The sequence below is a fragment of the Anopheles coustani genome, chromosome 3 (genome assembly GCF_943734705.1).
Source record: "Anopheles coustani chromosome 3, idAnoCousDA_361_x.2, whole genome shotgun sequence".
Classification (NCBI taxonomy): domain Eukaryota; kingdom Metazoa; phylum Arthropoda; class Insecta; order Diptera; family Culicidae; genus Anopheles; species Anopheles coustani.
Genome location: NC_071288.1, coordinates 42336277 through 42408196, shown reverse-complemented (window position 1 = coordinate 42408196; position 71920 = coordinate 42336277). Strand labels below are relative to the sequence as shown.

Here is a 71920-nt window from a genome sequence, read left to right as displayed (position 1 = left end):
GCCACCAGTAGGTGAGCCACCTTAGTAGGTGAGCCACCCCAGTAGGTGAGCCACCCCAGTAGGTGAGCCACCTCCGTAGGTGAGCCACCGCAGTAGGTGAGCCACCTCAGTAGGTGAGTTGGTGAGCCACCTCAGTTTTTGTTTCAGAGAGGTAGCTCTCTGCTCAGAGAGGTGAGCAGAGCGGCTCAGGTAGCTCATCTGCTCACTACACAACACTAGGTAACGGACATATGCAACGCCCCCGGACAACGATTAAAATGGGCTCATGGAACGTACGCACAATGTATAGAACCGGAGCCTTGAAACAATTGGACGAAGAACTAGCCAAGCTAAACATGGACCTCGTCGCACTACAAGAGATACGCTGGCTAGGTAGTGGTGTGCAGAATAGGCGTGGCAGTAGCTACGACATCTACTATAGCTGCCACGACCGCCACCACATGCTCGGCACGGGCTTCGCCGTAGGTCAACGCGCGAAGTCCGCAGTCATTGATTTCAAGGCTATAAACGATAGGCTATGCTACCTGCGCATGCGAGGCAAATTTTATAATATAAGCCTCATTAACGTTCATGCCCCTACCGAAGACAAAGATGAAGAGGAGAAGGACCTGTTTTACGGCCGCCTCGCGAAACTCTATGAAAGTTGCCCCAGGTATGACCTCAAAATCATCCTGGGGGACTTCAATGCAAAAGTCGGTAGGGAGTCGATGTACCGCCAGTACATCGGAACCCACAGTCTACACGAGCACAGTAATGAAAACGGTAGTAGATTGGTCCAGTTCGCAGCAGCGAGCAATCTGGTCATCGGAAGTACCAAGTTTGCGCGACGGGACATCCACAAAATCACGTGGGTATCCCCGGATGGAGCCACTTCCAACCAGATCGACCACGTGTTGATAAATCGCCGCCACCAATCGAGTCTGTTAAACGTCAGAACTTATAGAGGGGCCAACATCGATTCTGATCATTACCTGGTTGGCTTAATGATAAGATGCAGGATCGCCTGCCCACGAGCCAATGTGGGTAGAAACAACACGCAGACACGATACAACACGGACTCTCTTAAGGACAGTCGAGTCCAACTCTCCTACCAGGGAGCCATAAATGAGTCTCTACTACTGCAACAAGGAGAAACAGATACGAGCGGGAGATGGGATGCTCTAAAAACAACGATCACGAACTGTGCCAAAAACATTTTAGGAGAACGTCGTGGCAACACCAGATCTGGCTGGTACGACGAGGAGTGTAGACTTGTGAATGAACGCAAAAACTGCGCATACCGAGCAATGCAGCAGAAACAAAGAACACGGGCATGCGCAGAAGAATATCACCGGTTCAGACGAGAAGAGAAACGAGTTTTCAAGCGAAAGAAGCAATTGTGGGAGGACGCCAAAATGCGAAAACTCGAGGAAACCAGAGTGCGTTACGGACCCACAAGACAGTTTTACCAAGCGATAGCAGGCCACCGAAGCACCTTTACTCCGAAGGTGACCTGCTGTCGCAGCAAGGATGGAGATCTGGTCAGCAACCAGCCAGAGGTCCTCTCGCGGTGGGCTCAGTACTTCGATGAATTACTAAATGATCAGTTTAACGAGCAGCTGGAGGCTCCACCAGCAGATGAAATCATGCTTCAGCCACCTAGCATTGAAGAAACACGAAAGGCTATCCGTCGCCTCAAGAACAACAAGTCGCCTGGCACGGACGGAATAACAGCCGAACTGATCAAAAACGGAGGCGCAAATCTAGAGAACGAAATTCATCGACTGATATCTGAGATATGGGATAGCGAATCGATGCCTTGTGATTGGAATCTTGGTATCATCTACCCCATATACAAAAAGGGAGATAAGTTAGACTGCAGTAACTACAGGGGTATTACGGTGTTGAATACCGCCTACAAAATATTCTCCCTCGTTCTTCAAGAACGACTTGACCCATACGCTGAAGAGATAGTAGGAAACTATCAGAGGGGATTCCGAAGAGGGAGATCAACCACTGATCAGATCTTCACCATGCGGCAAGTCTTGGAGAAGATGGCAGAGTACCAACAAAACACTTTCCATCTCTTCATTGACTTTAAAGCCGCATATGACAGCATAGCCAGGGTAAAACTGTATCAAGCCATGAGCTCATTTGGAATCCCGGCTAAATTAATCAGACTTGTAAGAATGACCATGACCAACGTCACTTGTCAGGTGAAGGTGGATGGAAAACTCTCAAGTTCCTTTGCTACCACCAAGGGACTGCGCCAAGGGGATGGGCTTGCCTGCATACTCTTCAACCTAGCGCTAGAGAGGGCCATCCGAGACTCGGAGGTGGAAACTTCGGGGACCATCTTCTATAAGTCAATCCAGATCCTGGCATACGCTGATGATATTGATATTATTGGTAGAAGACTCTCCTATGTAGCGGAAGCATACCAAAGGATCGAGCAAGCGGCGAATAACCTCGGACTGCAGATAAACGAGGGAAAAACCAAGATGATGGTGGCACCATCAGCGGCCCTGCCAACAATTGCCGAAAGCCTACGCGGGGGTGACGTACAAGTAGGTGAACGCACTTTTGAAGTCGTCCAAAATTTCACCTATCTTGGGTCAAAGGTCAGCACCGACAACAACATTGAAGATGAAATTCGCGCTAGGGTGCTGGCAGCCAACCGGTCATATTACAGTCTGAGAAATCTCTTCCACTCACGATACCTGTCAAGACAGTCGAAGCTGGGACTATACCGAACATACATAGTACCAGTGCTCACATACGCCTCCGAGACATGGACTCTGTCCAAATCTGACGAAACCCTCTTAGCCGTGTTCGAGAGGAAGATGCTCAGGAGGATTTTTGGCCCCGTATGTGAGGAGGGACAATGGAGGAGCCGTTATAACGACGAGCTCTACGAGCTGTACGGCGACCTTACTGTCGTACAGCGAATTAGACTCGCCAGGCTCCGGTGGGCTGGTCATGTCATGAGAATGGCACCGGACGACCCAGCCCGTAAAGTCCTTTTAGGCTGTCCCCAAGGACAGAGGAGGCGTGGTAGGCCTAAATTGAGGTGGAAGGATGGCGTAGACGAAGCCGCCAATAAAGCCGGGATACGGAATTGGACCAGCGTGGCGAGCGACCGTGAGCGGTTTCGGATGGAGCTTCGTCAGGCCAAGACCGCTCAGCGGTTGTAGCGCCACATAAGTAAGTAAGTAAGTAATTTTATCATCCTTTTCTTATATTTTACAGTACGTTATATACGTTTATTGTTCTCGACAACCCAACCCAATAGTCAAACGTCATTGTATTGAAGTTACGAAATAATTTATGGGAATAATGTATGCAATTATCAATATAGACCGATTTCAACAATTTTTCACTGAAAAACCAAGAGCATTTGAAAACATTATCAAGAGTAGCAGTTTATAATTTTAGTTGAATTCGTTGCGGTTGAAAAAGTAAATACACTTCGTGTTCGTCGATTGCAACAGATGTGGTTTTGTTAGTATTTTGTCACTAATGGTAAAATGATAAAGCTTCAATTGGAAGCCTTGCTCCAGACATAGTGCAGGACCATAAAATGCAACAGCAGCGAAAGACAAAAAGCAAAATGGCTTCCTCAGTTATGATATCCTTTCCGTAGTGTCATCTAAAAATCAACCGTCGAGTCTTTTCGAATATTCTTCTTTCACGATCGGCGGCACCAATTTCAAGACCAAAAATGGGCAGGATAAAAACAAAAAGCAGATTTGTTACGATTTGAAAAATCATCAATTTAGATTATTTATTGCTAGCAATAAGGAAGTATACTTTCTGCAATGCGCAGTACTATAAACACAAAAGAATGAAAAAATATAATAATATACCTCTGTAAGGTAGCTTGTAAGGCTCTTGTTTATTCTTGTGTACTCAATCACATGGGGTGTTAGTATAGTTAGTTTTTTAGATATTCATAGGAGAGGAAGTTAATACCGATTTAAATGCAACTGTCGACGAAACAAAGGTCCCTACATCTCTATATCTGTAAAAATGAATGTTTTTTGAAAAATGAAACGAACAAACAGTGATACTAAAACCAAAAATCGGCTGGACCAATCTTGATGACGTCTTGTTACGATTTGTTCCTTTTTACTCAAGCAAGTTTTAGGAAAAAAGAAAATTCGAAAATTCCCATTCGAATTTTCCCAAGGAAATGTCGGAAAATGGGGAAATTCAGTAAAAACGGCTTTTTTCCATATAACAAATTCAATTTACCCTAACAAAAATTAAAAAAACGGTTGAACTTATCCCAACGAAGTCTTCTTATGGTTTATTCCTGTTGGTCCAATTAAGGTTTTTGAAAAATGAGAAGAAGCCAAAAAAATTAAAAAAAAATCAAAATGAATGCTAAAACTAAAAATCGGCTGAAATCTTGACGATTGGTACGACTAATCCTTATGTGATTTGTTCCTTTTAACCCTAGAAAGGTTTAAAAAAAAGGAAATTTGAAAATTCCCAAGAAAAAGCCGGAAAATTCGAAAAATTTGTATAAACGGCTTTTTCCATATAAAAAAAAGTTTACTACCTATAACGGATACAGAACAACATCTGGACTTATTCGTACAAAGTCTTCTGGTGGTTGGTTTCTTTTGACGCAATTAAGGATTTATTATGAATGATTTTTTTTGAAAATTTCCAAGAAAAAGAAAGAAAACCAAAAAATCGAAAAAGGGCTTTCTCTATAAAAAAATCATATAAAAGTTACATAATACTCAAAATCGGCTGAGCCAATCTTGAAGATGTCTTGAGATGATGTTACATTTATCCAAGGAATAGTTAAAAAAGCTGGGAAAATCTCTAAGGAAAATCCAGAAAATGGGAAGAATTGTAAAAACGGTTTTTTTTTTTCTGGGGATCAGATATACAATTTACAATTAAAACTAATAAATTCAATCTTAACGATGTTGTTAGATCAATTATTCCTTTTGGGCCAAACAAAAATTAGGGAAAACGAAAAGTTCAAAAATTACAAATGAAAACCAGAATTGTCGAGTTAAATCTGTACTGAATCTGTACTGGACAACTAGGAATTAGAAATCAACAAATTCCTCTACTATTTTGCAATATGCTTCATCGAAAATTGAACACATTCCAAATGTTTATCTGAAGTTTGCCGCATAGTATCAATACCACGATTTGTTGATTCCACGTTCAATTTCAGCTGCCTTTAAAAAACTGATGCCATTGGACCATTGCACTCATGAAAAGACGAACTCAAGAATCGTTTAGCAGAATTTTATAACATTCCTTGGATTTGCCTGAAATGCCGAGTCTTAAAGATGGATCTGTTGTTATTGATATGTGTCGACATCACCGAACATAAGGGGAGTTCCAATGCTTTGTTATTTCAATATTATCGTGTTATTTATATTGGGTGAGGCGAAGTTCGTTGGGTAAGCTTGCCAACTTATACAATTAATCGCTTCTAATGAATTGAAATTCTTAAGAATATTTATTAGAATTTTAAAAGTGCCTGTTTTAAAAAACACAATAGTGTAGTAATTAAAAAGTTTGTCTTATCGCTCGATGAACTAAGCACCTGTTTAAGCACTTGCAAGCAAGTTCATCATTGTAATCATACACCTGCAACCATTCCATTCCATGTTGTTGCATTCCCATTTGCCAATTTAATCACAATTTGTCTCGGGTGATCTCAAACCGGCTAGAAACAAACGCGCCTTTGCTAATTTCGACCGATCATCGCCACTTGAGGCAAATTTTTCAAAGTTGAACCCCTCGGGACGGTTCGGTTGCGTTGAAGAATTTATAATTACTACACCAGATGAGCAATTAAGATTTTGGTTTCGGTTTATCTGTCGCTACCAGATTTCCAGATCGGTGCATGAATTGGGATGCTGCGATACCACAGTCCGCTGTCGGTTGTTTGGACGGGGAAAAGCACGGAATGAGATCTCCTATGGAAACGGGCTGGTAAAAGTTAGGTGACAGGAAAAACTAAAATAAAAAAACACACCTTTTTTATTCGTCTAGGCAAGGACGAACCTTTTTTTTTCTATCTCATTGCCGAACCGCGACCGTTTTGACACCGTATCGTTCGTCAAGGACGCGAACGACCGCTAAAGATAGCAGTATCCAAATTTCTTTTAAAGCATTTTGCCTTTCTTTACATTCGACTTGCACATTTTCTATCTAGGCTCTGGTAAGAATTTTCGATGGGTTTTCTCTCTTTACTAGTTGGTTTTTGTTAGATCTCTACTCGAAAAAAATCCCTCTTAAGGATAGAATTTTTTGCAAGCAACTCTCGTCTTCCGACAATTCTATGCAATTTGCATAATTTTATCTCGTTTCTCAATGTCCTACCTTCTTCTTGGGGCAGGTTCGTGTTTTGTTTCTCTTTCCATCGCAACTCAACCTTTTTTTTTCCACTGACCATTAGTGTCCTCGGTAGTCTGGTCTTTTACGGCTCAGGATTCATTTTAAGATTTCTCATTCTTTCCATGTGCGTCTTCTTCGCCTACGGAACATTCCTCTCAATGACCCTCGGATTGTTTTTTTTGTTTGCTACGTCAAATTTATTCGCATTTTCATGCTACTTACACTCTCGTGGACCTTGTGCCACTCGGAACGTCGATTTGCTTTTTCAATTTCCATTTGCTAGATGACATTTCCGACCGACCGGCAGCTTTATGGTTGGCCCAAAAGAAAGCGCCGGGCGTCTTAATCTTAAGTGCGAAGCTGAAATCCTTTTCACAACAAATTTCACCAGTCTCTTTTCTCAGTAATTTTTATTAGTAAGCGATAGCAGTTGAAAGTTAGTGATACTAGCACTTTAAGTTGTTTTATTTTCGCAATGTTCACAGTGGTACTTTGGCTGTAATTGAACAGATTGCTTTATGCTTAAAATTTCTGCATTATGTCTGTTTCAGCTTATACACATGGTTAATGTAAGGTGCCATTGCAAAGCACTTATGTTTACATATTATATTAGCAATTTTGTTTTTGAATTTTATTTATCTTGAATTAGGAGCAGATTTAGCTTGAATGGCATTCCATTCTTCGAGCAAAGTTTTAATGATCTTCTGAGGGGTATATTATTCAAATCAAACACCATCATTGTCATGTTCGATGTAGTTGATAGTTCTTAAAAGAAGAAATTAATTATAAACATACGTGTTGCCTAACTCAGTGTGTAGTTTTCATCAAAATTATGTTTTATTCCACCTTAGCGATTTATTTAAATTGGAGGTTTTCGTATGTGAAACTTATTTTATAATGTTCTTGAAACGAATCAGCACCACATTTGCTGTGGTAGCCATTCTTATTTCGGTTACTTTCATCACAAGGAAAAACTCATCTTATTCGAAGTTTAGTAATTTAATCTACTTTTAGCTTTATCTATAAACTGTTTTCCACTGTTGACTTATTTTTTTTCTGTAATATGCGATACAAGCCGAAATCTTCTATTTTTTTCAGGTGTTGGCTTTTGTAAATAACTTATGCGGTAATATCGATAGACTTATTGTAGGCTTCTCTATAATTTTAGTCTCACTCTCAAAAACCAAATGTAGACACATTTAACCGATATGCAGAGCATGAAATTCGCTTTGCAAAAGATTATTTTATTTGAAATGCTCCTGAGTCTTCTTTCGTATCATGTTGATACGGAATAGTTATAAGATGGCTAACACATTGATAGTTGAACTTGAACACGTATGAATTCAAAATGTAAGAAAATATGTAGTGATATTAAAATGGGTGTTTATGTTTGTATACAAAATTGGTTTAATCAAGTTAATTTTGCATTGATCTGATAATGATTATCAGATTACTTTTTTACCCCTGCAGCAAACATACAAAACACATAAAAAATCAATCGTTCGTAAAAGCTCAAGCTCAAACAAATACCTCCCGTCTTTCATGCTTTTCCTCGATCAATATACATTTTCGGCATCGGAACCGTATGCTGCTCGAAATAATAACACAGACGATACTAATCTCTGAAATCTCTGTTTTGTTTTCGCTGCTTCCGAGAATCCAATGAATTTCAAGGGGTTTTCTCGGCGTCCAGCCGTTGGATCTCCTCACCCTGCTAACCGTCAATATTATTGCTTTTCGAAAATCCCACCCTCGGCCTACAGCTCGGTAGGGTGGTGAGGATCTCATCAGGCAGAAACTTTGAGCTCCTGGAGATTTGATCCCCGACTGAATTTCGATACGTCGATGGGCTTTTCGATATGCGCAGTTTTGATGGATCGAGAAATCATCCTCTACGAAGTTGGCAAAAGTTTCCCTCCTTTGGCAGACGTTTTCAAATAGCACCAGCGATAGAGATGTCGTTTCGCTAGCTATAGACGCACGCAATCACGGAGGTTTAGCTGAGACAGCAAAACGAAACAGGGAACGAAAAATACGAAACAAAACGACAACATTTACTTTTCTCGACGGTTTTGATCGGATCACTTGAAAAGGTAAACACACGCGACGGACGACGCCGCGTTGTAGAGTCTAAATAAAAAAGAGAAATAAAAAACCATCCACCAGAGCATAGGGGTATCTCTAGGGGATGGGCAGATAGCGTCCTCAACGCAGTGGAAAGTTTCGAAGTCTTCCACGCAATAATACGAACTGCAAACATTGATTGCCGACTTATCGGAAGGTTGTTTGTTTTTGTCCAGATTTCCGTTTTCTCAGTAAAGTACCTGGTGTTCATCATTTGATTTGTCTTGAGATGCACGAGTTCATAATAAATTTCACGATACTGTGGAAGGAACAGAAGAATGAAATTCATTAGCAAATCTTTATCAGTTCTAGACAAATGTATAATAAATACGTAACGTCTGTCTTTAGACATACAATCGAAGGATTCGATCGATAGAATCGAATTTGATTTCCCAATCAAGCCGGTGTCACGCATTTTATCGTACGAGATATTCACAAGTGTTATTTAACTGTTATTTATAATTTTACGAAAGTTGTAATATTTTGTTTTATAAAACCCTCAATACGAAGATTTGATAATAAAAAACCGATACGATAAAATCGCAAATCTGCCAAACCCTTACGCGATTGAGCATCGATGCCAGTATTAGTTGTCAAATATGATATTTCCTAATCATAGTTATCAAATGTGGTTATATCAAATCATATGATCTTATGCTAGGATTGCGTGAATCGAAATAAAATGTTTGAATAATAAACCATAACTTTGAATAACGAAGACAGTAGGACAGTGATATCCAAATTCCAAATGATAGTGCAAGTGAAGAAATCGTTCGAAACAAAATAGTTATAAGGAGTTTATGAGTTTTAGGACTAACATTTTCTCCTCAAGTTAAATTATTGTAGAATATTTGGCGGTATATACACAGTACAGCTCTCAATTTACATCATTATTAAAGTTTGACATCCAGGGTATTACATTCCATTAGTAACGCTTACATTTATAATGATAAATTTTTTTTTGCTACGAACTATGTTTAATTTCCTTTTACTCTAACCATTCTAAATATAAACCTTAATAACATTTTATAACGGTGGGATCTGGATACACTAATGAGTGTTGCACGGATTAAAAACATAAAAAATAATGCCCCAAATTCAAATCCATAAATGTAAGGTTTTGTGCTAAGATTGTTTGTCTACCTCTTCGAAAGAAATCTTTTCGGAAAGATAAAGAAATTTGAGGTGTAGTTTATGTACTTGTTAAATAGTTGAAATTAAGAAATACCTTTAAATCATCAATATACCAAAATTTATATAAAAATATGTTTGTTACTCCCAAATAAAGTACTAATAATGTAAACGTTACTCGAAAAGGTAAATTCAAGGAACACAAACAGTAACCTACCGAAATCCTCTCATATCGTGCACGAACACCAAACATGTATCCAATAAGTCACCCATGAATCATTCTACGGTACCATGCCGACCAACCGTGGTCCCTCTGTTCTGACTCACTTTTCCTTTCCACAAGCTAGTCGGCTCGCGCCCTGAGCTTGGTGGTTTCCACTTTAAATTTATTGCCCCACGGAGTATAAATTTACTCTTCTCCGCGTACGAAGTTATGCGGAGGAAAAAAAGGTGAAAGTTAAGCAAGTACAAAAAAAACCGGTTAGCAACGGCGGCAAATAAAATGTCTGCCCCTTTGTGTACAATCTATTAGCTCAAAGCCAGCGTGTCACCAGGTAAGCGCGTCGTTCCAGCGCGCGCTTGTGGTACAAAATGGGGTACAAAATGTCGGTAGAACATACTTCCAGAACTGGCCACTTAAAAGGAAAAAAATATCCAAGTCAATGGAAATATACCACCCAGCGTACACAATGTCCTTACAAGACTGTGAAAAACTTCGTACGGGCGAATCTCTCCCCCAGAACGCATAAGTTATGGACCAAATAGATGAAAATAAAGTTGGAACAATCGCCAAGTGAACCTACGGAGGAGCTTTTTGGGAAGGGTCACGAAGTCTCCAAGGCAAAGGTATTCTGAAACAGCGCTGACTTGCTATCCTGTGTGCTTTTATCATTGTTTATCAATCCTTGATCCTTGATATCAGCGAGATGGATATTTTGGAGTTTTTCCTTCGTTCCTACTTTTTTTTCTTTTTTCATGGAAAAGTCGGAGGGACACGGAAATCCAAACGAACATTTTCGGTTGACCCGAAAATCCTCACAATTACGGCAACAGCACGCGGCGAACAAACTCCCTCCAGCATTGGCGTCATAAAATATTCGTCTCGTGAATCGCAGACATCCTCTACGCCATTCCTTCGTAAGGCTGGAAGAAACCTCAAGGTTGATTTATGTCCAAATGGTCTGCAACGGCAGGAAACCTGTTGGGTGAGCAGGGAAAAATAATAAAAAAATACACATCATACCACCGGAAAACAGGGAAAGTTCAACCTCATTCGTCGGTAGCTTTTCGATGCAGGCAACGTTCTACGCCCGATTTTCATCTAGGTTCACGGTCCACGGCCAGACTGCAGACTCCATGTGCGCGGGCTCGACCGCTCGCTGCCATAATTCAGATGACTTCTGTGAACTGTAATGGAAACGATGACAATATGTTAATTTCCCGGGAATTTCCGGTGCTGGCGGGCGAGCTCGGGAAAAACGGACCACGTTCTTCACGCGATGGTTCTTCGCGATAGGGAAGCTGCTGGGGAGATGTTTTCTCTCGGATATCGGTACAGTTACAGCACCAACTGTAGCGTACGGTTAGCACATTGATGGGCTTGATTTGATTTTGTTTTTCCAGTTGCGACGAATTTGGTGTCCTGGGTGGAATGCAAATTGCTCCAACGCGTCAGTGAGTTATGCTTTGAGTTGAAGCTGCAATTAGACTACCATTCGGCCGGTATGATTGCCGAACGGATTTGTTTGTTATTTATACCCTCTCACGAGAAAGAAAACTAACTTGTGCATTATGAAATGCGATGGCTTTGTCAATCAAACGTGCTCTTGGAGTGTAACGCAAACATTATCATAGCAATAAAAAACTAAGTTTACTCATTTTAATTCGAAAATGTTTAGTAATTTTAATAGAATAATCATTTTCTATACTTTTTCTTAACAATAGTTTTTGGTTACATTTAATTCTAATCTAGTGAATGGATTAATCCAATTCTTAGTTTTTTTTCTATAAAAAAGTGAAATTCTAACACAAAAAGAAAACAAACACATTTATTAAACAGCAGCAATTTAAAGATCGAATTAATAGTATTCAGTGTAAAACAAACTATTTTTCAATTTCTACAATAAAAAAAATCTACTATAATATGGAGCAAGTCATTTTAAATTCAATTAACAATCATTCAAAACATTAAATTGAAAAAAGTATTATTGTCATATACGGTGGAATTTAAGTGATACAAAATTTTAGTTTGCTTGTTGATTTTACATCTTTTCTTTACTCGAAAACATCAAACAAAATATCTAACTAACATCTCTTAAACCTTCTATGTTCCAACTAAATCAAATTTGTAGTTCATTGTACGCTTTTGTTCGAGAAAAGGGGAGGTTGAAATGCTAAATAAAAAGAAAAACACGTTTTTCGATTGCTCTATTTTGTTCTTTTCTATGGAAACTAGCACAATTAAACATTTCCCCTGACGCACAACTCTTAGCTAGTGTCGGAGATGGACGACCCGTTCGCCGATGATGGAATGTAAATCTCGTCATTAACATGCAACGGGTGTGGAAAGCGCTATCTGATTTTCACCACCGAGCTGATTTCATGTCGCAACTAGCCAACCCACGCCAATCTCGTTGATAGAGAGAGCAACAACTTGACTGGATTGACACAAATGATGCAAAGTTATGCAAAATGTTACTTTACGGAGCATCTGTTTGACAAAAGCGCTTTTTAGAACGTGGATCAAGCTGGGGTTTTCGGGTAAGTAGAAGCTGTTTTATATTGTTTTTAATTATTTGTGAGGTTGCTTGCGTATGAATATGTTTTAATTTAACTAGTCTATGGATTTGGTTTATTTCTTTATATCTTTGCTAGTTACTAAGCTGACTGAGTTGATTTCAGCAAACTAATTAAAATTGAATTCAAGCCCCACATTAGACTTCATGAAGGTGTGCTTTCCCAAAGAAATTCGTTGTGGTTCAAGAGACCACTAATTGACCATCGACCGGCAAAGAATAATCGACCGGCAAAGTTTACCATCTGGTTTGTTGTGCCGAAGAAAGCTAATCGAATAGTTTTAATAGTGTCCTGATGATCTTCGAAGTCATTTCGAGGTTTCGCCCTCTTAATTAACTCATCCGAATCTGGGAAGGGGTACTCTACTACAACAATTGAAAAGTGGCGTTGGAAGTATGCTTTCTTTGCTTAACTGGATTTTAATGGCAAACTTTGGAGCGTTTACCGATCAGAGACTGAAACGTATACAAGATGTTCTATTTACTTCCTTTGAACGAGCCTTTTAAAAGCAAGTATACTACACTTTGTTTTTTGTTTCGAACTGTTTCATAAAACATCGGTTATACGATTCGATACGAAACGGGAACGATTTATTTGAATAACGATTATGGACATTTATTTTAATAATTATATTTTATACCGTATGTATAAGTTATCCAACATGGAATATCAATAGTAACACATAACATTTCCGAATATCGCAACAATTCTTAACATAGTCCTATCTTTTTCTTTTAAAACATTTAAAAACAAGTGCTTCCTTAAAAATTGATGAGTTAATCGAAATTGAAATTGTTTAAATTTTGATATAAAAAATGGAATGTTGAATGTATTGTATGTTTTTGAGGCCTTCTACTTATAGTTGTTCGGGGCCCCTACAATGCCTAATTCGCCAGTGTTTCCCATATTTGCCTCATGTTGGTAGAGTGATTGTCTTACCCGATGAAATCTGTTAGTGCTGTAGTAGTCTCAGGCTGTTCAAAATGACAGATTGTGATCTTCGGTCCACGGATATTGTAGATGACGGTAGAAAAAATTTCTAGTTTGAAAACCAGGTTTAGACCACCTTAGTTTAGACGGGGTTTATTGAAAAATAGCCTAAAGGGTGTCCCAGAAAGTATAAGCATGATTTCTAAATTACGTTTCTGGAAAACGGATGACACCAAACACTTGATTCTTCGGGTGTTTGATTGTTTACATTCAAACCTACTAGATAGTGCATCCAAACTATTTTTTTAAACCGTTTCTGTTAAAATGCGAGGCATTTCCGTCAAAAAGCGCAAAAGCGTTCTGCACAAATGGTGTTCGACTCCTTACATTTCGCTAAGGAAATTGGCGAAATCGGTAGGTGTGAGTATCGGAGCCGTACGAACCGCCATCCAAAAGTTTCGGGAGGAGTCCAGCTTCGAGGATACGCTTAAAAGTGGTCAAAAACCTGGTCCTATCGACCAACAGTTGAACCGGGAAAGAGCAAAAGCAATCAAGCAAAAATAGGAATGTTCCATTCGCTATGTGGCTCAACAAATGGGTACGTTAAAAAGAAACGTCCAATGAGACAAGGCAAGATTTAATTTAAAATCGTACAAAATCCAAAAGAAATCGAAACGGACTGCAAATTAGGCTGCATGCATTAAACATCGGGCCCGGAAACTGTACGATAAGCTGCTGTGTGGTCAACCCTCATGCATCAGTTCGACGAAGAGTCGACCAAGACCAGACCAATTGAGATATTTTGGGCGCTAACGAAGGCACACTTGAGAAAACATGTTAAAGCTACGGAAAACATCGAGAGTTTTCAAAAAAAGTGTAAAACCGTTCAAAAGTGTCGAAAACCGTTCACGACAAGTATGTGCTGAGCCATATCGGAGGCGACAGATGAAAAGTGCGGTCATTAGAATACGGTTAAATTTTTAAAATTTTTATCTTTCGCAAATAGTCCAGAACAGAACCCAAACACAATTTATGAAACAAAAATTCAGTTTCTGGAACAGGTTTTATTTTTTACCTAATTTTGAAATCGTGCTTATACTTTCTGGGACACCCTTTAAAATACCACGGGTGTTTTGTAGCATGTTGTATAGATAGATATAGGAACAAAATGTAGGAGAAAGGTGATAAGGTGCTTAAACTGGATGAAACACCTTTTAATACAGACAATTTGATCCATACAAACTTGGCCTCTCGCATCAATACTGGAATGGCTCCGATCGTACCTTGTTGACCGGACGTGAAGTTTGGGCAGTGTGTATCCAGTCAGTTTTCCAGCAGCTCTGGTGTCCCACAGAGAAGCAAGCTGGGACCGCTGGCATTTCTGTTGTACATAAATGAGCGTTGCGAGTTACTTCCGGAAAACTGTTTTCTTATGTATGCCGAAGATGTAAAATTGTATATGCCTGTGAAGTTATTTGACGATTGCAGAACCCTAGAGGCAGCTGTTTTGCGATACAGTTCATGGTGTGTTGCGTATTTGTGATAAATGAAAAATGTTATGTATTGTCCTTTTCGTGCTCGTCCTGCAGTCTAAAATTTGACTATACAATTCATCTTAATGTGATTGCGAGAACCGTTCAAATGCGTGACCTTGGCATATTATTAGATTCCAAACTGAAATTTCAACCTCACCTTGAGGATATAACCTGACGTGCTAACAGGACCCTAGGGCTTATATTTAAGATGACTAAAGATATTGATGACCCCTTGTGTGTTAAGACGTTATATTGCAGTCTCATTAGGCCTGAATACGGCTCGATCACCTGGTGCCCTTACACATCAAATGGGATACAGAGACTAGAGGCAGTACAGCGGAAATGTTCACGTTATGCCATAAGAAAACTAAATACGGCTGATCAAACCGTCTTACCCCCATACGATGTACGTTGTCTGTTATTAGGATTAGAATCATTAGAAATACGTCGGCGCAATCATCAAGCTTCATTGCAGGACTATAGCTCGGGAGTTTCGACGCTCCATCCTTACTTGTCAGTCTTCATCTCACAGTTCCTCGTTTAGCTACTCCATGTGACAAGATGCAACATACAACACGCTGCATAAGCCCCGATGAATGCAATGATTCGAATATTTAATACTCTAGCGAGTCATTTTGACTTTTCAATAAATATTACCACATTTAAGAATAGGATTCGACCTTAAAGTTAAGTTATAACGTTTTGTATGTACAATATGTAATCAATATGAAGTTCTCGCTAAGCCCACGCGGCGGACGGGGAATATTTTATAATACACAACAATAAACAACAATAACCGATTACAGGCGAATTTGTCTGACTTTTTTATCCAGATAGTCCGATCTCGCCGCTCATCAGATCTGAATCTAATGAATTATTTTCAGTGGCCATATATCCTATGAAATACAGTCGACTCTCGATAATTCGAAGTTGGAGAGACCCAGAAAAAAGTTCGATTTATCGAGAGTTCGAATTATCAAGAGTAGTAAGGAAATAAGCAGCTACGGTTGCTGAGTTATGAACTGGAAATAAGTATGCGTGTATTGATTTACGCTATGCCTTTACCCACCGTTTTCGCCAACTGCTTTTTCTTCACTTTTCTTCGTGCACCTTCCTACAAAGCAGTTGTGCCCCAAATATGTCCGTCCACCCGTCTACACCATGTAGTCTAATTCGGACGAAAATCTTCGTCCCCGTTCAACAGCGTGTTACAGGGCACCCGCAATGTGACGCGTTCTATTACGTTTCAACTTGCCCAGAACTTTGAATTGTTGCGAGTTGAGTGGATACAGCTTCGAATTACCGCGTGAAGAGAGCAACCAAGCTTCGAATTTTACTTTGCTTTATCGAGTGTACCAAATCGTATTGTTTTTATTCGAAATAGTGAGAGTTTTCCAAGGGACTACTGATATACTTCGAATTATCGAGAGTTTCGAATTATCGAACGTTTGAATTATCGGGAGTCGACTGTATAAACAAACATGTTCACTTTGGACTAGTTAAATGACGCAATGCGTCGAATTTGAGAGAAATATGCGATGCAAGCCGAGCGTGCCGCATTTAGTGGAGCTCAATAAGAAAGCGAAAAGTATCGATCTGAAAATAATTGGATTAGTTGAAATTGAAAGAAGTTTAAAGCTTACACTGAATGGATTTGGTTGTAAAATGAAACACACACTCCAAGCACATAGGTACTAGGGATGTAGCGGGGCCAAAGGCATTCGAATATGAGTGCTTTTTTATACTGCGACACTTGTTCAATGCTCCGATTGCATCCCTTTCGGTTCCGTAAGCATACACGCACCCCAATGCACGATACTTGACAAAGAAATAAATCGAATACGTTTCAGAAATTACGACTCGTTCTCGGAAGCTATCGGAACCGGAAGCACCACCGGGAAGGCATGCCGGCGGAACAGGATGCACACTCGCTGCGGCGGTGATGATGACACCCCTAGGGCATAAAATTCATCCCAAAACCTAGCCCAAGCGCCCCTTCGTACGCATCGTGTCGTATGCGAATTGTGTAATGCGATTCGACGTTCAAAGTAGGGGGACTAGAATTCTAGACCATCTATCGTCCCACTCGGGAACCCTGGCCAAGGACCAGAGACTATGTATTACCGTCGACGCATGCCGGCATTTGTACATAGGTGGCAGACGAGGCAAGCTCAAAGGCGAACTGACGCCGAGGGAAATTGGTACGGGGGTGTGATGGGAAGCTGGCCATACCACAAATGACGCACTTTCTACGCCCAAGATCGAACCGTCTCCCGATTGCTTTACGGGGGGTGAATTGAAGCCACCGGTAGAAGTACGCATGCACGAAAAGAAGCAACAAGAAAACAATTAAAGGAAATTGCGCCGTTCACAAATGCAGTACACGGTCGGGTTGGGGAAAGGGATCGAAAAAGGTCTTTCTGTAAAATATGGGATAAGGGGTGACCAACGCTGAAACAGTGAGGCGTTTTTTTCGAATCGGATAACAACAGATAAATAAATCCTTCACTACTACTTGAGCAAAGGATACCGTATCTTGTTGCGCATACGTTGTTTCTATTCTAAGCTCGAAAAAGGACGCACTAATTTTGTAAACATGGAACGTAAGGAGTTTTTTTTTATTTTTTATTGAACAACCTAATTGTTTATTAATTTTAAATTTAATTTTTTACATGGCTGCGAACGGCTTATTCATACGACGATTTTCTGCAATATAAATTAAATATGTCTCCTGCTAAGAAAAACAATGTTTAATCAAAAAGAAAAATGTACAAACACACGGCTTCATCACAGTGAAAAAACACAAGTAAAGCAATCTAAATCTTTGCCATATGTAATGCTTTTGGTTTGTGTATGAGAGGCTTAATATGCAAAAGGTTGTTTCTCGGTCTATACAAGTTCTTTTTATATATTTTTTATTATTTGAAGAGCTCAAAATCCACCTATTTTAAAAACTTTTTAAACAATATTCATTTTTTTATTGCAAACTTATAAAACCACTGTAAAGTACACACCTTTGCTAGCATATATGTAAAAGCCTATGCGATGAGAGATATCCGAGCTTGTTTCCCAACACTTAGTGTTTATGCATAGATAGTACTTAATTTTTGTAAATAAAAAACCACGTTTTAGATTTAAAACTACATAATGGAGTGCTCAAATGTGAATGCTGATATTGTATCGAAATCCAATCTTTTACGAAGTTTAAAATCAAAACTTTTGCTAAGAATTGATAGAATAACGCAGTCGAACTCGAATGAAGTGATTTTCACAAGCGACAAACCTCTCTACGCCAAGATGTTATGGAATTATGTGACTGTTGGTACTATTTACACATCTGATCCATAAAGAATGTTTTTGGGCAGGCATTGAATATTTTCGTCTGTATAAAATTTTTCCTATGTTTATCGAAAAAAGACAAATTTACGTAAATTTTGACATTCAAATCTAGACAAAACAAAGAGAACTGTTTGAATATTTGATCTAAAGATTCTTCACTTCTAACCCAGCACGAAAAAGTATAACATTTCAATAACATTTAATTTCAGAGGAATCCATCTATCTATATTCAAATATTTATTCAAGTCCTGGCTGTTCAGATTTTTACAAAACTGAGGACCCTAAACAGTTACGATACCTTCAGAAAATCTAAAAACATAGTAAAAAAAAAACGATCCTATAAAATTTCGCGGACAAACTGTTTTGCCGTTTATATGAGATACTGAATGCATAACTAATCTGATTAGAAAAGCATCATACTTAGCTCGATCTTTCGATTGACACCATTACCGAATAGTCCCTGATAACATTCGATTCAGCGATATTCGAATACCAGCTTGAGGCCGGCATTGCTTACCCTATAGCTTTCAATTACGGTCGCTTGATGAAGCTCCATTAGGACCGCTGGCACGTCCGTGGTTCCGCTCGGTGGCAGAGGCTGTTGCTGATTAATGATGACGATAATAAAACAACTGATACATAAAGGGATTTGCCTCTGTGACGGCACGTATCCGTGCTTCGTGCGCTGGAGAAGTCGTGTTTCGTCCGAGCCGACGTGGTTTTGCCAGACAACCCGCTTGCAAGCACCACGGCACGACGATTTACGATAAAAATCGATACTGGCTGGCCCTGGCGTGCAAGCAGAACCGAAGCTTTTGCTTCTGCCGGCTTGTAGCGGCATAAGACGCTACGGGAGCTTCAAGCCGGCTCGCACATTATGTACAAGTATTTTTGGGACCACTCGTCCTTGGTGAAACGAAACAGACCAACATCATCAAGAGTATTTTTTCCCTGTGAAATGATTGGATACACTTTTCTCTACATTGAATACATTTCAAAACATTCTAATTTTTTCTCGAAATGTTTTATTTTTTCATTTTCCGAGTCACATTTTTATTATAAAGTTTTTCCTATGATGTTGGTTTTCCATTCAGAGCAGACTACTTTTTCAAACCGGAGCTCGTTAGTAGACAAAATGATGTAGATGCAACTCCGTTACCGATTTTCTTTAAGTGCATACATAAGATGCCTTGAGCCTTGATACATAAGACAATTAAATAAACACTTCGATTCAGTTCTTCTGATAATGGTGTGGTATTGAATAGGGTCTTATCTCCTGGAAAGATAAATTTGCTCACGGGTAAAGTTCCTTAGCGTCGCTCGTATCTTTTATTGATTCAAATTATCAGCTACTAAAGCAAGCAACTAACATTGTGATGAACGCTTTAGAGGTAAAACATTTTTTTTTCTAAAGTCAAAACATTTATTTTGAAAAACCTACAGTCTTTTATATACTTCATACAAATTTAGATTGGCTGATCGTATAAGAATAGCCTAGTTTTGAATGGGTAATAGGAACCCAAATATAATATTGAATGTCAAGAAGTTAAAAAAATAGATTTTGTTTATGAAACTTCAAGAGTAAAACCCACCAGTTATTTGATATTAAATTCCCGAATCCTGTTGAGCGAGGATCCCTAATTGGTTAACGATTGCCAAATCCAAAGTTTGGCGTGATCATAAACACTTTATGTTTGTGATGCATAAACAAAAAGTGTTTATGATACTACCTCAGATTGGATCAAAAGATCGCATTGACCTTCGCGTGGTCATGATTCAGTTCCAGTTCGGTAGTGCATCAGAGCGGATGTTAGCAGTGCATAAGTTTCCTGAAAGGGTTAGCGGAAAAGTAAGGTTACGGCACGACCGCGTGGTGACGCCGAGCTGGAGCTCAGGTCAGACAAATCCTAGCTGCCGCACATCTCGTGCCGTTTGAGACAATCAAGCGGACCACGAGTTCTTGTGTCCTGACAACGGAAGGAATTATCCCTCCCGTGGACGGCGGGTGGACATATGGCTATTATAGCCGGTCCTAAAGGACGAGCCCCTTCATAGGAGTTCGGACAGAGTTGGTACGCCTCGGATTACGTGTAAGGGAACAAATTGTTCGACTTAGCGTAGGAGGATATACCCCGACTCGCATATCGAAAGAAGAAGAAGAAGTGGTCATGATTTTAAACTTCCAGCTTCTTCTGGGAGTCATTTCGTGCTGCCAGTTTCTCCGCGATCATCTAAAGAAAAGGCCTTCAAATTGATCGTCAACCAAAAAACGGTTGTTTTACGGTTACGCTTACTCCAGAAGGGAGAGGTACTTATGAAATCCGAATGCGAAGTTCTGCACAAAGTTTACTTTTCCGCTCCAGGATTAAGATCCGGCAGTACGACCAATCCTTCAAATCCCATCAATTCAATATGGTTGGCGCAAACGAAATGATAATGCCGTCCATCAATTGTTGTTCTGCAAGCAAAAGAGCCACTATTGATCGCTGCTTCGATATTCACCAAGTTACAAAAATTTCTAAAATTTTATCTTTTTAAAATTTTATAACCTTAAACGATACCAAAACAGCGGGGTATAAAGGGGGAGGGTGTACAATAAGACTAGTTTAAGTGTGACTGTTGCATCAATCAATATTTTTGTTTGCAGATAACAAAAAAAAACAAACTTTGATATGCACCTAAGTTAGATACAATCAGGAATGGCATAATGTGTTGATGCAATCCGACGATTAATTTTTGGAACTAAGGAACTGACTTTCGTAAAATTGTTTGTATAATATCTTTCCCAGTTATCAAAATGTTGAATAAATCTAGTTCTGAATGTAAATTTTCAAAATAAAAACAAAAATTGTCAAAATTTACACTTTTAGTATTCAGGCTTTTGTAAACTATAAATAGCAACTTCACTGCATGACTTTCAACGGCCGATTTGAGCGACAACTGAGAGACACGACACGAACATCACGATGAACGTCACGGAGGCGACACGAACAAAAGGTTTGTTGTCGTAATCATGGCGCTTCGCGTGTTATGTTGCAAAACATTGCAAGTCCCAAAATTAATTCAATTTATTTCGGTTAATCGTTTTCCAAACCAACTTCAGGTAAAATATTTCAATATACATGTTTAGTGTGCAATCATCTTCAGAATAGATTTATTTTCCTCTCATAGAATGGCTCTAATATATCGATTCGAAACTCTTCGTTCCGGTCATCGGAGCCGGTCGGTGATATCTCCCAGTACCCTGAGGTTGAAGTAGTACGGAATCCTCCGGAGTGGAAGTACGTCGAGCGGCTGCTAGCCCCACGAACCGTTCCGAAGCCGACCGCAAAGGAAAGCTACCCGTCGGGCTGGAAACCGGCCAACCCTCAGCCGGATCTGAAGTATCTCGTGCAGAGAACCAAAAATCACATGCTGCCCGTGTATCTTCGTCGTGCGTACCGTGGCCAGCGTCGGATCACGGCCGTAAGGCATGTCGAGGGGGACATATGGCTACTGGAGGCCGAGTTGCGCTATCTGATCGAGAAGCAGCGAAATCGGCCCATCATCACGCGAGTAAACGAAATGAGCGGACAGATCGAGCTGAAAGGCGACCATGTAGCATTTGTGGAAAAGTTTTTGTTGGAGAAAGGAATGTAAACATTTGGTTAGAATATATGCTAAACGTTAGTGAACATTAAGCTGATGTGTGTCAAATTAGTTCGGAAACGTTCGTTTTCGGGATGAAACGATGTAGATTCAACTTTCTTTTAAAGGTTTTATTTTAGGAAGGATCGTTACACCTTTTACCACTGTTTAGCGCGATGGCCAAGGCCTTTAGTGACACCGTCCAAAACATTAATACGATCGCCGGAGCTATTAAGATACCGCAAGCGTCGTTTAGAGACTCCATCCAAAGCATTAAGAAGATGACAGACCCTTCCAAGATAATGGGAGCAAACTTTGTGCGTTGGCCGCACCTAATAGACCGTTCGCCGCTCCTTTTGGCGGCAGTCATTTTTGCGAGCCTTTTGTGAGCGCTTTTGTTCAAAGAGTTGATTGTACAGGTGCATCGTATCGTAATGTTTTGGACGGTGTCACTAAACACCTTGGCCATTGCGCTAAACAGTGGTAAAAGGTGTATCATTCAAATTCAGTTAACTAATAATGATTTGGAAATTGACACACGAATGTATCCAATCAGAATGCGTATTCATCCTGCTGAATTGCCTTCCACGTGTCTCACTGCACCATTATTCTAACCGAAACGAAGGAAAATTGCAGCACTCTTAACTCTATCATAAAAATTCCCCTTGATTCTCCTACAATAAATATCAGGTAGCGGCAGCCGTCGACCGTTTCAGTGCTTTTCGTATCGATGTCCAGTCCTCGAGTATTTCCTCCTCCCGCAGCATGTACACGATGTACGGTCCGGACACCGTTACCGCCTTCTTTCGACCTGGACCCCGCACCTTTGCCGTTCTCGTACTCTTGCCCCAGTCGGCCCAGGAAATATCCACGTTATGGCGATCCTCCTCCAGCCGTCGTACCGTATCCATTATTTCATCCGAAATGACGTCTTCGCCGAGATTTTTTTCACTCTACCAGAGCAAAACAAAAAAAAAAATTAAACCGTGGAACAAAACCAAGAAGGTGAAGCAAGAGGAAATGTGTACGTACATCGAAATGTTGATAGGCAGCTTGTGCTTCTCCATCGAAAATGTTTTGGATGTTGTCGATGCGATACCTTTTGAGCACTTTTGCGACCTCCTTGCGGCAGTTCATTTTCTCCAGCAGAACATTCACGGGATTAATATATTCCTCCGATCGACCGCTACGAATCTCTTGCAAATTATAATCTATCTGGTTCATACGTTCTTTGTACAGCTGTTCTTTAAGAATGGAGAATTGTTTTTCTAGATTGCCTGAAAGTAAACAAAACAAGTTAGTCTCGCGATTGCCAAGGAAAGGAGGGAATGAAGGGTACCTAGGTACCCATTACGATCGTTCTACCATGAGCTGATGTGGTCATGCTTAACTTACTTAAATTTTCTAGACAACTGGCGCGCCGGCGGTCGCATTCGCTTTCGGACATTTCCGAGGAATCATCCGAATCGGGCTCGTCTGCCTCCTCGGCGCTTGAATCATGTCCCTGGCTCGAGCCAGAGTGCTCTGTTTCGGCCCCGGACATATCACCGTCTCCATCGCTTTCACCATCGTTTTTCACAGGCGGCATAATGAAACTTACTTCCTGTTGCAATAAGCAAAATTTTCACACAAAACCCCAGCGCGGTTAAAGCAAATTTCCGTCGTTTTTCTGCAGGACTGTTGTTTACTACTATTAAATAGGCGTTTTGTTTTCTTTAGTGTTGGCAGCATCGGGATACGGAAGATTCGAAGATTCGATCCCTAGACGGATTCTAAAGATTCGAATCCCATTTGACAGATTCTAAAGATTCGAATCCCATCTGACGGATTCTAAAGTTTTGATTCGATTAGGATTCGAATCAGATTTGATTGGTTTGGGACTCGATTTGATTCGATTGTGACTTGATCCTGAACTGTTTGAATCGACTCACAATGATTTGAGTCGAATTAGTCACATAACTAGTCGATCTAGAGACAATGTAATTGTCCCAGGAAAACCAAGTTTGATTGTTCCCGATTCGCGGATTCTCTCTTAGAAAGAGAGATTTTGCGATTTTGCGAGAGAATTTTTAATTCTCTTTTCTCTCTCAAATTGGCGCATAGTGGTGGGTAGTTTCCCTGGAACTGAAATAAAACAGCTACTCCTGGGAGCGGATAGCGATAGTGATCTAGATGGTCTTGGGGACCATTCACAAGCTCGATTTAGCCTTTGGATCAATTCAACCATTGATGATAAATGAGCATAAAAAATTTTAGCCGAGTTTGCGCCCCAATGTGATACATATTTCCACATACTCCCCTACCTCTGTCGCGCTTGGTTTGCGCGATTGTTCTGCCGAAACTGGGCTACTTTTGAAAAGTGACGTAGCGCTGCAGTGTGGACCCCGTTTGACGGATTGGGATTCGGATTCGAAGATCCGGGTCTCAAAATGGATTTGAATCGAAAGATTCGAATCCCTGTAGGAGTTTCCACCACTAGTTTTCTTTTAATTTCCCTCGCGGAGGCACAAGGTTACTGCAATGAAGTAAAACTCGAAACAAAGTATTGCTTCGTGTTAATAACCTTGACTGAACCATCAATCAAATGATCCGTTACGCCACAAACAAGATGTGTTTAATTATTTTGCATTGTTTAAGCTTTATTTAGTAAATAAGACAATGATATAGACCAAAATAATTTCATTCTAGAAGGGCAGGTTTCTGTGAGACCCATTTATAATTAAGAATCTTTTATTTAAACAAAATATAAGAATTATCAAATACACGATACCACTTGGGTGCCCCTTTTATAACCCTCCGCCTTATCCTATTTAATCTTTTTATCATAACGAAGTGTCACGTTGGGAACAAAACTTTCAACCTGATAATTTCAATTATATTTATATTGTAGATGAAACAAGATTTCGGATGGTTGAGCCGATTATTTATCTTTTTCTTTGCAATACAATTCACTACTTTATTCGTCAACTGCCATCCGTTAGTACGGGGAATCTTTTTAGAATGAAATAAAAACTCTACAATCCTGTTCACTATACAAGAATATACAAAACCCTACGTATCAAAACATGGTTAACATAGCCATACAATCAAGAAAGAAACAACACGGAGCGCATCGTGCTACCGGTATAGAAAAATAGCTATTGTTCAAAATATTTCACCTTTCGCCGTCATCTGATAACACACACTAATTACCTTCAGCTAAACATGTTCGGGTAAGTCTTTTAAGTTAGAACTAAACCTCCTTTATACATACGCTAGCGGCATTGTTTCTAGCAGCTGTCCTCATTTTATCCCCTCAACTACATCGGTTAGCGTATATTTTGGTGTTGATCAAGTTTAGAAACTGAAATAGGACAGTTTTGGTAGATACCGGTTTAAAATATAGACCCGAACTCTACAGCTGCTCTACCTCATCATCCGGTTATATTAGCCCCTATATAACGTCCTAAGTAATGCGGATATTTCGCCCACTACGAAATCAACTAATCCCAATGAATAAGAAACGAAGAAAAGCAGTCCCATCAGGAGTAGTTTTAACGGAAAGTATTTATTTTGTTTTTTTTCCTTAGAAGATCCTGTTAAATTGTGGATAAAGGGAATGTTTTAAGTACCCGCTGCCTCAACATCCTCCACATTGGCTTCAAATAATCATCCTAAGTCAAATATAATACATATCGAGCTAGTTGTGGAAAAAATAAAAAAACCACAAAAAATGAAACGAATGCATTTGGATAAAAAAAATATACAAACCCAAGCCCCAAACAAATGTTTGACTTAAGTGAGCAACCTAGTAGAAGTTGAAGGTCTACAAAGAGAAAACGTTGTTTTTTGAACACGAATACCTTTCGGGGGTGTTTGAGCACATTTTCTCCTATGGATTAGATTTTATCGCGTATATTTGATTTATTTTATATCTTACGAGCCAAAAAGTATATCGAATCTGCTGTTTCTACCTCCACGTTTACTTGCTTGCTTGCTTTATAGATTCTTTCCATTCAATTTTGAGTGTCCAATGGGGTAATGGTGACGGTTTCTCATAGGAAGTCTAATTTTACCACCTCGGCCGGCTACCGCATTACGATTATTTTGATTTTTGTTTTCTCTTGTGTAAATTTGTGAATCACTAATATCCATTACCTATTATGCTCCACACGTCTCTCCACAGGGCGGGTTGTTTGCTGCTGATTAGTTAAGTTTTCCATACTCGTTATTTACTTTCATCGGTATATATTTTTTCTACATACTTGGGTTTTTTTTTCTTTTCTCGCTTAACGTAGCTACAATACATTGGGGTTTTCTTTAATTAATTTTAAATTTCATATACGACCTCGCCTCTCCCCTATCTCCAATTGCAACTGTGTAATCCCGCTATTCTGATAGTATTGTTACAACATTTAGAAATTGCTTTTTTATTGTGTACTCGGTTTGCGCCACTCCATGTAGTTACTGTTGGTTTACCCTTTGCTATCTCTCACTTTCTTTATAACCTCTCCTTCCATCATGAATATTACACTTGCACGCTAGAGTGCTTGAGGAAAACTTCTATAGTAATGTTACTGCTTTCCCCCTTTTATTCTCCCATAAAACTCTAGATAAATAAAACATTTATTATTCTAAAACAAAACGTACAGTACAAATGGAGGGGAATGGAGTTATGTAAGTTTACCTCGTGGAACGCACACACAGTAAAGGGAAGACCGGCCCAAGAAAATATAAAACACGCTATAAAGTATTAACAAACCACCGTAAATCCCCGTAAATCGCAGATCTATTTTCATCCCCCGAGTTTCCCCCTGGGTGCCCTCCGTCATTTCCCTGATCGATCCGTACCGTACACAATTGGTTCCTATGCGAAATTAAAATGGTTTCTATTCCGCTTCAGCAGACATGCGTGTGTGTGTGTGTTTGTTCGCGTGACAAAAAAGTAACGTAACTGCATGCGCATGGCGTGCGCAAGCAAAACGGAAGGGAACTCATGTAACAACAATTACAAAAGTAAAGTGTCGTGTACGTGTACGTATAACGTGCCCATGACACGTGTTGGGTATAAGAATCGGTTGTGTTCAGAATTTTGGGTACATGGTGCTAGTCTAGTGGAATGTCCTAGCTTGCTACGGGCGCCTTCGACGCGTACTCTTCTATCCTGTTTTGGGGGGCCTAACGATTTCCGTTATAATTATGCTCCACGTGTGCTCTATGCTACATGCTAACGGGGTAATAAGTGTGTAAGGTCATGCGGCCAGTAGCCTTTTTTTCTAACCGCTACCGATATCCCGATGTCTTGCCCTTGCAAGAGTGATTACAATTGGCACGTGCGCTGCAGGAATCGGTTGGCTTCACTTGTTGCACGCACGTAAGAACTCCCCCCTCCCCGGCGATGAGCAGACAGGCAACATTCGGCGTAATGGCTCAGTTTGGTACCAGCCAGCGAACGGTCATTACCGCCATTAGTTGTGAAGCCAGCTGCTCGGCACCCACTGGGGTTCGCGCTCGAGGGAGTTGATTTCCGCCAGCAGCTGATGGTACGCCCGCTCGGTGTCATTGTTGATGATGATCATGTCAAATAGGTGGCCCCAGCGTGCCTCCATGTCGCGTGCGGTCGCAATGATTTCCTTCAGCTCTTCCTCCTTGAGAACGGATCAAGAAAAATAATCGTAATGGCATACGACGTTGCATTTAAAATGCATGGCGCAAACCCGTAATCCTTCCGCTAGTGATAATCCCTTACCTTGTACGGTTCGCCCGTTCGTATCCGCTTTTGGCGCAGCTTTTCCAGACTCGGTGGCGCAACCAGCACTGTGTACGGCTTCAGATCGGACGAGCGGAGCAGCTTTAAGCTCTGGGGGTGCAGGTTAAGTACGCATATTTTTCCACTGGCGACCACGGCACGGATGGCTTCCAGAGATGTTCCTGTGAAAGGGAAATAAGGAAACCACATACGTTTGTTAGGAAGCAATCCTTTGGCGCGAGAAAACAAATTATCTAATCCGTTGAACAAGCGTGGTATATTTGGTTTGAAACAACATTTGTTTGGAAAAAAAAGAGTTGAGAGTATGAGAGCACTAATATAATCACTTTTCTTAACTTTAGTTTAAAAACGTGTTTTAAGCATTTCAGCATACTAACGATAAAATAAAAAACGGTAAAGACGGTCATTACGACTAGAGAAGAAGAAACATTATTTGCTACATTGCTTCTTTTTCGCTCTTTCTGATTTCTATTTTCATTGTTCAATTAATTTATGTAAAGAACTAGGTTCAACATTCAGCGAAGCTTCAATTTAATAAAAGGGACACATTGTTTCTTTCTCAAAGCGTTTATAGGTTGTGATAAATGCTTCGTTAGGGCACTCACCATAATAAGCTTTTTCGTATTCTCCATGCTCGACGAACTTGCGGGCCAAGATGTCCGATTCGAACTGTTGCCGGGAGATGAAATGATAGTCCTGACCGGGCACTTCTCCCTCCCGCTGAGCTCGTGACGTATCTAAAACGGAACAAAACGATTAGAATTATGTTGCGATTCTTCCCAGAAAAACCTTCGTCTTGATGATCGGAACACCTACGAGGAATGGCTGCGGCGAACCGCTCGGAATCGGCCATCAACCGCTGGCGCAGCTCGTGCCGGCCAATGTTCGGTGGCCCGATCAGCACGATCGGCCGTTTGTGTGATGCGCGCGGGTAATACAGGGCCACCTCTTCGTACGTGAGAATCTCCTCCGGATCCGGGTCGTCCGCCGTCGCCGTGGCGTACAGCGGATATCCGTGCTCGCTGCTGGCCTTCTTCTTCTTCTTGCGCCCCTTCCGGGCGCAGAGCAGCGTCGATCCGCCACCCGCCTTCCCGTTGATGTCTTTGCGCGTGCGCAACCCAACCTCGCCGGCGATGGCCAGCTTCATCGATTCGCGCTGATGCTGGAACGACTGGCTCGGTATCAGCCCGGCCAGCGTCTGGTCTTCCTCACCCTCCCGGTACGCCTGCCACCAGTTGGGATCGTCTCGCGAGATCACGTGCAGCACGTCGCCCTTCTGGAAGCTGATGCCCAGCTCCCGGCACGGAATGTACAGATCGTCCTCGGGATCGTAGTCGAAGTGGGCCCGCACGTGCAGCACCGGTGGATCCCGCATCCCGATGCCCGGCACGATCTGCGGGATGCCAGCCGGCACGACCAGGAACGTCAGCGTGCCCGTCATCGAGCCGAGCAGGGCGCACACATCGTTGACAGACTTGCCGCGCATCTCGATACCGTTCACCTCGAGGATTTCGTCTCCTTCGTGCAGGAGGCCCGACTTCTCCGCCGCCCCGCCTCGTACCACGCGCCCAATAACAACGGCCTCGCCCTCGTTGCGAATCGTGGCCCCGAGCGGTTCGGACGATTTCTCGATCTGGATGATCTTGATGTGATCCTGACTTCCGTCGCGCAGCACACCGAGAGGCACACTCATTGGTTCCCTCTGCGAAGGTACAGAATAGGCAAGGAGGGATTAGTAAAGCCATCCACCCGGGAACTCCCCCCCCGCCCCGGGACTCACCTTTGCAATGTTGTTATTGTTATTGTTCACTAAACTAGCGTTATTTGGAATTGATGATGGCATGACCGTGACCGGTTTGACCGCACTGGTCAAGGCGTTATTGTTGATGCTGTTGCTGCTAAGGGATGGCAGGGTAGCGTGGTTGACCGGGCTGCCGACGTACGAGCCGACCGGTGACCGATCGGTGGTCGCTGCGATCCGATCGTGCGCCAGCAGGAGACCCTCCATCTCGTACGTGGACAGCAGATCACACAGTTCTATTGCGATTGGCGAGCCGGATTGTGCCAGCGATTCGACACACTGAAAGGAAAACAACAAATGAAGATCGTGCGTCAGTTAACTTCTTACATAAAAGTATCCGATTCGATATTCGTCTACTTACATCCTTGGCCAGGGTTTGAGCATTTGAGCAAATGGGATTCTGAACCTTCGGGCGCCGCCGCTCCAGGACCGCCGTTCGAACGGCCAAGGCTCGCGCGATGCCCGGCCCGAGCAGCAGACTTTGGGCGGCCGTCACTCGGCCAGCGAGTGCTGCCAGGCCGTGCTTGTTCAGATGTCCCTGCAGTCGCTGAAGCGCCGCAACCAGCTCACTGTAACCTGTTTGGATTTAGGGCACAAAGGGGTATTTGTCATTAAACTCCAAGCAAACCAGATGTCCAACCTCGATTCTTACCGATCACCTTCTCCACGACCACCTCGTCGTCCGCGTACGCCTCGTTGTCCACACCGACCGGTGGCTTCTCGATCGGGTTGTCCTGCAGGGCGCGCAGCCGCTGCGAACCGCGCAAGCTGTTGCGCAGGAAGTCATTCTGGGCCGCTATCCGTTCCTCGTCCTCCCGTCTTCGTCGCAGTTGTTCCTGCGAATGGAAGAGAAGGTCGCAAGGGCTGTCACTAAGGAGGTTCTCTTCCATAAACCCAACTTTCCAGCTTTCACACGATTCCTAATATAACCACTCAGTATTTCGAACATCTCCGGAGAACTTGCCTGCTTCTGCGTGTAGAGTGAGTTCGAAGTCGCACGAGAAACCCCCTTGGTCCCCTTGACCCCGGGCGACTGCTGATGGGCGATCATATCGCCGTTTCGGATAGCTCCCGCGCAAGGTTCCGAGTTGCGTCTGCTAACGTTATACCGTTGTACTACGGATCGTGTGAACGATCGATTAGAGCCGCACCCGGGTGGAAGGTGTTTCGGTTTGTTTGGGAACTAAGCCTCCCTTTATCAATGGCGAGTGCAGTTTTCCGATCGAGAGCGCACACCAAGCCTATACCGAGCCCGGTGTAGGCAAGGTCAGAACGTGAAGCGCTTTCGCACGTTTCGTTTTCCCCCGTCCCTGTGTGTGTTACCCAACCGCCTGCGTCCGAGGTTCGCGAGAGAGATAGCTTAGTGCACACCGGCCTGAATAGCTGATCACGTTTTCGACCCGCGACGTTTTGACGTTCCGGCGAACATCGAAGGGGGAATTTCTTTCCCGCAAACTGGTTTCCTTCGAGCGTAGTTCAAATTTGCTGTGTGGGTTGACGCTACTACTACTGTTGCTGCTGTTGCTGGTCAGTTCGCACAACCGGATGGAGCTGGAAGTATGCACCGAAAACCGACCCATCCACTACATGGCGAAACGGCCGCCATGTTGCCGTTTGGCAGAAATAGAAAGTCCACCCTGTCCGGCTCTGGGGACGTTGGGGTTTTGTGTGTTTTCCGAATGGTGGTTAACAATTCTTTCGGCAACGAGTGGTGCGCAAAACAACACCGACAACCCCCCCCCCCCCCCCCACTTCACTATCGCCACACACCAGCAAAGGTTAGTTTATCTCCGTCGCTGAAAGGTCACCAAGGGGAGTATCTAACGGCGCGTCTTCACCGTGGACAGGCCAACTCTTCACTGACTTCGAGGACGGCTCGCGCGCGACGACAAAACGCAAAAACAAACGATCGTCGAAACGGCAACCGGTATCGGTAATGAATTACATCATCACCCTCCGGAACGTGGTCGTCGCCACCGTCGCGAGGGTCAGGTATAGCCACAGTGACACGCAAATTACCACTACGTTAGAACACGGGGCCGGGGGAATTTGTTGCAAAAACCTACGCCACCGGGCGAGTTCTTCGGAGGGGGGGTTGACTATCAAAATTCCGACGTAGGCGGGGGTTAAGAAACGGCCGAGAACTAGAGGACCGGGAGGGCTTAAAACCCTGAACAACCCGAGAACGAGCGAATCAGCTGATGGGTGTAATTTAATTACGTCTGGATCGATTCGTGTTCGAACGTGACCGTCGTACTGGCCGTCGCTTTGGCCAACTACATCCGGAAAGGGGTTCGTATCTTTTGTAGACGTATGGGGGGCTTCAGCCACTACGCCGAAAGATGTCGTTGGACACACGTCGCATGGTAGACAGGGAGTCGGTCGTTTGGGGAGCTTCGTATCTGATAACGGAATGCAATGTCGATTGACGCTGATAACTTTCCACTGAGATTAGAGGAGGATGTATCACTAGGGGTGAGTCACTCGGTACACTCGGTTTGTTGGCGGATTTTATGACCGTCTTATCATAAAACACTGTTTGGAAAACTTAAACCAACACACTTTCGCCACAAAGGAGGGACTTGGGTTCATTGGAGGTTGTCGATCGTATGTGAGAAGATTACCAGTGTCTACGGTTTCTGTCCGTGGGGGAAAATTGGAAAGGACCACTCTCAGCAGGCCACACTTCCGCACTAGGTAATGGCACAGCCTACTTGTGCCCGCGAAAAAAAAACCCCAACCGACACTTTACAGAACAACTGCACATACACACCATCAAACCGACTGCGCCGAGCCAAACACGGACCACCGCGTCTTTACGCAAGCACCGTTTTGGTGATACTGCGGTGGCCGCGAGCAATGCGCACTCCTCCCCAAACACTGACCGATTTGGCAGCGAGAGGGTGCCGCACCAAGTTTTTCCCACCTTCCACCCCCCCGCCTTACACACGTGATCATCACACCCTCGACACTCGAAACAACCCTTTCCTACACTCTCTTTTTATTTTGTGTTGTCAACCGGTCACCAGCAATCACGCTGGGATGGTGGAAGTGGACCGCTTTTTACCCTTTTGTCCGTCCAGCATCAACATCAATTGTATGGAAAATAGACCCGTTTGTTTTTTTTTTGGAGCAACACGGAAAGCAGGGTTCCATGGGACTTTGGCGTGATAGTATAAAGCCGAATAAACTGGAATTAAATTAGCATTTCCTACAAACAAATCTAGCGTACACTTGATCGTGGTGCGTATGGTTTGCGTTCGGGAGTTAGAAAGACGTAACGTGTTATGGCGGCACGAAGGCGAAATAAAAACTAAACAAAAATAAAACCAAACCGTCCACCTCCCCCGAATCTTAATGGCCGAAATGTAAACATTCAGCAAATGCGGGGGGGAGGAAGTGTGTCCGGGAGGGGTTTGATTTGGGTGCCGTTTGTTGTGTCTGTGCTGCGCGTAACGGCGTCCACCACACCGGAGTTGGTCGGCAGCGGGTTAGAAACTGACTGCGCTGTTCTTCACCCCTGGGGTGCAGGGAGGTTCTGGATGCAACGCCCCATAATACAACCATTGACGCAGCTTGCATCTTTCCCTCGGAAAAGTGCGGCGAGAGTGGGAAGAACTTTGAAATATGTTGATGTTCTCATCGGATGCAACTCGAATGCATCGCTTGGCATGGAAACGATGCAGTACGCACACAGTTACAGGCACCCGTTCAGGGATGCATTTACACACACACGCACACACCCGCCTCAATTGACCGCGGTCAGACCGAGGGGATGTATCCGCGCAACGCCACATTTCACCTGTTCCAAACAGGGCGCGGGCAGGTAGGAACGTATGGCTTGCATGCTAGTATGCGTACCGGCGGCCAACAACGACCATGACAAACCCCTAGGGGTGGTTTGTTTGTTTGCCAGTTACATCCCTTACTCTAGCGGGAAGCATCGAGGAACGTGGACAAACTCCCGGTGGTATGATGTTCTAGGTACGGTATGGGGACTGAGTCATGGACTACGCCACGCTAATGAGATGTTAATGTGAAAGGCACAATTGTCATGAAGGTGCCAACAGTAGGTCCCCTGGAACGACAACATCCCGTTTCTTCGGCCTCTTTCCTTTCGAGTATCTCAAAAGTGTGTCTAGACGGCCGCAAATCACGTTGAAGACGTGGCGATCGTTTCTTAAAAGGATCTCTCAAACTTCAACAACGTCCACTCTTCAGATGCATTGAGATATTCTGCTGTCGGCGTTCGTTAATATCTCCCTCGTTAATCCCCACAAGCCGACAACCCCAACTCACCTGGAACTTCTTAATGCTATCTAACTGATCCGGAGTCGGCTCCAGGACCTGGCCGATATGCTGGTGCTGTGATGCGTTCGGCACAATCTTCCGATCTGGCACTTGTGGAGCTGGTACTGGTGCACGGTTCGTCAGCCGCCCGTCCTTCTCTATCCGCAGGTGATCCCTCGGCGGTGGCACCGGTTTCGTCGAGCCGTTGAGCTGGTGGTGGGGGGGGGAGGGAAAATTCGAAAGAAAAAGAGAAAAAATAAGGCACAAGATGTGCGCTATCAGCAATGCTGCCTTTCGGAGACTGGTGCGGAGAGAAACCAGTTTCTACAGTTTCACAGTGACTTTCGGTGTCCTACGGTGATCCCCGTTGTAGTATCACGGGGATGCGGGAGGGAGTTGAGGTTGGTAGATAGGGTCCACTGTACAACCGTACCACCGGATAGTGAGGAAAACCAACGTATATAGAGACTCGAAGAGAATAACACTACTTTACGTGCGACTCATCGGGGCACCTCTTCTAGAACGGCCCCTTTGTACACTAGGAAGGAGTTGGACGGTGTTGGACGGCATTATGATCATCCGTTACGTACGATAATGCTGTTGGATACGACCGGCTTACGAGGCACCAGGTGTGATTTGATAAAAATGATCAAAGAATAATATGAAACAGCTGTCATATTGATGCGTTGATGGTAAAAATGATCAGCAATGTAGGTGGTGTATTTTATCAAATTAAGTTTAAGCTAGCAATATAGCAGAATGCAAAAAAAAATTACTATAAAAGTAATCACAAAAAAATTATAATCAAAAACAAGTTTATAGGATCAAGCGTAAGATCAACATGAGCGTAGTGTTTGGACGATATTAGCATCTCTTTCAATATGTATCCTATTTTTGAAATTTAAATCAATACAGTCTGACCAGGAAATTTTTATTTGAATATTAAATTAAGAAGAAAAAATAAAATGCAAACTACATTTTGCAGATAATTGAACATTGCACTCTATAAAATAAACCATGTAAGCTTATTTATGCATTTTAAAACTTTGAAAACAATGTTTTAATACAAACTCAATCGTGTTATAATAATTAACGGCCATGCGTCCTATCTTCGAATGCAAATTTTAATCACTTTCTTCTGCACTGTCTCTGGTGGGGCCCAATTGCCATCTACTCAATCATGATTTTGCCAAATCGATCCACTAACTAAGATAACGGTTTAACAAGCCTTTTAATAAGCCTTTCTACGGGTGCGAATGTGCACTCGAGGAAATGTACGATTAGTCAACTAGAACGTGTAATGAAGGTAAAATGCTAATTAAGGGTTGGCGTGTGATTGTGTGTGGATGCATAAAATGAGTGGAAATAACAGCAGGTGACTGGATGAAGGTTTGGATAGCTAAAAGGGTATCCGGTAAACGAATTCCGGAGGAAATACGAGGGTGATATGCATGCGGGTCCCTTAATCGTCATCGGGGGAAGATGGTTTTGTTTTTTCGGTTTTTTGGTCCGCAATGCGATCAAGCGAGGATAGTGGAAGGGGTGTGGAAAATACTAACGGAAAGTACGAGCCAAATGATAGTGGGATGAGGAAAATTATGATAAAAAACGGAAACAGAAACAAACAAACAAAAAGCTAGATGACGGGGAAACAAACGAACACAAACAACAAAACAAAATGGTACCTCGTTGCGCGCCGGTGACTGTGATTGCGGTTTGGGTTTATCAATGGATTCGCTGGATGAGCATGATTCTTTCTTTCTGATAGCGTCTTTAATGATCAATGGCTTGGGCGGCGGGTAGCGCGGCGGTGCCTTGACGATCTCGACAAAGCTGTCCGGCACGTCCACGGGCAGCTCCCGGTGCGGCCCGACGTCGTACTCCGGCGGTCCGAGATCACCCGACGACGACGGCGACGAGCTCCGGTTGGTGCTGAGCGAACCGCGCAGGTCGCCCGCCTCGTGGCGCCGCAGCCGGCCGTAGCCGTTGGCGGTGGCGATAGGGTGGCCACTGTTGGAGACGGCCAGCAGCGACGGCTCGAACTCGCTGGTGACCGAACCGAGCGAGGACGGGCCCTTGCTGGAGCCGCCGCCCTTCTTGCCGTACTCCTGGCTGCTGTCCAGCGAGGACAGGTGCCGGTCGCTGCTGTACGAGCCGTCGAGCGGTTCCAGCTCCAGCGGGATCCCGCCGACGCCGTTCGCCGGATGACGGTGGACCGGGGGACGCGCGACCTGGGGCATTGCGTTGGAAACGTGATTTACCTGCGTGCCGGCGGGCGCGGCTCCGGCGGCGGCGGCGGCAGCGGCGGCGACGGCTGCTGGCGTTGCCGGCGCCGTTGTGGTCCGCGGGGGTGGGTAGCGCGGGGGCGTTTTGTTTCTGGCTATGAACGATTCAGGTACATCGACAGCCATTTCCCGATGTGGTCCTAAAACGGAGAAGGAAGGTTAATGAGTTATTTGAGGAAGTTCGCTCGATGTTCGCGACAAAATGTGCTTCTTACCATTGTCCTGATTTACCGCTAACATATTGTACATTTCCAAGTCTTCCTGATAGTCATCAATAGGTATAGAGGGCTTCAGCGTGTCATCACCACCCAACACCACGATGCTGGAGCCACTGCGCCGGCGAGGCCTGCGAAGGAAAGAAAAAGCAAAACACATTTGGTAAGAGTCATGTATGATAGGCAACTTATTATAAAAGAGAAATCTCAAGCAATCAATATAATTTTATTTTAAAATATTTCCTTATATTCTGAATTATTCTCCAAAGGTTTTCTATATGCCATTCCAGTGAGAGCACAAATTCTGTTTAAAAATTTTTTAAAAATTTTCAGGATTTTCTTATGTTTTTAGAATGCATCAGTGCTACTACACGATTTCAAATGTTGAAAATATTCTCAATCAATCATTTTTCATTGTGGACTATGGCATAATTAAAATTTTCTGTGTTACTAAAGTGCATGTTTTTCTGATATCTATTTAATTGTCTTTATCTACAGCAACATGTCTACCCGAACCGTTTCCTTCTTGTGTTTTTTATTCCACTACATCCTTCTCAAGCACATTTTTGAATGTTCATACCAATGGCAAACAATTCACTGAACCCGGTACTATTACATTTAAATAATAACTTAATGCTTTACATAAATTAGTGTGAAAGTTGTTAATTCATTGCTTAAATGGTTTAATTTAAGCTGATATATTTTTTCGTACCAAAGTTTTGTTTTAAATGAGGCAAAAAGTAAAAGTCTTTCAAAAATTGATGATACTCAATGTAACAGCACTAAATAGTAACTTTTAATACCGCCATTAAAATAAGTACCAACATAAGATTTAAACGAATCTTATTTAAGACTTGTTGTTAATCAAATATCATATATTGATATTTTAATGAACCGTCTTTACTACCTTGAAATGAGAATGTCTGTAAACACAAACGAAACACAAACGAAATTCCAATACCTTTAACTCCAATTCATGATCAAATTGAGTATTATTAGACATCTTATAATGCACTTTAGTAGGATCAATTTGAAAAACGTGTATACTTTATAAAAAAAAAAATGATTGATAATTTGAGGGAACAGAAAAAGTAAGAACAAAACTCAATCGACATTTTGTTAAACAAAGGACAAAAAAACACAGGAAGACAGAGGAGAACAATATCAATACGTTTCATATATAGATGATGGAAAAATGAGTTGCATGAACACATTAAAACATCACCGTCAAAATCATAAAGCTACAAAACGAACCAAATGTTGATAAAAAATTTCATAAACATATTCTTCACTTTCCTGCTGCTGTGTGAAAATAAGCGTCGTCTACAAGGTGTCAACCTGAGTCAGTGAATGGTAACTGTACAAAAAAACAAGCGATCGACATACGATCGCTCACCGTCAAACGATAACGAAAAGTCTAGGGCTTCTTGAGAAACACTTCGCTTTGTGAAAACCACCGGCAAGCAACCGGCGCAAGACGAGACAGACCCCGGTGCCCGATGCCAAGCCTGCAGCGTGGAAAAAGGGCCGACACGCAAAAGTAACCGAAACCACAAACAACGCCGAGAGCTGATCATCATCATCATTCGGCGCAAAAGGGAACGCGATGGTCGAGAGCCAAGAAATAAATAAAACGATGAATGAAATTTCTTTTGGCATGTGGTATAGTTATGACCATGTTGGGATGTGTTGCTCCGTCCGCTCTACTGCGCGTGATCGTTTTCGTGATCGTACACCGTAAACGAACAGCAAAAAAAAAACGAAACAAGGACAACAGCGATGTTGGTTGTAGGTTTCTTTTTTTTTTTTGCTGCTGTCCGAAGGGTCTTTCCCTGGATCAAGCACTATCGCACCGTGCGGAGGAGGTTTAAGAAATTGCTAAAGGAAAGGAAAAAAACTGTGTAGAGCAAAAAAAACGGTTACAGGTCCACACAACAACCGCATTCTTGGTCAATGAGGCAATACACAACATCGCTTCGAGCGGGGGTTGGGGGACATGGTCGAAGACGGGAAACCTGCGCAAAGAAGATGCAAGCGGGCAGAAAGGTTGGAAGGCATCGTGTCTCGACGTTAGAGCGATCCCTTCGACGAGTTTGTTTCTTCGCCAAGAACCAACGTAGTTGTTCTGACCAGACGCTTGCCGCCTGTGAGGGATGATGATGATCACGAACACATGCACACCAACCACCATCACAATATCGAAAAGACGGAAACGCCAACCCGGCGAGGAGGAAGAAGAAAGGCATTGGGCCGCGGAAAGCCATCTAGAATACCAAATGAACCTGTATTCTTCTTCCATTCCTTTCCCCGTACCTGGGGAAACGCGTTGGGAATCTTAAATTACACCTCGTCATTCGCCGTAGGTTTCCCCCGGGCTCTTGCCCGATACCCATTGTGCCCGTCCGGGTGTCTCTTTCCGGCCTGTGGACCACAGTTCGGCAGTGGTCTCTTTTGAACGGTAGCTGAAGGTAAGCACCTTTGCTCGATCGTCTTTGCCTGTCGTCCCACGGCCTTTGACGTTAGAATCTCCGGCCGGGAACTCCAGGATAGCCACCCGCGCACGCCGGGAGCCATACAGAGCCGGAGATGGATGAATCTCACGTCCATCTCTTTCCTACCCCCGGGAAAGGACCGTTTACTGTTTTACGATCGGTGAAGCTTTTGAGGCACGGGGTTTTTTGGATAAAGAATTTACCCAAAAACCTACCGACTTCCTCACAGAACGAGTTCGGGCCGACGTTGGGAACTGTTCCGGAACGAATCTCCAACCGCCCGTGGCGACAAGTGGATTAGCGGACGGTGAGGATCATCCTATGAAGTTATGCGCGTCCAGCTAAACGATCATTGTCCATTGTGCTAGCGCCAACTCCGATGACCAGCTTAAAGCTAGGCATTCGAGGTACTCAAGTTGGATCAAGACCTCTCATCCACTGTCGGTTGCCATTATCTGCACTTGCCGATCTTCGGACGCAATGCCCCCTCCAAGATGTTCGTCAGCTTAAACATAGGTGGTGTGTGACGCAACACCCCGGGGCGGCTTCTCTTTCGGAAAACTCCAACTAAAAACATGCACACGTCCGCCGGGCCATTTGTCTCTCCGCATTCGGTCGAATTTAATTTCACGGTTCACAGATAACCGATCGACTTCCATCACCCAAAGACACCTTCCCGCCAGAGTCGCCTCCGAGTCGCCCCGTTGTGACAGGTTGGTCGCGGAAAAATGGCTACGGCCGGAAATGGTGCCCTGCTCGATCAGGTTGAAACTGGACGGACTGCCCCTTCCCATCGAAGACGATCGTTGGATCGGCGTGAGCAACACCGGAAGTAAATGGAGCAGGGGAAATAAAAAAAGACAACATATGACGTGTGACAGACGGTCACGGATGGATGCGGGCTTGGAATGGTCTGGTAGAGGCACCACCAGGTTGTTTGTGAAGGAAAATGTGCGATCGTAATGATCGGTGCAAAGTGAAACTGAAGGTTCGGAGTAATATTTCCTCCAGCATGTGTTTCCATGTCGATACCCCACGATCGAGTTCGTGAGTGGAGATCGCGCGCGCGCGATCATCATCCACAAAGCCGATGAGGACAGAGAAACCGGAAGGCGTGGTGCAGATACAATGGAAAGCACTTGAGGGCCAACCTCGGTTCAAACGAGGGGCAACAAGAGTCACAACCCCCATTCGGAACCAAACGTTGGGGTGTGTCATTCGATGACTTGTCGACGGCGGCGGCGTTCGCTGACTACGAGCTAATGCCACTTCCGGCCGCTCGGATCGATACAATAAAGACCGATCTGGCGTGATTGAGTCGGCCCGGCCCTGTTTGTGTGGCGCTGTAATAGGCTCAACTCGGTGCCTTCATCAGCCTCTCCCAAATCCGACCGATCCCAATTTACCTCCCGGGCGACGGAAGTGGAAAGTAAGTTGCAATTCGACACGGATCGACGCCGAGCCGTCCGCTTTACGATCCCCTGATGAGCGATCGATTTTTCCCACCGTCTTTTATTCGGAATTCCACAAATATTTTCGATCTTTCCAGCCACCGGGGGGGAAAACTGTCAGTGTCGGTTGTTTGTTTGCTTTACCGATTTTTGGTTGACTTAATCCGGGGCCAGGTTCCGGGAATGATGTTTGCTGACGGTGCGCAAAGAAAGGCGGGTTTAAAGTTACCTGCAAGACGAGTCCTTCAACGCCAACACACCGACCGTGTTGTCATGTCGGGGTTTGGCAAAGAAACCCGGGCAGAAAGGCAAAAATGATCGCAAAGGACAAAGCAGAGGGGTCACGGTGTTTACCACCCCCGATTGAGCCCGGATGCCCGGATCTCGCTGTATGCGAGCTGTCTACCCGAAGGACGAAACGAAAATCCCCATCCGAAACCGTTTTCGGTTCCATTCAAGGACTGGCCAGGGAGCGGAAAAGGTTTATAGTGCGCTGCGCTCGGAATCGGTTTCCTTACGATTTGCTTTGCGAACGAGCGGAGACAAAAGGGCCGATTCGGGAGGTTCACGCAACCAGCGTGGGAAACCGGGTTTCCTTTCAATGGAATCATACTTTTGTTTGGAGGAAAGCCCGTTCCACATTCCGTTTGCCATTACTCACCCGTAAATGATTAGTGTATGGGGCATTGTCGGATTGAAAAGCAAACGAAGATGCAACGCGTACCATGTGCAATGGTCTCGAAATTGTTGCATGGAATTTTGGGAAAGAAAACGAAACACACACACAGACACAGCACTAGGGTAGTGCTTTTTCGTGTCCGGATATAGATAAATGCAAACCCCCTTCTGCCGTTGGGAATTTTATATCTTATTCAAAACGTTTCCCCCCGATGGTCGTGCTTTTGGGAGTGATAAAAACAGATTTTTGTTTTCCTAGTCAAAAAATATCCATAAATTATCAAACCTGCTCACTCTTTCTATTGCTCCGTTCCCGATCCCTTCCGCTGGGCGCACCAGCATTCTGAAGCAATCACGGCTGGAAAGACTGAATAATGAAAATATCTAGCAATATAATCGGAAGACCCCTAAGAGGCTAATTTACGACGCTTATCCGGTGGTGCTGGAAAAAAAGCTTTGTGCGTTTCGAGCGGGGCTCATCTGTGCGACTTCGAAAGGCAGGAGAGAAGTAGAATTATCCCTTTTTTTTGTTGGAGTTCTAAGCTCTAAGATCGAAGCGCACCGCATAGCCGGTGCGGTGTACTGGCTCATATGCATAACAATGTTCGAAGGCTGGTGTGAAAGTAAGAAATGTCCCTGAGTATCCCATTATTTCGGTGGAACACCTTACATTAAGCGTACGGTGCAGCAGCAAGTGAGCATCAACAAAAGGATAAGACGTTAAGAGGAGGATTTTCTGCTGGTGGACGTAAGAGCTGGTAAGAGTCTGTGAAATTACCATTGTTCACGAATAATGACATAATTTTCTGTCAGCATACGGTACAGTTTGCTTTAAGGAGTTCAAAACTAGAAAAAATCTCGACTTTAACAGAAAAGTGTAATATTTTTAGGGGGATGTATTGAAATAAATCGTTTAATTTGCATTACCGTTAAAAACGTAAATTCGGTTTTAAAAAACGGTTTTTAAATACAATTTATTTTACTCGTTTATAAATTGATGACAAATTATTTAAATGAACTCTAATGTGTTGATGTGAAATGTTTTAGATGTGAAAATTGGACGTTTTAAAGTTAGTCGATTGTTATGGAAATAATTAAGTCAATTTTCATGATTAACTTATGGTAAATTTAAAAAAACCACATAAACTGGAAGTTATATGTTTTCGATTTTAAAATATAATCATTCCAATTCCAATCAATTCTACTCATGATATTTGATGTTTTGTGCTCCAAGAAATAAGTGAAAGCTAAATTTACAGAGCACGTTATCGACAATAATGAAATTTAAATTTGAATTTCCCCTTGATTGTTTGTTGAAACAAACCACGTCAATGCCTTTTAATAGTTCTTCAGAGTTGTCAGTTTCTTTGAAAAAAACTGCGCTAGGATTGCAATAAATTTTAATCATGTTTTTAATAAATATGCAGTTTTATACTAAAATAATGCGTAGTTGATTTTGAAAGATATGATTTAAACGATGCAATGTGAAGTGGACATTTTTTATAGCAGATAGTTTTTGATTTATAACAAGATATTAGATTAGATAGCATATAGGATTTCTCCAGTTTTGCAATTTGATCAACCACATGAGCTTAAAGAAACAGAACTCCATCACATACAGTTGAGTATAACTTGAGACCGGGTGCACTAAGAATTCTCGCCGAGAATAGGTTTCACACGGAACAAAACCCATGTTTGACACAGCAGTACTAAAACTATTTCAGTAAAGACGATTACATCAGACCGACCGGCGGAACCGGAAGGTGCCTACGTGTGACAAATGGGGAGAGAAAAAAAAAACGATGGTCCCAGATTCGTTACAAACGTTATTACCAATGCTTGAGGATCCTCATTGTGTGTTCGGCGGTCCGGGTACGGGTATACTGAAGGCGATCTGCGTTATCCCCGTTGTGCGTCCCGACGCGGAATTGCTTTCGTTTCACTTGTCGTCGTCACATGAATTGACGTTCATTAGCGATGGCTGTATGCGCTTTCCCGATGCGTCGGTGCGATCCTCCTCCACCACCGTTCGATTATTTGGCCGTTGTTTTCTTGTCGTTTGTTGTTCGCCACCGCCGTTTTTTCTGCTTTGCTTTCTCGATGCGGTTTTATATGCTCGTTCGATGCACACGTTGCACTCGCTTCGCTAATTTCACCGCTGTATGATGTTCTTTCCCTTTTTTGTTATAACTCTTTCCTTTTTTTCCCCCCCCCCTCCTCTTTGCTATTTAATGCACCGATTGGACCCGCTGCGTTCCGAACCGGGCCGTGTGTTTCACGGTGCAAACCATGTTTTTCCGTTTTGTACTTCGGAATATGCGCTTTTGCTGCACTTATGCGCCGCGTTTAATGTACGTGCAGCGAATCCGCTGATTGCACATCCATTTGTCGGCCGACACACACATACCCACAAGGGACACGAACTTCCCTATCGTTGACGGCACGGCACGCACGCACGGACGGACTTGTTCACTTCCGTCCGAATATGGGGGGAAAGATCTGGCGTGCACTTTGCATTTGCACACTGACATAAACACGAAAACACATATGCACTCGCCACTATCCGGTACGAATTGAACGTAATTTCCTTCCGAATTTCACTCCCACCCCCACATACGTACACTCTAACAAAAAAAACTACACCCCGACACACAGTTGTGTCGGTTTTCTTCACTTTAGTTTAATTTTCACCAGGCGAATCATTCGAACGGAGGGCCCCCAGCTGCTGGTGGAGAGGAAAATCGGAAGTTTCAGTAGATGTTGCATCGCTCGAAGGGGTTGGGCTTTCGTTTCCCCTTGGAATCGGATCGTCCAAGGTGTGAAATGGCGGATTGGCCACGTAATGCGTCATGCACAAATGTTCAATGATTCCCGATGGTACGGCTTTTTGAGTGGCCACTTCGAGCTGCGGACGTTAAAATTTTAAAGATCGTGCGACGTTTTTTTGTGCGTTTAATCGATTTTACCTTCGATCGTTTTGGCCGTCAATCGGTGCTAGGAAACACCCGATCGGCCAAGGTAAAGTAAAGGAAAAACGGAATTCGAATGCCAATCGGGCGGACGGATGATTTTTTTTGAAAGTGGAGAATTTTATACCCCTCCCAATAGGCCCAAACGGTTTGGCCAATTAGCTCCGCTTGTTCGGAATCACTCCGATGGCCCAATTGATTTCCACGCCGGCTTGCAGCGGGAGTGAGCTTTTCTTGCTCCCCCCCCACCACCCCTTTGCGGCCTCGGAATAGTAGTTCTAGTTCACACTGGCTTTTCGGGGTTTTGTTTACTGCAAAGGTCTGTGTCTTGGCCACGGAATGTTTCCCCGTCCGGCCGCGTTTCGATCCAACAAAGCGCTCGCGAAGGGCCCGTTGCTACGCGAGCGATGGTTGTGGGGGGGAAAATACCGTTGCTGGCAATTACTAGCGCATACCAACCTCCCCCCCCCCCCTGTTTCCACCACTGGCGCGAAGGAACTCTATTTCCCGTTTCAGCCGGAACAGTGGACAGGTCAGGGAGTGGCCGTTTCGAGATGCCGTTTTCCACCACTTCCCTTCGGTGGATGCAATTCACATATGATCGGAAATCATAAACCGGTCCGAAGGGGGGTATCTTTAGCTCGTATTTTTTTTCTTTTGCGGAGGTCAACTACCAGCAAAGAGCCGTGGACCGGGTGGAAAGGGGGAGTTGCAATTACGTCGCTAACCGTCGCTTCTTCTCGCGCGTGTGGTCACTTGTTCATCGGCAGCAGCCTTTTGCATCAAGCATCAAGTCTTGGTCCGTCCTCCTTCTCTGAGGACGTGATTTTTTTTTAAATTGTTCCGTGGTTTCGTCCCAAGCGTCTTCTGCTATTTCCCTCCCCCTAACGCCACTTGTGTGTTGCCGTTGTTTGGACGAGCTGCAAATCGGCTCAGGTTCTTTCATTGCGCGATTACTTGGTGCGAACCTCACAAAAAAAAAGTAAAAAAGAGTAACAAACTCAAAGCAAAACATATCCAGACGTTGAAACAACAACGCACTCGCGTACAAACAAATGTTGCAAGCATGAACAATATCAACGACGCTTCAGACCGCGACCACGTTAAGCAAACAGAGTAGTTAACACTTGATACAACGGATGCAAAGGCCACCGAGACAGACACACACACACACACACACACACACACCCGATTATGTAGGCACTCCTTGCTGTTTGCGCATTCCTTGGCATGCAGCGGTGTCCTCGAGGAGGGTGTTCTAAGTGCGCGAAACGGGGCCCTTTTTTTCCGCTTCGCACGATCACTCGAAAGACGCACACTTCAGTCCGGCACCGTGGAATGCCTGGGGGTAGGAAAAGATGGTACTGACTCATTCGCACTTCGGACGGTGGATTTGGTGTGACGATGATGTTTGATGTGGACCGAATCGCGATGCACGCCAAACACGACCGCTCACTTTCGTTCGACTTCGAAGACTGAAACGCTACACCTTCTTCGGGGCGCGCTGCGGTCCGTCTCTCGTGGCAGCGCTTGGCCGCCGACTGCGGGGCGCGAGACGACGAGGAAGACCCCGCCACAAGACGGAGACGGCAAAAATGTGTGTGTGTGTGTGCCCCCTTCTTCGCCCTTCGATGCTATTCCCTTGTACGTTCCTTACGGCCGCATAAAGAAGCGGCAAGCGGAGAAAAAAAAACCCTCCTCCACACAGGTACGGAGCGTTGCGGGGTACGGGAAAGCGAACGGGGAAGGCAGCTATATAGGCTTAGAGCGCATCGAGCCCATCATCGTGAAGGAGAGGCGGGCACCTGAAGCCGGAGGGAAGCTCACCGTTGGTATGTTTTTAAAAACCGCGCGAGATACCATCGACTGAGCGTCCGATGGCTTTAGAAGAGGAGACGGTCCGATGGCTTTACGCGTCCGCAGATGACGACTGTGACGTTGACGAGAGTTATTGCACCGTCGGGCGCATTACTTTCTTCCACCGTATCGACAGCTTTTGGACCCGGTGTACAGTGCTGGCCACGACGCAACGCCAGGTTGGAGAGGAAAACTTTCTTCCCTTTTGCTTCGGGCGCTTTATCGGTGAAGCCGGAGTCGGCGGTACGGTAAGCTAGAGCCGGACCTATCTAATTGCCATCCACTGCCTTCAGTAGTAGCCAGCCGTCATCTGGTCACACACAAAGATGACGAAGGGACTGGGACACACACACGTACACACGTACCTGCCACCTTTACACACCTGTACCTTCTACTCTGGGTTTGTTCCACACCGATGATGACCCCTGAGCCTGCCCATCCTTGTCAGGCGTACACAAAAAAAAGAAGCCCAGCACAAAGGAACGTCAGCCCTAGCACCGACACAGGTCTCGCGCGGGAACGTTGTGGGAAACGAAACGAGCCATGGTAGCTTCTTGCAGGGGAGAATGGCCGGGAGGAAGCGGAGTATAGGTCAAAAACCAACCGTTGGTGCGGCCAACGGCATGCAGCGAATCTAATCTTGGAGACTCCATACGGCAAGTGGAAGCACCAGAACTACTTTCCGTTCCGTAAGAGTAAACAATTTTGGCTACACCATCAAAGACATTGTTGAAGCACTTTAATATAAAGCTCAAAACATGAAAGATAAAAATTAAAAATGAAATCAGAAGCAAATTACTTGATACACACTGTAGGATGAACAGTGTTTACTAGAATAAGAAGATAATAACTTTGTGGGTTTTGATAATTTTGGAACACATTAATACTCTCTAACGAACTAGAAGACCTGTTCGTAGAAGTGGGTAACAACATTAACAAGTTTGTCCAAAACTATAAAAATGGAACCAACAGCGCAACTTTTGCTTTTTAGGAACATTCGAATATCGAATAATTTATAAATTTGTTATAGGTTGTGAAAAATATTTATAAGAAGAATTTCCAGATAATAGTTAAGTCTATTTGTAAATTAGAATGCTAAACAAGATATATTGATGTTACTCTTGAATGAAATGTATTTACTGTAAAACGAATTAAAAAAAAATTAAACTAATATAATTAAATGTGCAATGTTTGCAAACAAAAAAAAGATAATGGAATTAAACTATCGTTACACATGTAGGATATCTATTTGAAAGTTTATTTTGACGTAACTTGTTGCAGACGGACCATATGTTCGTGCGTAACCAAGACAAAAAGATACAATACTTGAACTTGAAAATTGAAAACGAAAAGAAAGATCTGGCGACAATGTAGGGAAAGGCCAGATAACGGGGAAAGAATCAATCTAAACAACGAATGCAAGTTAGGAGGCAAATCATAAAAAAATCACGTTCGATCGCGAGCGGGCGCGATGTAACAATGTATTTACGAATACCGAAATCCGGATAATCAAATTAACGATACAACATTGTAGAACTAACGATCGAACGTTGCGCTCCGACCGACCTGGTAAACAATCTTCAATTGTTTACGCGATCGACATAAGGGTTCAAGTACACGACCAGCATAAGATCCGAATACGTGACTTAGAATCAAGGGCAGGCTAAACACAACATTGAAGCCTATAACGAAATAACTAAATTCAAATTGAAACATAGTAACGCATGAACTAAATATCGGAAACAGGCCGAAACAGAACGGCACAACAATGTAACCACGCATAGAACAGTTCGACATTAAGTTCAACGGAACCCGCAATAAACCGCGAACATGAATGAACAGAAACGCGGATGTTGGACCGAGATCCTCTTTCTCGCCCACGCTTCTTGGTCGATAGGAACAACTTAGCTATATAAGCCGAAGAATTTTTTGAATAAAGCATCATCTCAACCTCGACACTTGTGAGGAAAGGAAGTTTCGGCCGAATAATGTTTTACCCTTTCAGCAACCTTACCCTAAGGACTTGGGAAATTTTGAGAGCGTCTCCTCCGCCGTCGGCATAGTCACGGCACGGACCAAACTCTCAGAAAATCCGCAAGTCCATTTCCAACCCGGTTGCGATTTCTCCGTTGTCGGCGTAGTCACGGCGCGGACCGATCGTACCGAATCAAACTTCCTATCCCAGTCCGAAGGACTCCGGAAAATTCGAGAGCGTCTCCTCCGGCGTCGGCATAGTCACGGCACGGACCAAACTCTCGAAAGATCCAAAGTTCTATCCCATCCTCGGTCGCGATTTCTCCGTTGTCGGCATAGTCACGGCGCGGACCGATCGCACCGACAGCCAGCTTCCTAACCCTATCCGAAAGACTTAACGATAATTCGTTGGAATCTCTCTCCGTTGGCGGCATAGTCACGTCGCGGACCGAATTCTCGGTTATCGTCAAGTCCAGGTTTTAGCATCACACGTTGTTTTCTCCGGTGTCGGCATAGTCACGGCCCGGACCGAACACGTTGATACTAAAACCGAAGGAGTCAAGTAAAGAGTAAAAGGTGTTCGCGTTGGAGACGAATGACGCACACGGTCAATTGATCGAACAATTTCACTTCGTTACATAACTAGTTAATAGATTGCTTGTAAAATTTCGATTGCCGCAGTTCAAAACACAAGTTGCAACGAACCATTTACAAAAAACAAATGACAGCAATCTAAAACTGTTAATGTACGAAAATTTAATGTACACTTGTTAGACGCATTTAGAATTAAAACTTCAATGCATATATGTTGCTTGTATCCGAAAAAGTGAATGTGGAAAATGTATTATATAAAAATTAAATGAAAATAATAATAAGTAAAAGGCAAATCATAAAATAGTAAAAGGCAAATCAATATTGAATAGTGAAAGTCAAGTATTTCATATCACCCGAAAAAAGTAAAACGTTGCAGCAGAAAATAAAAGTATTTCGTATTTCGCCAGTGGTTTGAAGTTTTATTTAGTAACCTAGTCCCTTAAAAAAAACCTGTGCCGACCCCTGCTCTAAGCAAAGTTCGAAGTCGGTTTCACAGGGAAAAATAAAACGGGTCATAAAAGATCCTTAATTGATTCAGATCCACTGTCGAGGAAGCCTTTAATATGTTATCGGTAAGTCATCAGGTTCTGCTGCCCAGCACACCGGACAAATCTCTCCCGGCTTCGTTTAACATCCAACCAAAACACACCATAGAAGCCCCATGAGCTACTTATCGTTATCCTGCGTCACTCACCGCGTCGGGTGTCCTCCCACTGACGCTATTAAACATTCAAACAAACGACATCATTGTGCGGTGCCATCCACGCCTAAGCCGACCCACGGTTTCATCCTTGCCATCGTCCCCCAAATAGGACATGCCAAACACCGCACCAAAGCGGGTAGTCTCCCGGCAATTGGCACGCCAGGGTAGGGCACTATAAACACACTTCAATGTGAGCCCGGTACGGTTGGCGTAGGCTGCTGCCGTGGTGGTTGGGCTTCGCTTCACCGATTGGCAAAAGAAGAGGTTGCGGTTTGTAGATGTCTTTCCCTGTGTGTAATTATGCCCGAAAAGCCAAACGGTCGTCAGAAATGGCATCTCTCTAGTTCACGATTATTTGCGAACTGCGGTGGTCGCTTGTGGGCGAGACGGTGAACTGATGGTGTATTCTTTTTTTATTTATAGCGCATTTCTTTTTGGCCACAAAATCGGAACGAAATGTGCAGGTGGTGTTGTGAAGGTGAGTGGGAGAAAATTGGGTCGTCCCGGGGAGGAGCCAAGATGGCCCAAGATCTAACGGGATGGCGAAATCGAGGGACCATCGTATCTGGCTGGTTAGAATTCCGGCGAGAATGATCTCTGCCATACAGCGGTTCCGGTTGTCCCGGGCCCGGGAATGACTATATGAATAAGAGATAACCTCCAGCAAACATCGTTCGGAACGGATGAATGGTACGGGCCTTAAGTGTGTGTACACATCGGAACCAGTACGGGGTGGTGCCTGATGCCTTTGATACGGTTCGCTAGATGGGAATTTGTTTGCGAAGGTTCCGTCGTAAAAGCGAACCACATTAAAAATGTCACCCCCGTGGCCAGCCGTACCGCAGCACTCCGGTCCTCTGCCGATGCACAAGCGAAAGAGAGCGAGTAGGAAAAGCAGATCTCTCAAGTACCTTGAAAGGCCTACCGCGAAGATCCGTGCAGTGACACGGACGGTTGATGTGAGTGATTATTTCCCAGCAAATGATTGATGTACGCACCGTTTCCCTCCGGAGGCCGGAGCCTGTGGAGGGCCGTTGAGGGCCACGATCGCATGCCACGAGTGCCGCCCGAGCCGTGCATTTTGATGTATCGTGCCCTGTTCGGCCGAACGCACTTGAGACGCGTCGTCGTGCACAACGTCTTCTTCGTCTGCCCTCCCGCAGCTAACAACGTCAAGTATGTGAAGTGATCCATCTCCTCGATTGAGGAGAGGTTCGTCTCCTCATGCCGACACTCGATTAAGTCAAGTTTTGCTTTCTTCCCCATTGCCTTCCCAAAGGCGGAGAGGGGGAGCCTGCGGTGAAGACAACGACACCTTTTTTTTCTTCTTCCTCCCATGGGCCCTATCCCAGGAGGATGTTTAATAAGATGTCTCGGATCATTGCGTTTACAGACTAAACAATTACCCGGCACGGTTATTTCTACCTTCTCCCGTCCCGAATCGGGCTCGGAAGATTTCAGACTGGGCGTCATGTCACACCCAGGACCGGGAGTGGATGAAAAAGCGTTCGATTCCCACGCACTCGCAAGGCAGACACGAACGAAACGAAAAAAAAAACACAAGATAAACTTCCGAACCAAACAAATTATGGTTGCAGAGCTACGGGGACAATGGGAAGTTAATGCGGACGTAGAATTGACACTCTGGAGGAATTCTGGACCGAAGGAATGTCGAACAAGGGGACCGGTTTGCCTCTCTTGTGTCCGCAGTGAGCCAACACTAATTTCGGGATGCTGGAATGCCCTCCCATCTCCCCCTCACCGGGTTCCACAATATCCTTCAAGGGAAATATGGGCCGACCCATCCTTAAAAAAACACCCACGGAGAACTGAGCTCATAGGCAGTGTCGTAACGTTGGCTCCAAATTGCCACTCCAAGTTATCCGACCACCAAGCCATCCCAAGGTGTACAGTGTAAACGACTCAAGAATAGGTTTTACAAATAATCTCAACATGTCATTACGTCTCGCTGGGATGGCGAAGGAGTGAGTCTACATTCAAAGGAAATTTGGATGGCCTATTGTCCGTAAAGGTGTGATGCAAAGTTGAGAGATAGTCGTTTTCCTCGGGACTGTTACTCTACAGTCCGAAATGGGGTTTTATGTGAGATCATCACAGCTCTTCGATAATTGGTCGCTTGCTGATATATTCATAGTTGGCAGAGGCGGATCAGTCTATTCCGGGGTCTCAAGCGGTAGGGTAATCGAGGTCCTCCAGACATTTCATTACCCTAAGTATTTCTATACCATGTACCCAAGTTGGACTTGTTTGTTTTATAAGAGTTTTTAATCCATTGTACATGTTTGTAATATTGTCATTAGTTGTAATTTTTTTCAATAGAAACAAATTCCAAAAAAGTATTCTGTTAATCTTGCTAACACGGACACATATTTTATAACGAATGTTAATTGATCTACATGGAAGACATCAGGAGACGGATTTAAAGTTGCTACTGTTTGAAGTCACTTGGATTGGTTTTATAATTTTCGATCGAATTTCGATTCGGATTCAATTTGCAATTATTTCTATATCAACAATTTGTTGTAATATGCAATTTTCATTTCCTTTTCCACTATTTGCATGTTGTTGGATATGTAGGGTAACTGTACCAATAGTGGTGCACTTAGTAATGTACATACCAATTAGGTGTTATTAATGAGTGTTAAGAACACAATATTCTACATATTTGAATCAATTATGATCGAAACATGACTTTTCTTCTGAAAAACATCTATTTTCACCGTAAACCATACAAAATACAGGAAAAAAAGCGTATTTTTCTTCCTAGTCGGTTGCTCCTATTATGGTGGTATGGTTCCTATAGTTGTGGTATCGTGTTCCTATAGTGGTGGTAGTACGAAAAACTTGAATATATTTTGACTATAACTTATTTTTGAAGTATATTTCAAACAGAACGGTAAAATACTCCTTGACCAATGCGTTGTCATTGAAAAGACTGTATTGTTTTACCGAAATATGTCCAATTTTAATTCATAAAAAATGCTATGAATATTACAGCTAAAACTATAGTATATGCTTTATAGCGTATCCTTCGCCCGCTTTCTTTTTTCTGTCCTCTGTTTCTTCTGCTGAGCCTTCTCTCCAGTTCCGCTTTGTTTATTTTGTAGAAACAGAATAAAATCACTAAATTTACCTGATTATATTGGTCAAAAACCGGAATAAAACTAAAATATACTTGTGAAAAAATCTATGGCTACTATAGGAACAACTCTGGTTTTTGTGCCTATAGTGGCACTATGGTAAAAACTATGAAAATATAATAAAATTATGCTAAAATGCACTAAGTTCGTGTAAATCAATTATATTGGAGTATGTAAGTAGCGAAATCATATAGTTTTAATGATTTTGCAGTGATTTATAGCCTTAGAGAAATCATGATATTCGTTATAGATTCTTAAGGAATGCAGCATGTTGGGACAACCAGTTTTGAAAATATGAATTTTGGAGCTTCTATATTACGGAATGAGATGGTTCATCTTTTGAACACTCCGCAGAAGATCAAAGAACATTTCATAGAAGAACAAATAACTCCATTGTTTATATATCGGCGTAGAGCTAGGATTTTATTCCACTAACACCACTATTGGTACTAGCTCCACTATGGGTGCACTTACCCTAACTCATCATTTTCAATTATATATTGTTGTATACATAACTCATCATATTAAGCAATCTGGACAAGATAAAAAAGTTCCCAACTATCCCAATCTTGCTGTTCATCATGGCCAAACCGAGACGGCATAATAATAATCTACTGAAAACAAGTCTTTTTAATTACTTTTCTCATTCTCATTTCATCCTTTTTTTCATCTCGTAACAAATCTATTCTATTATAAACAGAGCATGTTTATGTATAGTGTAAATAACAAAAAATTACTTTTTCAATTTATTTGAAATCGCTTTCCAATGATAAAATACTTTTATTCATTTGGACTGCGATAAGGAAAGTAATTTGAACGAGTAACCATACACATCATTGCCAGCAAATAGCAGGGACTTAAAACAGAAAGATTAGACCGAAACAAGACAAAGGAAAACATATTCCACCAAGGGTTTATAGATGAAAATTAACAATAATAAAGCAATATTAAAGTATACCAAAATATGTTTGATCTCGCTCGCGGTCCATATCCAAAAGGGATAAATATAAGTAACAAATAAGATCGGTGGTTTCTAAGGTTTTAACAATAGCTTATTATTATTAATAGCGCTATTAATAATATAGCGCTTAAACAATAGCTTATTATTATTAATTCACGGTTATTAGAGTTGTGTAATGCAGATTCAAATTCATTAGTCTGAACGGTTCTTTGTGTTACATGAATTGTTTAATGAGAGATTCATGAATCCCAAAAATTTACACCCATGAAAACTGATCACCAACAAATAGGTCGCATGATCCAGGACAATGAAAAAATCATGAAGATTCGTGAAAGATCATTAATATTTCGAAGATTCATAAACGTTTGAAGATTCAAAACACTCATGTGTCCATCTGAATGAATCTTAGGTGAAAGATTCATATGAATGAACCTTTCCAAAAGATTCATAAGACACAACACTAACGGTTAATACCTCTCAATTTATAGACCAAAAGAAGTTATGCCATAGTGCATTGCAATAGAAAGATTATTGGCTTCAAATACACCCTTTTCCTGATATTATGATTAATATGATTAGCTGTTACTTGATACTGCGAACATGAACAGGTTTACTTTACTACATATTATAAACTATTTGTGACTTACCGATTTTCCTGACGAAGGTTTTGGTCTCCCAGCAGGACCTCGGTACCGCCGCGCGATATGTTGCCACTCGACTCGTACTGCGGTTCGTCCTGCGGTTCAAGTTCACCCTCGGACAGTGTTGCCAGCTGTTGGATGTTGGATACAGGAAATAGTAGGTTGTACAAACAAAACCATTAGAACTTATGACCAATTTTAACTACACTCTCTCTCATCGCGGGAAGTGATTTAGCAAGTGCTGGTGTTAGGATGGATTGGCGTTAGTTTACCTCTCTCTTGGAACCATGACCGTTCGCTAGGAAGGTGTTAGTAAGATTACTATAGTAACTGTTGGCGGTCGAGTCCAGCCCTAGCAAGGGCTTGCCAATATTGCTGCTGAGGTTGTTGTTATTTACAAGACTATGGTGGTGGTGGAAGGTGGACGACGACGCCGCCGACGTTGACTGCTGGTCGGAGGAGGAGGAATTGGCTGGAGTGCCTTTGAACGCGCCGGAAGTCGAGGCAGCCGGGCCTAGCGGGAGCCGGACATTCGCGTAGCTCCCGTCGGAGCCGATCACAGTGGTGGACGACGCAGGGAAGGAGGTGGCCAACGCACCAACCGGACCACCGACCACCGACGTGGCCAGCTGCCGGGCGGCACTGCTGGTACTGGTGGCGCTGGTCAGGCTCGTACTGTTGTTGACGCTGTTGTTGTTGTTGTTGTTGTTGTTGGTGGCGTTCTGCTGCGTAAGCGTGTTGCTGCTGTTGATGTTATTGTTATTGTTGTTGTTGTTGTTGATAATGATGTTGTTGGACCCGGCGGTAAAAGTAGTCTTCGCGCCAGCCGTCACCGTCGTGCTGGTGTTGGTACCCGTAACGCTGTTGCTCGAGAGGGACGTCACATAGATTGGTGAGGCCTCCTTGAGGAAGCTCAAATCCTGCGTCGCACCGCCCTTGGCTTGACTTTGCTGATTTAGCTGTGCGTTTGCGGTGCATTTGGATTTTGTTTTCCCCAATGTTTCAATTAGAATGATACAGGAAAAAAAAAGACGAGAAACAAGATGTAACATAACCGGCCAGGCGATCGCTATCTCCGGCTCTGGAAATACCGGAGCTGGGAGGGGCTGGTAGATACTTGCTTTAATCGAAAGCTGTGACATGTCGACCGGTGTTATCCGCTTGAGGGCGGACAACCGCTGGAGCCGCTCCCGGGCCTGTTGCTCGACGGCGATGACGAATGCATCTTGTACGGCGTTGCCCAGCTCTCCCGCTGTGTCATGTAGGCCACCATCGAGCCAACGGGTTCCCAAAACAAACAAACATTCCCCCAGAGGAGAGGGGGGGGTAAACAATAAACATTCCGGTCAATCTATCATATCGGACATCGTTCGGGCACTGCCACAGTGCCCCGAACCGAAAGCGGGAGGCCCCAACAGTTTATCAGTGTCGTATGGTGCTTGTTATCTCTATGTGGCGCATATGATACGTGACGCCCCCTCTCAGGTTCGGGGCCGAGGGAGGAAAGTAAACGGAGGGAGGTCACCCATCGGCACCATTCCATTGCCGTGCGTCATGTTCTGTGGTGGAGGTGGAAACCATGATTTATGTGTGACAGGCGCGGGAGAAAACGGCACGACGGAAGAATCGGAAGCTTCCGTTTTGTTTATGTGAGAACCTAACAATCTCAAGTTGTAAATGTCCGCCCTCTCCGTTCGAATGGTTCTATTTCCATATGCAATTGCTCTGTCCTCTGCTAGTGCTCTGTATCTAACAAACCAGATGTGACGTGGTCGTCCACTCTGGTTGGACAAGATCAAAGATGTTATTTTAGTTCCCTCTGGAGAGCAGTGTGCCATTTTCTACTAATAACATTGAAGTATTCCCGGCACAGTAGGCCGAGATTGAATTAATTCATGTAACAAAGGGACAACACTAATGGACGGTGTAACTGAATACGTTGTATGGAGTAGTAGGCTTTTGAACTACCCCAAAATCTGGATTTAGATTTGAAAAAAATACGCATACACACAGACACACGTGTGTTCATAAACTGCACCTAGCCTTTGCACATGTCTATAGCGCGTGGAGAAAATCCAATTAACGTCGTCTGGTCGTGTTCTTGTATGGTTTTGTCACATTTTGGCTCCATTTAACCGACGATATTTGAATAGAAATCCAGCCCGGAGGGGCAATGGACAATGGTCGAGCCGGATCGATTATTGACGGAGGTGTGTATTTTTTTTTCTTGTCCATACTAGCGCTATTTTCCGGCCATGCTCCGGATGCTAGCCGCTTGTCGCGCTATCGAGCAACGCGACCTGGCGGAATGGCTATTTCCGCACGCCGATAGACCGCGGGCGGGAGATGGGAAGGTGCGCCCCGCGGGGCTCATGGTTTCGACTCCCGCAGACTTTATTCTTCAGGCCTGTTGTACAGAACATTTACCCATCCGGATCGATCCGGAGTGTACGGTCGGGTCTATTAATAGAGGAGCGAAAAAAGAGGGCGGCCATTCTGGTTGGCAACTTTGGAGCTCAATCGAATTTTTCTGCCACTTTGCAGCGGACTCGCTTGGGGCGGCACGGACGGGCTGGAAGGATGCCAACGCCGTGTTGCGTACGGGCGAGCCTTTGCGCCACGGTTAAGGCGTTGCATCCGATGGGCCGACGGTTGGGAAAGTATCGACCGGCGGACGAAATAGTTGAGCGAAACAGGGTGTCTGGGTGGAGCGACGGTTTAGCAACGATCTTTGTTTCGGTGCGTCGTTTGCAAGGGATTGCGGTAATTTGTTTGCATTTATCCGCCGACGAGATGGAACGTTTCCAAGGAGCGGTTAAAGTATTTGGTTCTGCAACGATTGGCAAATCTATCGAAAGCTTCTACAATCCGCTAAGAGCTCGACAAGGAAATTAAATTCCTATCGAACAAATAAATTGTTGTGAATGGTTGTACCAACCCGACCGATTTGGGTGGTGCCGTTTTGTTTTGAATCGACCAAATCGGTTAGTTGGCTGTATCAATGATAGCCATTTTACAATACTGCAACATTGAAACATAAACAATCCCAAGAAATGAGCTGAAAAATACATTACATTCCCACTTTATTCGACCAGCATTTGAAATAATAATACAACCCAATTAAACAACCCATCCATTGTTTGTTTTTATACTTGTTCATATTAAAACCTGTCTGTTAGGATACGTGTTATTGTTTTAAGAGCACGTTGGTAATGTAAAACCGTTGTACGGGGAAATTTTGGTCCGATTTGAAATGGAATCTGATCAGGTTAGATCAACATGATTACACTAGAAAGCTAACCAATCTAATATTACATTATTCGCTTACATTATTTTGAACTTTTCTATTTGCAAACCAGTTTATTTTAATTTTACCGCATACGTGATAATATTTCCACCGTCGTTTGAAAGTGGAATGATGATTTCTGAAGTCGATATCGTACATACGGAAGTCAAAACCAGAATTTTAAGTAAGTATGTTCTTGAACCCATAAAAAAAGTACGCAGTCAAGTGAATATAGTTAATAAGATGAAGATCTGTGCCATACCTCGATCTGTACTTAGAACTGATTGCAGAAGCTACTGAAATTTTCGGGGGGAAAGTTCTGTGGTCAGCAAGGTTAAGGTCTATTAAAACTTCATACAACGCACTTGGAGGAAAATTCATGAAAGCTACGTTTTAAGGACCTGTTGTGCGTTTCGAAAGCATGTGGAGGCCCCAATGGCTAGAATTGACCTCTTGATAGGTTTTAAGCATCGTTAAAGACTGTGAGAAACATCTCCCAATAAAACAGAAATATGAAAAACAAAACTGTACCAATTTTTTAAATCTTCACATCACTGAATGGTGCAAACATTATCACGCACGCGGTATTACCACAACATTGAAAGCTGTGAAAAAATATTCGTGTTTTGTCTTTGGCATGTTTCCATTCAACGGTGGAACAAAACCAGTGCTTGGTAGACCTCTCGTGGGGGATTTAAATTCCTTTGACTTTGACATTCATAATGCGAATTGGGATGTTTTATTATACTACTTAAATAGTTGATAATGGGATTATAAAAGTAAGTTGTCTTTAAAAATTGTTAGTAACTTCTGAAAGTATGTGCTTCCTTAAAGTATGTTTCCCAATGGTTAGCATTAGTCATAACATGTTTCGTACATTATTGCCTTATTTCTAAGCACCTTAGTGGTTAGTTTTGTTACACCTTGACGAGAGAGAGAGAGATCCCCCGGCAACCGGTAGCGCACAGATGGCAAGCAGAACTAGTTTAACTTCCCACAACCAGCATCCCGGTCCTTAATTACACTTGCGAATGGGTGCGAAGCAGATGATCGAGGTGGTGCGAGCGGTGGAAAAGGAGGGGTTCTATCGTACCTGCGGCCACTGGAGGTGGCTTAATCGCGCCTCGGAATGGTGCTACCCCCTAAATGATGATGGCGGCGGGGCACTTACGCGGGCGCAAGGTAAACACGTAAAATCATTAACTGATTTTCTTCTGCTTCTTCTTCTTTTTTGTTTTATAATTGGGACCCCGACCCGGGAGGAAACCCTGGCACTAACACAACCGCACTCGGCCGAATAACACAGCCACACACACACACACACACACACACACCGCACACGTTCAAATAGGCGTACACGTGGTGTACGCACCCACAATTACTTTCTCCAGCGCGGGGAGGGATGCGCCTACATTGGGCGAGGGGGAAAAACGGAGCGGGACGCTGCGGAAAGGTGGGTGAAAATATTACATCTATTTCATAATACCGCATATAGGCGCTTTTCACTTTCGCACTGCCGTGTGACGATCATAACAACCAACTACCAACCCCAAGCCCCCCGCCGAGGGGTCCCACCCTACTCTTTGTTGGTGGTTTTATTTTGGGGGTGAGGAATTGGGTTGATGATGTAAAGGGAGGGGGAAAGCGGGAGCCAGAGTAGCGGAGAGTGGGGCCCTGAAGCTGGTACGTAATGATGAATTTTGTACACGTTTCACGTCAAATCGCGATCGCGCATCAATCCACGACTTTGGAGCGGCGAAGAGGCGAATTCGGCGTCGTCGGGGGGTGTCTTGGCGCACACGGACACACGCACATACATTCACTTGCGCACAAGGTTAAGAAATCGGTTAGAAAAACACAAACACGGGCTGCTGCTGGTTGGAGCTTGTGGAGCTCGACAATGAATTCTCGCTGTAACTCGCGTTACCGATTAACGATGCAAAATTCGAGGCAAGGACTACCACTGGAGTTCCCGTGACACGTGACACGACACCAATGCACTTCCAACGGGTACTAAAATATCCTCACACCGGTTTAGAATCCGCCCACTTACTGCACAGTTGCACGGAGTTGCATTCCTCACGGTGACTCACAACACAAACGTTTGTTTGCAAGCACAAGTTCCTTTCCTGTTTCAACCCTCACCACGGCCGTCATTGAAGTCTTCCTCACGGACTCAACAAGCGGCTGGTTGAAAGCTGGTTTTCGGTGAAAACTGTCCCCGGCTCGTGTGACGTCGACAGTTTTGTGTGAAATGGACAGCACGGCCGTTCCCTTCTGAGCCTCGGTAGCTGAGTATAAACCTCTGGGCAAACGTTACAGGCGCAACCCCGAGTCTGGCCTCTGCTCTGTTGGCTTCTCTACCCTCCGACCGATCTTCTCTATCCCTCTCGCTCTCACGTAGTAAACCTAGGCGTTGCGCTGCTGGACCAACTCTCGCGATAAAATACCACAACTGCACACAACGCCGTCGATGACGACAACGTCAACATCAACATCATCACGACCTGGCTCCAGAGCTCAGGCTAAAGCTGAAAGAGGCCTCTACGTATGTGATGATGATTCGCGGCCCCCGGAGCGCGATCGCGAGCCACGAAGATCGCGTTGATATGTGTACATGCGAGATGCTGTGAAGCCATCCGAAGGGGGTAAGAGTTCGAGAGACTGGAAAGCCACGGCGCTAGGGACAGGAATAGGGCACTGCGGAATAGCTATATCAGGGTGCTCTCCCTCTCTCGCCTAGCTCGACCATCACAAATGCCATCCAGTATGCTGGACTGTGTCCGGCGTATTTCCTCCGGGACCTCCCGGCTCGTGCGCCTTGCGGTCTTGGAATAGCTCGATCTTGTTTTTCCCTTCCCGTTTTTTTTTTGTCCCCGTTGGAAAGTTTTCTACCGAACCACTACGGAACAGCGCGGCCAAGTCGGGGGCATTTGCATACGTTTGCTGGAATGCTTTTTTACACAACCGAGGGGGGAAAGCAGAGCCGCCGCTCGGGAGCGGAAGTTCTCTAAGCCTACAGGTTGACCCAAATACCTTGTGACTATCGGAGTTCGCTTGTATCTCTGCCGTTCGAGCAATGATGTCTATAGGACAGATATCATAAATCTGGAAGATATTCTTGTAGGTATCTTGAGATTGCACAATGAATCATTCCAGCGGACCACGCAGTAATGATTCATCCGGCATTAAAGCTCCGATTTCCGAGAATGACAAAGTAGCAAACGTACGAACAAAAAAGTGAACCGGTCTTCTTGGTTTTTAACGTTAAAACCTTTTCGACACCCTTTGACCGATCACATAACAAACACACACGATGATTCCGCACCTTCCGTACGATATTTTGGAGCCCCACTTTGATTGGAGCTGGTCAGCAGGAAACACTTTCGACCGCACTTTAACAACTCCTGATCTTCGCGTGTTTGATTACCTTACGTTGACCAGTGGACTATAAGGAGATTATTGTAAACCTTAAATCGAAAAGCTTCTTCCGAACACTTGCCAGACCAGGGCGGCCCCGGTCACTCGGCAGGAAGCAACGCGCGACCTTTCGTACGCTGTACCAGTCCTACACGGGCGCGACACGTCGTCCACTACGGTATTCCACCCGACTGCGACTGGCGCTGGCTGTGTGCGCACGGGTTACACGGTCCACGGTCCGCGATGTTCGGTTCAGCCCTCTCTCCCCCTCCCTTTGCCGCTTCCTCCAATCAGTGCCTTTTCGTTGTGCGGCGCTGCCACACGTTGTTCGGTGCCGCGAGTGTTCGTTCGCTACTCTGCCCATTTGGATACGTTCGAAAATGTTGGTGGAGTCTCCAATGGCCGTATCATGATGGTGCTATGTTGCACCGCCTTGCTCCACCGCCAGGTATCGCGGTCAGTTTACCCCTCCCTCGATGGTCCATTTTCCACGCCATTCTGTACCTCCACCCTCCCCGGTATACAGGGCTGGTGGCTGTTCCATAGAATGAGATCGTGCCTACATAGGCATATGCATGCTGGCTGGATGGAGCTTCGCGATCATGCGCGCCAACACACGCACACATGCACACGTAAGCGGTGGGCGAAGGGCAGCGAGGTGGGTGAAGGGTGCGGTATCTTGGGGTTACACGATTCAAGGTATATGCAAGGAAAAACCTGAACCCTCTCGCACATTGCGACAAACAACCACACAGCGCGTAGCCGTGCGCTGTGGCTCCATAAATCGAAAACCCGTTTTCGGTGTACATAAGGCAGCGTTATGTACGTATAGGTAAACCCCATGGGCCAACGGGTTCGCCTCGCCAGTAAGTCATTCTAACATTGTTGCTACAACCTGCTGGTTTTATCTTTGGTTCGCCGTGTTTCTCTAGCCCAATTTTTCCCTACGAAACTGAAAAAATGTACATGATAGCGAAAAGCTTTACTGGTGGGGTGTATTTCTCACCCTACACCTGACCATGCTAGTCGTGTTGAAGATTGGAGCACATGGTCGGAAGCGGATCGTACGACACCAGCGCCATCTAGTGGCATTTGAAAGAAAATTATAGATTCAAATAAAGTCCGTTGTAGAACAATAGCGAGCTGGTGAATGTTTTGAATGGTCGCGTGGAATGTTAAATGGTGATGAGGTTTAAGATAGTGCCTCAGTGTTGACGATCTATCGATCCATCTTATACAATTAAATCCCAAACTTAAGAGAGGATAAGATTACTATTCGCTCGCAACTTTAGTGCAAATGAACTTCTAGTAAAAATGATTTCTCTTTCACCTGTGTTTTGACAAGGAATCATCAAAAAATTAAATAACCGTTCATCAAAACATGGATGAATCTGTAAATTGCAATTGTGAAATTGATTATTTTGAAATCCCAATAACATAATTAGTTAGGGTTTGCGAGATCTTTCCCCGTTCTTATCATATGCTCCACCAAATTTCTTTCACCAACACCATACGACACTGTCCAACACAGTTGAGTAGTTTCGTTCAGATTTTACCTAGTCGCGAGTCACTCCTTCGTTTTACCCGTAGCTTTATCATGCAAGACTGGATGCACTGCAAGGGGACGGAAATAAATTTAAATTTGTTTCAATCGTACCGCCCCAGACGAAGCCACACGAACCGTCGTGGCATTGGCAGAGCCAAAGCGCACGTTTCCCGCGTTCTCACCTCGTGTATGTGCTTGATAACTTCCGCCCGCGGCGAGTCCTCCAGTTTGCGTTCGTTAACATCCAATATTTCGTCGGCCACCTCCAGGTTGTCCTTGTCCGCCGGGCTGCCGTAAAGTTTGATTTTGCCATCACGACTTTCGACCAGAATTATCACGTATCCGTTGAGCTCTACCACTTGCTGTGCGTTGACGAGGAGGTGGGAGAGAAAGTTTTTTTAGATGTGAACATTATGGTAAAGGGAAGTATGTGAGTCGGCGGAAGTGTGTTGATGGAGATTTTTTAAAAGCATTTCACATTATTTTTTTTATCTCAATTTGGGCGCTTTTTCAAGTTATGTCTCATCCCAAATTTAAACAAACCTTTATTGTTTAAACGATTATGCTTACGATTTGTTTTGTGGTGAGATTATTTCATTAATTTATATCTTTAATCTGTCTTTATATTTAAATAGCATCGACTATTTTTTTTTATCAATCACGCGAAGCCAATTTATGTTAACAAAATTAGTTTTGCATTACGCTCGAGTAGAGTCGGCCTACAATACAAAAAATTAACAAACGACTCCCGGACTCCCCAGATCATACCTTTCCCGAAGATGAAGCGGCCGGCGGAGCAGCTGGCGTGGTCGTCCTTTGCTGCATCCTTATTTACAGATTTTGCATGTGCCTTCGTATCAGCTCCTGGGTTGGAGTGCGTTATCGATTTTCTCACATGGATGTAAAACGCGACCCTCAAGAACACATTCGAACATTTGCCAACGAGGGGGTTTGGAGTCGTGATCCAAATCAGCAAATCATATCGCTGGTATGGCAAGGAATTACACACTTTTTTTTTGCTCAGCTTCAACCCACTATTTCATTTTCAGGGCACCCGAACACGCACACTCACGCACTCTCACGCAATTACCTACAAACGGGAGTAGAACAATTTTCTGTGATTGATAGTGGATTGGCACTGGGTTGGTGGCAATCAAGGATATGGGGGAAATAATTTATGATAAATTAAATTTTGGCCTTCAACCGCATACACTGCACGAATGAAAATGGGCGACACCTAATCACACTTCCACCATAGCATTTTGATTTTCATCCCCCCCCGACATTCGTCACTTCAAGATGATGGGTTTACACTAAATTTTCCTGGGCAGAGCGGATTCGTGCTGTATCGCTATTTAGATTAAATATCATTCCCCGCTTCAAATCATTGCCGTTTTCTATTCACTTTCACTATTCCACATATCCGTTCATTCGATGGATGAAAACCACTACCACCGATGCTGCGATTTGACGACTAAGGGGTGCGGATTTCCCGGGATGTTTGACGAGATTTTTCCGCAATAGAGGGGGACTTTCACGATTCGGGTACGGTTTGTGGTAACTTTAATTTTTGCACGTTTACCAAATTGATGTGGTGTTTAGATGTTTGATTATACGCGGAGAACGCAAAACTCTTGCCTAACTATTTACTGCCACCGAGGATTGGGCGAGATCTACCCGAAACGCTCCTTTCTGCAGCACGATGGAAAAACGAGAAAACTCATCACCTCCAAGGATGCTGTGCCCGAAAGCTCAGCGCAGGATCAATACTCTACAGTAGCTCCTCCCAAGGTCGGTTTATGAGAGAGGTGGGATTTGTTTGACAGTTAGACAACATTTTCCTTTTTTTATTAGCTAGCATAACAGTGGATACATGCATTAATTCTTACTAAAATGAAAAGTGAAAGCAAATGTTCATTCTTCATTCAAACATTCCCAACGAAACCGGATACAACGCTGTGGTTTGAACATAATTTCTAATGTCTAAGCCAAGGTGAGCTGTCAAAACATTCGTGCTACAGAAAACAGCAATGGCATGACCTGTTTTGTGCACCGATCTTGGTCAACAACATGAAGTTGCTAGAAGCATACCGTGCTGCCAGATTGAACGCAACGAAATCATTCAAAATTGCTAAATTCTGTCTAAATTGAAAATATTAGCGAATACTACACTTTTAGGTCAGTTTAAGATTTTCTTGGTTTAATTCTTTAGAAAAATCGAGCTACTTTATTGTATCTTGTCCGAAATCCTAGTCTGAGTAAATCACAACAGATACAATTCATCATTTTGCACAACGGCTACAACCCTGTGTTCAAGTGATTGACAAAGAAGTTTGCCTGGCAACCCAGCTGTCAAACACAGTTTCTAAAAACATGAAAATTGTGAGTGTTGCATTTTTGCTGCGATAAAATGAGTATTTTTACCCTTTTTGAATGGTAAAAGCGACCAGTGCTCGTGCAGTTTCGTTAATAGCACAAAGGGCGCGGTGGTGGTAACATTGGTTGAGCGAAACCAGTGTCGGCCGGCGGTGCGCTATCGATGTAAAATCTGTTGTTTTTGTTACGGTCGCGACGAAGTATGTGCATTGACCGAAAGAATGCTGGTACGGTCCGGTATTGAGTCGAGCAGCCAGCGCGAGCAGCAGGACTGTGCTACGATGTCGCCCCTGTGGACGGCACGCTATGACTATCAGGCGCGGGGCGACGACGAACTGTCGCTTCGGGTGGGCCAAATCGTGTACGTACTGTCCACCGACAGCAGCATCTCCGGTGACGAGGGCTGGTGGACGGGCAAGATCGGTGACCGGGTGGGCATCTTTCCGTCGAACTTCGTCACGAACGAAGACCCGGCGGTGCTGAAGGAGCAGCCGGACGAGATACAGTACCGCGAGCTCAAGCTGCTGGAGGTGATCGGGGTGGGGGGCTTTAGCAAGGTCCATCGTGCCTTTCTGAACAGTGAGGAGGTTGCGGTCAAGGCGACACGGCAGGATGACGATTTCGAGGTGGTCCGCGAGAGCGTCCTGCAGGAGGCGAAGCTGTTCTGGTCGCTGAAGCACCCGAACATCGTGGCGCTCAAGGGCGTCTGTCTGGATCCGCAAATGCTCTGCCTGGTGATGGAGTACGCGCGCGGGGGTTCGCTGAACAAGCTGCTGGCCGGTAGAAAGATCCCACCCGACGTGCTGGTGGACTGGGCCATCCAAATAGCCCGCGGCATGAAGTATCTGCACTGCGAAGCTCCCATCTCCGTGCTCCATCGCGATTTAAAGAGTTCGAACAGTAGGTTCATCCCCGATTCCCCAGGAGAAAGTGTGTGTTTACTACTTTTATCAATTTTCTTTCTTTCCAGTTCTAATTAGCGAATCGGTTCAACAAGGCAATCTGCTCAATAAAACACTCAAAATAACCGATTTCGGGCTGGCCCGAGAAGCTTACCGCACTACTCGAATGTCCGCTGCCGGAACCTTCGCCTGGATGCCACCGGAAGTGATCAAATCAGGGACCTACTCCAAGTAAGTACCGGTGGTATGGGTGATAAACGTGTTGGATAAGCAGCTAACTGTGTTAATTCCCCAAATCTCGCAGAGCATCCGATGTCTGGAGTTATGGCGTTTTGCTGTGGGAATTGCTCACCGGGGAAGTACCGTACAAAGGTTTCGATTCGCTATCCGTGGCGTACGGTGTGGCTGTCAATTCGCTTCGCTTACCTATTCCAAAAACCTGCCCAGAATCGTGGGGAAAGCTGATGAAGTGTACGTATTTCTTTGTCGTTGTTTTACAATGCCCTATAACATTATTTTAATCGTGGTTTTCCTCCGTTTTGCCGGTTGATTAGCATGCTGGGAGATCGATCCACACCGGAGGCCTTCGTTCAGGGAGATAGAAAAGGATCTCGACATAATCGCGCGGTCCGGGTTTGCTCAGACGCCGCACGAATCATTCCACACCATGCAGGACGGCTGGAAGAAGGAAATTGCCGAGGTGTTACAAGAGCTGCGTAAAAAAGAGAAGGTAAGATAGCTTAAACTACGTCCCTTTGCCCAAACTAAACTAAATTCGATCTTTGATAAACGAATACCAAAAATCTTACTACTACAAATCAGAACCGTTTGCTTACGTTGCACCTTCGGCGAATAGTGATTTATGTTTTATCTTACCTTTTCTCACTTTTTCGATTGTACTGATAAGTAGTATCGCGTACAAGGCAGTTTCTGTACACTTTCAGTTCTTGCTCGTGTTTGAACTAGTTATTGATATCCTAATGTTTATCTTTTCCAAACGTTCTTCTCCCTCGTTATACGTTACTGGTTGTTTTGCAACGTTTGATTTCAACCTAAAACCAAACTGTGTTATCGTTCGACTTAAAACATTATCTTCCATTCTGCCGCCTTCCTTTCCGCTTAGGCATTTAAATCTTTCGAGGAGGTAAGACGTTTTGCGGAAATCGCATCGTTTTTCTTTTTGGTTCGTTTTCTTCTTACAATCCTAGTACACAACTAATGTCGATTTTCAGTTACGCTTTGTTTTCGTTTGGTTTTGGCCCACATGGCCTCCCTTGATTTTAATATCGATCTTTATCCGGCATCCGGTGTGTGGTATGTGCCAGAGTGTTTTATAGTTAGAACTCGTCAAAAGTAACCTCGGTTTTCATGGAGTTCTCCGATTGGTTTCGTTTTTGTACGCGTTGCTTGTGGATCAGATGAGTCAGAGTGTGTATCGACAACATGAACATTGCCTTTCCCCACGTCATAAGTAGTGATTTATTTTTGCCGTCCAGCCGTATAATTGTGTGACATTAACAGTAAAAAAGGGAGTATGAGCTAATTCGAGTAAGTTTATCGCATTCGTTTGTGTGTATTTCTTAGTTTGCATTTACGCATTTACGTAGCCAAACAGTTTGCCCTTTTTGAATTTTCTTTGTTTGAAGTATGCCCGTTCGAAGAGGAAGCGGCGCGCGTGCGGCCGGCTAAAAATATACACATTGTCAAACATTCCATTCGCATCGTTGTACTCTCGACAGGAACTACGCAGCCGGGAGGAGGAGGTGACGCGCGTACAGCAAGCGCAACGATACCGTGAGGAAGATCTGGCCAAACGCGAACAGGAGCTGCATGCCCGCGAAATCGAGCTGCTCGGGCGGGAACTGACGATCCTGATCAATCAAAATACTCCTACACCGAAGAAGCGCAAGGGAAAGTTCAGCAAGAGCAGAATAAAGGTAGAGTTGGGGTTTTCTTTCCCCTATTAAGCCAACGAACCGTAACTTAACGCTTTCTTTTTGTCCCTCCTTCTGTTTGTAGCTGATTAAAAAAGCGCCTGGACAAATTTCGCTGCCATTGGACTTTCGCCATACCATAACGATACAGCACACGCCGGTCCGCGACGAGAGCCGTCAACGGTTCGACTCTCCACCCGGGTCCCCCGCTACACGGCTTCTAGTGTGTAAGTAGACAGATAGGGAGATATGCCACTTTCCTTATCTAACACACACCCACGGTTCATCTTCGTTTCCCCATTTTTTGCTGCTTGATTGTGTGCTTGGTTCGGCCGTTATTGTTTGTTATCAAAATTTCCATTTGCATCTGTTTTCATTGCCCGAATTGAAATAAACCATATTTGAGATTATGTATGAAGGAGCAAATTGACGTCGTTAGAAATCGTCGAGCCCAGCATCAATTGAAGCAGCGAAACATTTACATTTTCTTTTCCTCCGTTTAACTCACTCCTATCTTTATGCTGCATTGCTTTCGTTCTCTCAAACTCGTTTTCCTCGTACTCCAAACGGGTGGCAAATGTTGACACAGCCTTTCCGTTCGTTAAAAACAAAATACTACCGACCCCCCACACAGGGTTTTTGGTCAGTTAGTTAGATCGTTCCGTTTAACTATACACTTTTTTTTTACTTTCATTTCCTGAAGTTAGCGTTATATAACATCACTTTTTCTTCTCTTCAACTCACGACGCGCTTTCGTCATAGAGTAGATGTTTTTGTTTGTTTGAGGTTTGCCTTTGTTTTAGGTTTGACAATTTTGATAAGCGTGAAAATACAATGTTGACTTGTACCTCCCCCCCCCCCGGGATACCAGTGCGGTTTTGCATAAAACGCTCCAAGATTTTATAATGCATGACCGATGGCGTGCGTGCGTGATTAGTAGCGATCAGTTTGGTTTTTTTTTAAATTTGTTGTTTTTATCATTTTTCGCTCTTTTATCAAATTTAATTTCGTTTGCCTTAGCCACAGTTTTTTTAAACTTAATAGTGCAGCTGTAGTTACATTCTGTTATCTCAGAGTACGGGTATTTTTTTGTTCATTGTTGTTGTACCGACTGGATTTGTTTGACCGTTTGGTAAATCAAACTGTGATATTTAATATTGTTGGTAAAGTCATTATGAGGAGCTTAAGGCCTTCAATGGATTGTAATAAATTTTCTCTGCCCGAGTGAAACATTCATCATCAAATATGAGGTAAGGCCTTCTGTGGCTTTTTATGCGGTAGTATCGTTTAAATTGTGATCATAAACAGGAGGTAAAATAATTTAGATCGAATATGGCAATGTTAGGAAATTTGGGCATCAACTTTGCGGCAAGGTTTTTGAGAGTTCTGCAACGATGCTTCCTTAAGCTGCTTAGCTAACATTTCCATGCAAAGATTTCCCCCCCATTAACTCTTTCGCGGACGCTCCACGAGTGAGCGATTCTTACTAACGCACCAGCTAACAAGTGTGAAGTTCGCTTGGCCGCTCGTCCCCATCCACACTACGGCCATCAGCGCCAAGCGAACCGATATCGAATCGTACCGAATGAAATCTCATTTGAATAACGTTTGAACATGCCCTGTGACTGCCTGTAACATCGTGGCGATACGATGCGATACGATGATGCTGCCCACCGTCGGTCTCACCTCACCCGCCCCCCAAGCAGTTCCGGCCGATGGTATCAAGGGTAAGACCTGGGGACCGTCGACGCTGCACCAGCGGGAAAGGAGTCACTTGCCTACGATGCGACCGAGCGTTCGACCGCAGCAACAGTTCAGCAAGAGTGCCCCCAATCTGGACAAGTCCCGTGCGATGGCGATGTCCGCCAGCTCGTCGCGGCACGAAATCCTAGGTAAAAGTCACGACGATGGTCTGCACGCCATCGAAGCGAACCGTAACTATAGCAGTACTACTTCTACTACTACTACTTCTACTTGTAATGATATCCATAATAGCAATATTAATCGTAATCGTAATAATAATACTTTCCAACACTACCACACCACCGTACCCCGTACTGTCGATAGCAACAACGGTGTCTGTAGTAGCAATAGAAGTAATCATTTTCCAACTAGTAATCCTCATCATCCCCATCATCACACCGAGGGCAGTCAGTGCGTTACCAGGGGTGGCATCGGCGGGGTAGGGCAGGGCACTAACAATGAACGCCCGGCGTCGGACGAGGCGGAGTACGATCGCGTGTTCTATCGCACGATGCAGAAGAGTTTGGATAATATCTTTTCGCGCGACGAGGAGCAGGAGTTCGAGGACACGAGCTACTACCGGATGTCCTGGTCGCGCTCGACTGACAATCTCCCTGCCGGGGTGGACAGCGAGGAGTCGCCTTACTCGCTCCACGCGTTCGACTGGAACCGGTCGAAGTTCAAGCGTGAGTGTTTCATAGTCGGCGGTTCGAACGATTCCCACGGCGGAGCTGGTGGGGATGGTGCCAGCGTCAACGATAGCCGCAGCAGCACGGTCAGTACTAGCGAGTCGCGCAGTGCGGGTCAGCTGCAGGAATCGTTCGGCAATCTGGAGCTAAGTGAAGGCGGCGAAGGTTCGTCCTCGCGCGACGACGAATCGTCCGGCGGGGCGCAGGGTAGTTTGGTGTCCACGTCCCGCAAGAGCTCGGTCGTTACGTTCCGGGCCGACGTGGACGTGCGCTGCTCGGACTACGAGCCCATTTTTGGCCACATTCCCCTGCTACGCCCGTCTCAGCAGGCGACGGCGGACGGTGGCGGGTTGCGGCTGTCCGACGGCGAGCAACGACGGGTAGATGGGTCCGGTGCGTCGTCTAACGGTGTCGACCGGCCGTACGATAGCATCCGCCATAAGCTGCTCGACCGGACGAAGGATAAGTTTAAGCTGACGCGCTTGTTCTGGTTCAAGCGTGACAAGGCCAGTGCGGCGGCAGCGGCGGCTGCCGGTGGGAATGCGATCAGCAAAACCCGCCGGCTCGTCCAGCACAAGAACAGTATTTATCTGAAGCGACCGACGATGGCCAACAGTGGCACGTCGAGGGACCAGGACACGCTGCTGCTGATCGATGGTGAGGGGGGCGGAATCGAAAACGAGTCCCCGTACGGCATGATTCGGCGCACCAACCATTTCCTGATCGTGCAAAGCAACGAGAAAAGTCGCTTCGATCCTTCGTCCTGAGTCGGTCCGGAGCATTCGGGGACCGTGTTTTTCTTCCAGTTTTATTGGAATCGAGCTATCGAGTTGGTGGAGTTTGCACATATTTGTTTGCAACGCCAATAGGAATTGGCCTCGTTAAAAGGATCATGTGTGTTTATGGGTTCGTATGTGTGACTGTGTGTGTGCGTGTGTGTGCCTGTGTGATATTGAGAGTCACACATGTCTTCAACCGGGATTCGAACTGGGAACAACTGATTTACAATGTATCTGACCTGACTGGTGGTCAAGGCCATAAAATGACTGCAATGAATACTGCCTGAACCTAATTTTATCTTCGGGGGCCTTTCTATATGGGGTGCGTGACGAATTTTTGCCGTCGATTTAAAAAAATAATATATTTCTCATCTTTGCGTATCAATATTCAGATAAATTTGTTTATGTTAGGTATCATAACAGAATAACCAGCGATAACTACTCGTAACAAAGATGACCTAAAAGAGCAATCGGTTGGCCACCGCCATTTTACACCGTATTTTGCAGCGAATATTGAAACATAAAGGATATAGGATATTGAACAGTTTGCACGTTTTTTTATGAAGAGGGCAAGCCAAAAACTGATTCGCCGCCACTTTAACACCAAAAACTAGTCGTTATCCACTCAGTTATACAGTAAGCTTGTCCAATGCATTCGAAAATCGGCCAAACTGACTTTTTTTGACATATTTCCCGATATAACAAAATCCTGCATTCTTGCTCTGGTCTGTTGCTCTCTTGTTTCAACATTGTTACGTTTAATAATTCATAGTTATTTTTTTCTGACACCTAACATGATAACCATTCCCGTGTTGTCAAATTTATCTGACCATTGTGACGCAAAGATGGAAAACAATTTGTTCAAATTTATTGCAATAATTGGTCACGACGCACCCTGTACAATATTGTTTTGTTTTTGGTTTCACGTGGTTATATCTTGTTTAACGGTATTTTTTTTAAATTGTCATGAATCTTTTTACACTGGATGTATTCTGGAGATTACTCCAATGTCTGTAGAAATGTCTTATATGCCGTTCATACTTCTTTTTGATGGCTATCCCATTTGTAAGCTTTAACAAGAATGACTCTTTGACACACTTTTCTTAACACTTTGACGTCCGCACAATTCACGGTGTCGCAACGCTTTACGGCCGGCGCGTTTGCACTAGTTCCTCCGTATCTGGCCGCGCTGTTTGATCAGTCTTTTTCTTTTTTTGATGGAATTTACGTACGAACAGAAACGCGCCCTGTGAAATTTTTTTTACTTTCCATTTGATATTTGTTTACATCCAGTAGTCTGTGGTGCATGTCAGGAGGCAGCGTTGGCAGCACACCAAAATGATGTGATCGGATGCAAACTGATACGAAGCCATTACAACTATGCGTGTATCCGGACGTTAGAGTGTAAAGTTGTCCCAAGTCATTCACAAAAAGTAAATGAAAAATGCAAGAAACAAAAAAAAAAACATACAAACATCCATTCCCTTTTTTTAACGAAAAGAAAAACACTAAAGTTGGTTTAAGGCAAGGAAAATAATTTTCTACCGTGCTGGGGTCAATGGGTCAATGATAAATTGCATCCAGCGGT

General features: G+C 44.1%; 4 protein-coding genes across 4 annotated transcripts in view; 2 read left to right on the top strand and 2 right to left on the bottom strand.

Moving 5' to 3' along the window:
• The first annotated feature begins 21222 nt into the window (after positions 1-21222).
• LOC131271564 (large ribosomal subunit protein mL49) lies at positions 21223-22039 on the top strand. The gene is made up of 2 exons (XM_058273039.1): positions 21223-21312; positions 21381-22039. The coding sequence occupies exons 1-2, from the start codon at positions 21223-21225 to the stop codon at positions 21846-21848; spliced, it is 558 nt and encodes a 185-aa protein (XP_058129022.1). The 3' UTR covers positions 21849-22039.
• A 175-nt stretch (positions 22040-22214) lies between these two features.
• Positions 22215-23547, bottom strand: LOC131271563 (breast cancer metastasis-suppressor 1-like protein). The gene is made up of 3 exons (XM_058273038.1): positions 23232-23547; positions 22869-23113; positions 22215-22789 (listed from the first exon to the last, which is right to left on the bottom strand). The coding sequence occupies exons 1-3, from the start codon at positions 23422-23424 to the stop codon at positions 22523-22525; spliced, it is 705 nt and encodes a 234-aa protein (XP_058129021.1). The 5' UTR covers positions 23425-23547; the 3' UTR covers positions 22215-22522.
• Positions 23548-24624: 1077 nt separating this feature from the next.
• On the bottom strand, positions 24625-42650 carry LOC131259686 (protein PALS1). Its single transcript, XM_058261254.1, has 11 exons — positions 42631-42650; positions 36177-36307; positions 35362-36101; positions 33686-33886; positions 30039-30222; positions 29748-29962; positions 29366-29665; positions 28402-29287; positions 28191-28322; positions 27565-27746; positions 24625-27463 (listed from the first exon to the last, which is right to left on the bottom strand). The coding sequence occupies exons 1-11, from the start codon at positions 42648-42650 to the stop codon at positions 27284-27286; spliced, it is 3171 nt and encodes a 1056-aa protein (XP_058117237.1). The 3' UTR covers positions 24625-27283.
• Positions 42651-64282: 21632 nt separating this feature from the next.
• LOC131259684 (mitogen-activated protein kinase kinase kinase 11-like) overlaps positions 64283-71920 on the top strand; it is a 13229-nt gene continuing 5591 nt past the window's right edge. Inside the window, exons 1-7 of the mRNA XM_058261253.1 lie at positions 64283-65185; positions 65256-65418; positions 65492-65658; positions 65742-65917; positions 66927-67124; positions 67207-67348; positions 68828-69013. Of these exons, the coding sequence (XP_058117236.1) occupies positions 64507-65185; positions 65256-65418; positions 65492-65658; positions 65742-65917; positions 66927-67124; positions 67207-67348; positions 68828-69013 (1711 nt within the window). The 5' untranslated portion in view covers positions 64283-64506. The remainder of the gene's footprint in view (positions 65186-65255; positions 65419-65491; positions 65659-65741; positions 65918-66926; positions 67125-67206; positions 67349-68827; positions 69014-71920) is intronic.

Bases quoted from the DNA above. Each gene is read 5' to 3' on its own strand.
- LOC131271564 (XM_058273039.1), top strand. From the start codon at position 21,223: ATGGCGCTTCGCGTGTTATGTTGCAAAACATTGCAAGTCCCAAAATTA. The intron at 21,313-21,380 runs GTAAAATATTTC...TTCCTCTCATAG, and splicing joins GTTTTCCAAACCAACTTCAG to AATGGCTCTAATATATCGAT.
- LOC131271563 (XM_058273038.1), bottom strand. From the start codon at position 23,424: ATGCCGCCTGTGAAAAACGATGGTGAAAGCGATGGAGACGGTGATATG. The intron at 23,114-23,231 runs GTAAGTTAAGCA...GTTTACTTTCAG, and splicing joins CAGTTGTCTAGAAAATTTAA to GCAATCTAGAAAAACAATTC. The intron at 22,790-22,868 runs GTACGTACACAT...TTGCTCTGGTAG, and splicing joins CTGCCTATCAACATTTCGAT to AGTGAAAAAAATCTCGGCGA.
- LOC131259686 (XM_058261254.1), bottom strand. From the start codon at position 42,650: ATGAGGATCCTCAAGCATTG. The intron at 30,223-33,685 runs GTGAGTTGGGGT...TTCCATTCGCAG, and splicing joins ATAGCATTAAGAAGTTCCAG to GAACAACTGCGACGAAGACG. The intron at 29,288-29,365 runs GTGAGTCCCGGG...GTACCTTCGCAG, and splicing joins ACAATAACAACATTGCAAAG to AGGGAACCAATGAGTGTGCC.